This window comes from Dendrobium catenatum, unplaced genomic scaffold (genome assembly GCF_001605985.2).
Source record: "Dendrobium catenatum unplaced genomic scaffold, ASM160598v2 fragScaff_scaffold_716, whole genome shotgun sequence".
Classification (NCBI taxonomy): Eukaryota; Viridiplantae; Streptophyta; class Magnoliopsida; order Asparagales; family Orchidaceae; genus Dendrobium; species Dendrobium catenatum.
In genome coordinates this window covers 6,368,185-6,440,273 of record NW_021319178.1, presented here as the reverse complement: position 1 = coordinate 6,440,273, position 72,089 = coordinate 6,368,185, and the positions used below count along the sequence as shown (strand labels likewise).

General features: G+C 34.4%; 3 protein-coding genes across 4 annotated transcripts; all 3 read left to right on the top strand.

Moving 5' to 3' along the window:
- Nucleotides 1-749: 749 nt before the first annotated feature.
- Nucleotides 750-1,908, top strand: LOC110109616. The gene is made up of 4 exons (XM_020840777.2): nucleotides 750-890; nucleotides 1,040-1,123; nucleotides 1,336-1,376; nucleotides 1,461-1,908. Exons 1-4 carry the CDS (start codon nucleotides 806-808, stop codon nucleotides 1,524-1,526), a joined length of 276 nt encoding a protein of 91 aa, XP_020696436.1. The 5' UTR covers nucleotides 750-805; the 3' UTR covers nucleotides 1,527-1,908.
- Nucleotides 1,909-12,300: 10,392 nt separating this feature from the next.
- LOC110109609 (protein THYLAKOID ASSEMBLY 8, chloroplastic-like) lies at nucleotides 12,301-22,226 on the top strand. 2 transcript variants are annotated; one of them, XM_020840764.2, is made up of 3 exons: nucleotides 12,301-13,307; nucleotides 14,810-15,016; nucleotides 21,953-22,226. In XM_020840764.2, the coding sequence occupies exon 1, from the start codon at nucleotides 12,345-12,347 to the stop codon at nucleotides 13,098-13,100; it is 756 nt and encodes a 251-aa protein (XP_020696423.1). In that variant the 5' UTR covers nucleotides 12,301-12,344; the 3' UTR covers nucleotides 13,101-13,307; nucleotides 14,810-15,016; nucleotides 21,953-22,226. The 2 variants fall into 2 exon arrangements, with proteins under 2 accessions (XP_020696423.1, XP_020696425.1); XM_020840766.2 differs by lacking the exon at nucleotides 14,810-15,016.
- A 31,743-nt stretch (nucleotides 22,227-53,969) lies between these two features.
- On the top strand, nucleotides 53,970-65,996 carry LOC110109620 (nuclear transcription factor Y subunit B-1-like). The gene is made up of 8 exons (XM_020840785.2): nucleotides 53,970-54,183; nucleotides 54,280-54,507; nucleotides 54,590-54,719; nucleotides 54,911-54,916; nucleotides 55,379-55,486; nucleotides 55,582-55,632; nucleotides 61,009-61,075; nucleotides 65,746-65,996. The coding sequence occupies exons 2-7, from the start codon at nucleotides 54,290-54,292 to the stop codon at nucleotides 61,033-61,035; spliced, it is 540 nt and encodes a 179-aa protein (XP_020696444.1). The 5' UTR covers nucleotides 53,970-54,183; nucleotides 54,280-54,289; the 3' UTR covers nucleotides 61,036-61,075; nucleotides 65,746-65,996.
- Nucleotides 65,997-72,089: the final 6,093 nt, after the last annotated feature.

Genomic DNA, 72,089 nt, shown 5'->3' with positions numbered 1-72,089 from the left:
TGAGTGGTTCCTTGTCAACAGGTTGGTGTTAGGGACTACTCTATAAGACAAAGCTTCCTTTGGGCTAGTGTTTATTTCCATCGTCTACTCCCATTGATCAAGCTTCTTGACAATAATTTGTTCAAATATCTAAGTTGCCTATATGAGCATGTATGAGTAAACAATATACTCAAAAAAATTATATGAGATTAGGATTTTATCAATTTTCATGATAATCTAATCATTCATCAAGCAAAAAAGAATATTTTAACGATGATCGAATAACATTTTTAAATTATATTTAGCTCTATATATTTTATCAATCAAAATCATCCAATATATGTAATAAACTCTCACAACATATTTCCATACAATCACTTGAAACTCTCACAACATAAAAATGATAAGGCCATCTTTGGCAATTCTTGAATATATGCATGCCACTAACTTTATTGATACCAAAAAAATAAAAAAAAAAATTGATTTTTAATTTGCAGTCCATAAATTCAAATTTTAATTAGCAAAAAATTCATATTCTCCTCCTATTAGAAAAAAAATCTAATTTATATGCATAGATATGACAACCCCACTGTCTACCTTCTGGGTCCGGAATTGGGCATGGGGGATGTGGGGGTGTGGGCAAGAAGCTGCCTACATCAATAAATAGTGCTTGCTGGCTGTCTCCTTTGCCAACCCAGCCTTGCTGTTCTGATAGCGAAAGGCTTCAATGTTAAGACTGATTAAAAAGGGCTTCAAATCTGAACTTCCAGCACAGCACTACTTCTCATAAGTTCTTAAGAAATTTGGGTTTTCTTAAGACTAAAATATGGTACAGAGATCATCTTCTCTTCTCAAAGCTATGTTCATTGCTCTACTTGTTCTTGCGGCTGCCAACTCCATAAAATGTCAAGGTTTTGAGTACTGAAAACTCTTCACACTTCTTTGCTGCAGCTTTTAATAAACTTACTAAATTACTTTCATGCATAACTAATCACTCACATGGCAACCATATAGTCATGAACAATGCTAGTTTATATTGATGATTTGCTTGATATGGCAGTGAAAGGCGCAGAGATATATGAGATCGACTACAAAGGGCCAGAAACACATTCATTTTGGCCTCCACCGAGATCCTCTCGCTCAGGTATCTATTGAACTGTTCAAATTTAGGCTTTGTTTGGGACAGCTTTTGTATTGCTTTTTAAAATGGCTTTCTTGTACAAAATTTCAAATTCAAGAAATTTTTGTATCAGAAATCTGTTTTAGAATGCAAGAAGAAAGTCGTCCCAAACAAAGCCTTAAACCAACGAATATAGCTGTTATAGGCTTTTGCTAATGTTTTATGTATTTATATAGGTCCAAGGTTGAGGCCACTGAAAGATAGAGCTGATAGAGTGGTAAATTATAATAAGCTCAGTTTTTTGGAAGAAAATATTGTTTAGTCAATAAATGTAGCTTTCTTTTGATCTATTGATTTACAGAGGAAACCTGGTCATGGATTACAGCAAAAGCGAAGCAATTGCAGGAAAGCTTTTATGTGTGGTTAGCTGAAGTTTATACAGTATTATATACTACCATGTAGAGAGAATCCAGTGCATTAAGATCTTCAAAGTGTGGCTGGAATCATAAAATCTATGGTAACATGCAGAAGTTTGAATGATTAAAATAGTAGCATAAGCTGAATCAGAATGATGTAAAACCTGGTCCAGATTAGAAGAAGAGCGGATCAAGAAAACACTTAAATTGAATGCTAATAACTGTAAGGAATTATCAAGTATTGGATCTAATAAAGCACAAGCTGAATATAATCCATTCATGATGAGAGTTTAGCATCAGAAATCTACATTCACCTGTTATCAGAAATCTACATCAGTGCTGCAATTGCATGCATTTGTTTGCAGAAAGAAATATCTATTTCAGTTCAAGTCAGTTTTGAGCTTGGAAGAAAAGGAGCATAGCTCCTCAAATTATTGAGAGATAATTTAAAAAAAAATTATTAGATTGGGGTCTCAGAGCACACTAAGGTTTCGTTTGGGACAGCTTTCGTACTGCTTTATAAAATAACTTTTTTAGTATAAAAATCTTTAATTTAAGAAAATTTTGTACTAAAATATTGTTTTAGAAAGCAGCAAAAAAGATGTCCCAAAAGAAGCCTAAGGGATGACTTATTTAGCTTTTTAGTACAAAATTTTCTTAAATTAAAAAAAAAAAAATTTGTACTAAAAAGTTGCTTCAGAAAACAGTAAGAAAGTCGTCCCAAACGAAGCCTATGCGTTATTTGAATATTATTATTTTTTCTTTGAAATTAAGATAAACATACAGATAGCCCTACAAATTAAATGCATTTAGACCATTCGTGCAAAGCCTGCAACAATTCATTGCCACCGCAGGATTTGCTGTCAATTAAGAGCTCTCGTTGCATGCTACTACAGATTATTGCAGATCATTTTCATTCTACATGTTAGCTCTGGAGATACTGATGGGACTAGCTCTGAATATAAGTAGTCCATTTAATAAATACTTTTAAAAATTAAAGAACAGAAATTACCCATAAAAATTAATGTTTTTTTTGTAATATTATTAATATTCGAAGAAATATTTGTTTAGGGTTTATGATTTTATTTTATTTTTTTTATTTATGTGTTTGGGGTGGTGGCCATTTGTCTCTTGAAACTAAGCTGTAGTTAAGATTCATGACATGTTCTTTGATGGCAATAATATTCAAATAATAATTAATGTGTCGTTATAAGAATCATTTGATCAAGAAAGAATTTTAATGTAATTTAAATTGAAAATTTTTAGAATTTAAATTAATGATCATTTGAACCCCAATGTCTGCAAACTTATATTCAAAATAAACATTTCAACGAGATAAGTCTAACAGCATTAAAAGAGTTTGATCTGAGTCTAAGTAAGCTTAAATCAATCACTTCAAGCATCATTGTCATTGTCAACTACCATCATCATCCAAATGCCATCATCAGACTATAATCGCCCAACTGCAACCATTTCATTCACCAACGATCGTCTGACCCTTATCCAAGCATTGCTCGACTGTTATCAGTCAATAGTTATGGCCCAAATAAACTTAATTAGACTGTTGTCATCATCCATCCGCTATCTTTGATACAATCTCTACTACAACTACATTAGACTAAGCTTGAGTTTAGTACTTTGTAATCATGTTAAATCAAATTGAGGAGAAAAGCAAACATTTGTAGTTTTACTTATGTAGTGTATCTTTCTAAATAGACCAAGCCTCGTGATTTTTTATCTAGTGTCTCTAGCTTTCCTCTATTTTATTTGTGTGTATAAGATTTTTATGCAAAATTAGAATGTAAAATCATCTCACTATGCAAAATTTTAACACTCAACAAAGATGTTTGCTACACAAATCCAACATGAGTTTACACTCAAATATGGATTATCAAGGAATAGTTATAAGAAAATTTATTTCTCATGTGTATCAAGATGTAAGGCGTATTTTCACAAATATTATGATGCATATGGAGCGTAAATCAAGGCTTCAAACACTACAGGAAAAATGCCTTCTTTTGTGGTTAATAGGTCTTCAGAAATAGCGGCTAAAATACCGGTGGGTTTGATGATGGAAATTGGTGTACCATTCTTCGATGGAATTTCTGACAGAAAATACCTCCGATATTAAGTAAACTGTCAGTTTTTTCAGGTGAAAATTCTGGTAGAGAAAGCCCTACTTTAATGTTCTGATATGTGCTTCATCAAATTATACAAATTCTCTTTGTCGCGTCCATTCTCACGCGAAAGCCCTTTCCTGTTTGCTACTCAAATGACTCTTCAAATTGGTCATTCCCCTCAATTTTACTCTGTCCAACTTCATCTCCAAGGCTGTTCATCCTCTCTACTCACCCTTCACAATTGTTTCGTAAGTTTTCTCTGTCAATGATTTTGTTTTAGCCGCCACTGTTCATGGGATACCTCAAAAATGTGATATTGTTGGTTTGTTTATTGAGTGAATGTACATAGTAATTCTAAGAATTTGTGCATACAAGAAATTGTTATCTAGCTTAGGATGCTAATCGATTGATTTAACTTTGTATTTTACTATTTATTTATTAATGGGTTTGATATTTCTTTTCCATTGCTGCTTGTTTTGGATCCCTACGACTAGAGAAAGCCAGGGTTCTTGATTTTTAATTTTTATTGGTATTTATTTTTAACTAGTGATCTCTGATGATTAGCACTGGACCTTCTCAATCGCGATACTTTATGCTTAATGTTAATGAATTTATTTGGATCTAAGTTTTCTTTCTATGTTTTATTTGATTTTTTTATACAACATTTTATGTCATTATCATTCCCCTTATAGTTTTACTGTATTATAGAAGGTTTCTTAATTTCTGATGATTCTTATTGATGTTTTGAAGGCTAGTAGTATTGCGCTCAGTTCATACCATTTTTTATGAGAATTTTTCCCGCGTACTTCGCAGCTTGCTTTTACTTTTTTATTTATTTTTGCATTTGACAGGATTTAACTCAAATCGTGCCTAAATCTCACCTAAATCCTGCATCCAAACAGACCCTAATTTTGCAAGCAACACTACAAAAATCTAATTCGTCGTCATTGAGCTCATGTGTGTTAGCTCTAGGTAAGCCATCAATTTTGTTTTTTATATTTTTTTAATATTGTTAGTATTCATGACGTTACTAGTGTAGTGCCATATTTCTTGTATTTGTTATCTCTAACATTTATCATATTATGATTATAATTTTTATAACCTTATGTGGGCTCCAAAAATTCGCGCCCAGACCTCCCCTGCATAGGAGAGTTTTAACGATGTTCCGGGTCAAATTTTTAGAAGGCAGATGAGTTTGTAGATAAGACACTACCCAGAGATTTCGCCCTCATTTTATAAAGACTATAATCTGGTTCTAGGTTTCCCATAGGCGCAAGCACCTATGGTTAATTCCTATACTGGTTCAACCTTCCAATCAACAAGTGTTTAGTAGTGCGCCAGTAAATCCTCCAGTTAGCACAATGCTACAAGCATCTAGAGTACAAGATGTCCCCAAAGAAAAATCTAAAATCAATTCAGCTCCTCTCTAATCCACTCCTCAATATGCTCCAAGTTCATCTGAACCAGTGATAGTTAATAAACTTGAGAGTCTCATTACTGAGAAAATCAAGACTGTTATTGCATCTAAGCAAGCAGAAAAGTTTGTAAGTAAAGGGCGCCCATATCTTGCTGAGTATGATCAGGTGTCATATCCTAAGGGGTATTCAGTGCCAAAAATATGATCCACTTTGTAATCGAACAAAGCTTTAATACTTTCATCCTGATTAAGACAATTCGATCTTCATTCTGAGTGATATCTTTTTTATCAATATCGATTAGCATCTCATTTTCTGGCATTAACCATGCCACATAAGTTGAGGTCAACATCTTATTGTATCTCTCACACTTTGCTATAATTTTAAAAGCATGTTATGATTTTAAAAGCATGTAGAAGACAACAGTTATGATTTTAAAAGTATTATTTTTATGTATTCGTTCTCTATTCCAATATTGCAACTAAGAAATATTCAATTCTATAATCAAAGTATATTGAGAAACCTTGCTTGAAATAAAAGTTTTATTTTCTATGTGCAGCAGGAGAAAATAACAATTATGTTCTGTAGTGCTTCCATCAATGAAAGGATGAAATATTAAAAAACCACAAATTTATCTTGTGTAGTTTGGTATTCTGGAAAAATAAAAAAAAACTATACGAATGAGTCTATATTGAATTTATATATGAAAATAGTTGTATATAAGCTACTATTGGATTGAACGAATCTCATTTATATTCGATACAATCTAAATTTAAAAAAATATGTATAATTTTATTATAACATAATATGTGTGTCAATATATCATGTTGTATATATGTACAAATGTTATTAAAATTATTGTTCCATTCTTAGGTTTTGATATATCATCAAAAAATTATCTTGATCATGCACGAATATCGAGACAAAGTTAGGCTGGAAGCTTCAAAAGTTAAAATTGGGATCATCTGAGCTCATATTTCAGCAAATTTATAGTTGAACTGAGCGTCTCAAAAATACAAACCCAATGACACAAAATTCAACTCAATCCGAGCTCAAATGTGTCTAAAACAAAGACTTGAAGCGTTGTTGGAAGGTTCAAACCACAACTTGGATTACCAAACGTTTTACAAACATGACATGCTTATAGTTGAATCGAGCGGATCGACGAGATGAATCCAATGAGCCTAAGGATCATCAAATTTCGATATCATTAAGACCTTCAAATGTCTGACGAATGGTCTATAATCAAGGGATTCAATATCGGTTGTCCATCCAAACCACTCCCCATTTGTCTTTGATCCTCCTCCTATTTACGGGTCATGCCATCATTAAAAAACTATAAATAGCCTCTCATTTCTCTTAAGAGGGGACCCAAGCAAGAGGAGAAGAGAAGAAGAAGAAGAAGAGAAGAGGAGGGATAAAGCTCCTCCTCGTCCACTGCCGAAGTTCCGCCCGACTTTCAAGTGACGCCGAAATTCTGCCCGACTTCCAAGTGACACCGGAGTTCCGCCCTACTTTTAAGTGACGCCAAAGTTGCATTTGACTTTCAAGTGACGCCAAAGTTACGCCTGACTTCTAAGTGACGCCAAAACTCCGTCTGATCTCCAAGTGATGCTGAAATTCTGTCTGATCTCCAAGTGACTCTAGGATTCAGCTCAAATACACAACATCATTGAATCTCAAATTCTTGTTTGTAACTAGATTTCAATCATTGTAATCTGATCGTCATAAATTTGAAGGACGAGCTAGCATCTTGTACCTCAAGTAAATACTAGTGGAATTCTCTCAACTGGGCATGACCCCGTGATTTTTCCCTTTCCAGGATTTCCATGTAAAAATATTTGTGTCTTATATCTTTTATGTCTGTGATCTGGATATCCGTACAACACTAAGACAAAAAATTTAAAACTATCGCATCGTATATTCTAACCCGCAATAGGTTTCAACTAAAAAAAGAAGCTACGATCCTCTAGACTATACTTATGTTGAAATGGTAGATTTTTTGGTGCTTGATGAGGAATCACCTGGAGATCTTGACTTAGAGGAGTTGAAAATCGACGCTGCAATACATGCTGTTGAAGAAGCAAATATAGCATCAACTCAATCTATACCTGATAAGTGAAATATGAACATATCATTTAAATAAATTAGAAAATTACAATCTTATTTAATATTTTTTAATTTCTTATTGAAAGTGAACTAGAGAATTAAGGAGATAGAGATTAGGTGCATTTGTGATTGCAGATTTTGATAAAGCGGGACATGAAAACTCAACTTATGATGATATATTTCACGAAAAAAAACTAAGAGATATCTAATTTTCATTTTGTTGAATTATTAAAATTATTGAAATAAGAAAGATAAATATTAGTAACTTCATATATGTATTATGAATGTGTAGTCTTTTTTCTTATCAGTTAGTGTAAAGTGTCATAATCTTGCTATAATGTTTTGCTTATTTACATCATATTATATACACAATTATGATGAGTATCTTTTATTTATTTTATTTTTAGAGCTTCACTAATTGGAGATAGAAAGTATAAGATCTAAAAAAAATCATTTCATTTTTAACAGTTTTACATGCTAGAGAAAAAGAACTGAAAATGGTATGCACTCCTCAATGCCCAACGCATAAAATAGGCTCGACAATAGGTCTGCACTCTGCATTCCTCCCCCAATGCAATGTTGTTTGGTCATCCTGTCCGGGAACTGCACAGAAGAGAATTGAAACTTGTCATTTAAATTATCATTTTGATATTTTTATGCTTCTTAATCTTTTATTACTAATAGAAGTATCTTTTAATTTGTTATGTTTCATCTTCTTTTTTGAATGAGAACCTTAAGATGCTTTAGTTTTCTTAATATTGAGATGTTTAGTGAAAAGTGTAGATTTTAAATCATCTATTTAGACTATTTTCATCTATTTCCATTTAAATTCATATGAACATAAAATTGTGTTAATTCAATTTAGTTGATCATATGAGAATGGAAGCATCTGGAACTTAGAGTGTAGCTTCCAGTTGTATTGTGCACGAGAAAGTGGATATTACGTGAAATCATTTCATTGAGATTGAAGGAACTAATGTGAAGAGACAATTCAAATGTTTGCATTATGGTATTACATACAAAGGAGGAGGAATAAATACATGAAACAGCATCTAACAAAAGTTAAGGGCAATATAGCAGCCTGTAAGAAGGTTCCACATGATGTTCAATTTCAAATGCATGAGAACTTAAAAGAGATTTCAAAAAGAAAATAACAAGTACAGGAGTTGGACAGGACACCTTTTCCAATAAATGTTGAAGTAGAGGAAGAGATTATTCTTCCCTACCTAAATCACAATCCTGTAAAGCAAATCTATCAGAACTCGCTAAGGGGAAAAGAAAGATTGCTGATATTGACACTTTCTTTGCTCCAAGAACAAAATCAGGTTCCCAATCTTAAATTAAAAGTATCTTGGCCTCTAATAAAGTAGTTCACCATGCAGACATAATTGTAGCAAAATAATTTTTTGATTATTGCATCCCTTTAAATGCCTTAAATTTACAATATGCACAGAAAGCTATGGATGCTATAACTGCTATAGATCCTAGTTACAAGCTCCCCTCTTATTACAACATAAAGGTTAACCTACTTAAGGATTGTAAAGAGGAGTGTAGATTACTCATTGATAGCTATATAAATACTTGAAAGGACATGGGTTGTACTCTCATGACAAATGGATGAACTGATGATAGGAGTATAACATTAATAAATTTTATGATTTATAGTCCTCGTGGTGTATCTTTTTTGAAATTTGTGGATGCTTCATATATCATTGAAGATGCTAAGAACTTGTGCTCCTTATTTACTAAAGTTGTTGAGTGGGTAAGGCCATAAAATATTATTCAATTTGTCACTGATAATACTGCTAATTACAAAAAAGCAGGAGAGTTATTACATGAAAGATTTAATAATATCTATTAGTCATCTTGTGTTGCATATTATTTGAATTTGATTTTAAAAGACTTGGGCAACATGCCTCTCATTGATGCCTTATCAAGGAAAGTATCCAATGTGATGATTTTTGCTTATAATCATATTTATGTACTTGCATGGCTTAGGAAAAGGCCAGATTAGAAAGAGATCGTACATCCATGACCCATACTGTATGTAACAACTTTAATAACCTTGAAGAGTGTTTATGAGCATAAATATGATCTACATGCATTAATTATTAGCAAATTTTATGCAGATTCAAAGATATTAAACACCTATAAGGAGGAAAAGGCAGCTGTAATAATCTTAGATTTGAAGTTTTAGAATGATTGTTTAACAATTTAAAAGCTAGCAGGTCATTTGATCAGGTTGTTGTGCATTGATGACTTAGACGAGAAACCTCCACTTGGATATCTATATGATGGAATGTATAGAGCACGAAAGGTAATCAAAGGTATATCTAGAAATATTAAAAGATTGTATAAGCCATTCAATAGTATATTTAAAAGAAAATTGGATACTCAATTAAGACAGGGCATCCATGCAACAACATACTTTTTGAATCCTCAAATTCAATATAACAAGGAGAAGTATTGTATTATTGTCATAAGCAAGAAGTTATGCAAGGCCTTATTGAACTACTTGATAATAAGGACATTTGTCATAAACATACACTTGTAATGAGTGAGGTCAGATTATTCTGAGATAACTTAGAAAGTTTTAAAAAATTAATTGCTCTAATGATAGCAAAGGAAATTCAACCTAGTACTTATCTTTTCATTGCCAATGTTTATACCTTTTTTTAACATATATGCTTATTTACTAAGTTCTCTAATATCAAATTATGTAGATGAGTGGTGGAACATGTTTGGATCAGGAGCTCCCAACTTGCTGAAAGTAGCTATAAGAATTCTAAAAATCAAACATCATCATCATCAAGCTGCAAACAAAATTGGAGTATTTTTGAACAAATTCACTCAAAAAGATATAATCATTTGGAGCATCAAAGATTGAACGACCTCATTTATATTCGATATAATCTAAATTTAAAACAATATGCATAATTTTATTATAACATATATGTGTGTCAATATATCATGCTATATATATGTACAAATATCATTAAAATTATTGTTTCATTCTTAGGTTTTGATATATAATCAAAAAATTATCTTGATCAAGCATGAATCTCGAGACAAAATTAGGCTGGAAGTTTCAAAAATTAAAATTAGGATAAACTGAGCTCCTATTTCAACAAATTTATAGTTGAACTGAACGTCTCAAAAATACAAACTCAATGACACAAAATTCAACTCAGTCCGAGCCCAAATGTGTCTAAATCAAAGACCTGAAGTGGTATTGGGAGGTTCAAACCACAACTTGGATTACCAAATGTTTTGCAAACATGACATGCTTATAGTTGAATCGAGCGGATCGACAAGACGAATCCAACGAGCCTAAGATCATCAAATTTTGATATAATTAAGACCTTCAAATATCTGGCGAATGGTCAACAATCAAGGGATTCAATATCGACTGTCCATCCAAACCACTCCCCATTTGTCTTTGATCCTTCTCCTATTTACGGGTCATGCCATCCTCAAAAAATTATAAATAGCCCCTCATTTCTCTTAAGAGAGGACCCAAGCAAGAGGAGAAGAGAAGAAGAAGAAGAAGAGAAGATGATGGAAAAAGCTCCTCCTCGTCCACCGTCGGAGTTCCGCCCGACTTTCAAGTGACGTCGGAATTCTGCCCGACTTCCAAGTGACACCGAAGTTTCATCCGACTTTTAAGTGACGCCAAAGTTGCATTCGACTTTAAAGTGACACCAAAGTTACGCCTGACTTCCAAGTGATGCCGAAACTCCGCCCGATCTCGAAGTGATGCTGAAATTCTGTTCGATCTCCAAGTGACTCTAGGATTCAGCTCAAATACACAACATCATTGAATCTCAAATTCTTGTTTGTAACTAGATTTTAATCAATGTAATCTGATCATCGTAAATTTCAAGGATGAGTGAGCATCTTGTATCTCAAGTAAATACTAGTGGAATTCTCTCAACTGGGCGTGGCCCCGTGATTTTTTCCTTTCCAGGATTTCCATGTAAAAATATTTGTGTGTTATATCTTTTCTGTCTATATGCTGGATATCCGTACAACACTAAGACGAAAAATTCAAAACTCTATCGCATCGTATATTCTAGCCCGCAATAGGTTTCATTTAAAAAAAGAAGCTATGATCCTCTGGACTATACTTATGTTAAAATGGTAGATTTTTTGGTGCTTGATGAGGAATCACCTACAGATCTTGACTTAGAGGAGTTGAAAATCGAGACATACAAAGACGTTGCAATACCTGTTGTTGAATAAGCAAATATAGCATCCACTCAGTCTATACCTGATAAGTGAAATATGAACATATCATTTAAATAGATTAAAAAAGTATAATATTATTTAATATTTTTTTAATTTGTTGTTGAAAGTGAACTAGAGAATTAAGGAAATGGAGATTTAGGTGCATTTGTAGATGCAGATTTTGGTAAAATGGGACATGAAAACTCAACTTATGATGATATATTTCACGAAAAAAACTAAGAGATATCTAATTATCCTTTTGTGGAATTATTAAAATTATTGAAATAAGAAAGATAAACATTAGTAACTTCATATATGTATTATGAATGTTTTTTTTATCAGTTAGTGTAAAGTGTCACATAATATTCTGCTTATTTACTTCATATTATGTGTACATTTTCAGATATTTTAGCTTCGCTGATTGGAGATAGAAACTATAAGATCTCAAAAATTTCTTTTATACATTTTAGAAAAATAGAACTTAAGATGATATGCATTCCTCAACACGTAACACACAATAGAACTCCACAAAAGATATGCATTTCTAAAAAATTTCTCGTTTAGTGAGCTATTTATTTATGTATGAAATATTTGTTTATATTTTATTGACTTATTTGATGACACGTTTATATTGTGTTATTTTTTTATGTTTTATAAATTTAATTGATGCAATATTTATGTTATTTGATTAGTTTAATATAAAAATGAAATATAGAGTGAAGTTATTAGAAGAAAATTTATGGTTCATTTTATAAATTTTAATAATATTATTATTTATTACATTATCCAGTTCGACTGCTCGAACCGGTCGATTTTCAAAATCTTGCAAATTATGTTATTTATAATATAATTTTTAATTAATAAATAAATTTAAATTTAAATCCAAAATTACGTCAAATAATAACTAAATTTCTACGGTCCAGCATAGTTTGTTATCTTCTCAACCTGAACAAACCTAATGGCGGCCACCGCTGCCGCTGCATCACCCTTGACGCCATTGCCGCCTTTCTTCCAACGCCCATCTTTTCCTCGCTTCCACGTCACCAACCTTTTTCTCAGAAACCCTAACCCCACGTCCTCCTCCACCTCAATAATCGTATCGGGACCTCGGGACAATCGCCAGCCAATACGCCGAGGCCGGACGCTAAGCACCGAAGCCATTCTCACCGTCCAAGCCCTCAAACGTGCGCGCAATGATGAGGCGGCCGTCGAACGCATCGTCTCCACCTCCGTGGCTCGCCTCATCAGGGCCGACCTCCTTGCCGCCCTTACCGAGCTCCAGAGGCAGGATCAGTGGCAGCTGGCCCTCAAACTATTTGAGGTCGCGCGTCGGGAAAACTGGTATAGGACTGACTGCGCGCTCTACGCCGACATGGTTTCGTCTCTGACGAGGAGCAAAAGGGATTCTGAGATTGATATCCTAATGGTGGAGCTCATGGAAGAGTTACAAATGGGTGGGGGTGCTCTGTCTGGAGATCTCCGCGGTCCCGCTCGGCTCGTGAAGGCGCTGGTTGCGGCAGGAAAGGGGAAGGCAGTGAAGGACGTGTATGAGATGATGAAGAGAGGAGGTTGCGAGCCGAATGAGTACTTGTTTAAGTTTATGATAAAGGGGTTGAGGGGATTAGGGGAGGAGGATGCGGCTTGCGAGATAGAGAAGGATTATGAACTTTGGGGTTTTGGCGGTTTTGGTGCAGAACCGCTAGCTATTTTATGAACTGCTAAGGGGAAACAAGAGGGTACTGCAATATCTAGCTATGGGTTGGCTGTGAAGCTTCAAGAAAAGCCTCCGCCCAGCAGTTCTGTCATTCTAACGATTGTGCATGTGGATCTTACATTGTAGATAGATGCAACTGGTAGAAGGGCCAGGAAGTGGCCCTTGGGCGTCCATTTGAGGAGCAATTCTTCAGTTGATCATAGTTCAGTAAGTTTCCTTATAGCTACTTCTGGTGGAAATAATTTGTAATGTTGTGCATGTTAGAATGAGAAGAGATAACTGGAATTTCGATGAAATAAGTTATATTCATTAAAAAATTTTCATGTCAAATCACCGAGATAGAATGAACGGAATCATATCTTAATCAATGGAAGGAAGACGATTAAGGGCTATTAATCTTCTAATTCAGTACGATTTTCTTTAGAAAAGAGTCTTTTTAATCTTTAATTATGGGATGCCAGAGAGAATGAGAAAATACAACAGGATGTGATTGAGCTGTCCTTCCATAGGGTGCGATGTATTTTATCTATATGAATTGAGAATCATGACCTTATTTTATGTTTATTTTTTCATATTTCTACTTTAGCCCAACATAATCAGAACTATTAAATTAGGTCTCTATACATAGTTAGCCTATAATTTACCCATAGCCCTATTTCTTTAATCTCAATTAGATCACTTTAGAAAGGTTAAATTTTAAGATAGCCTATGCAACATATTTAATTATATATATAGACCCACATATTTAATTATTGTTCCTACAATCTCACATTTAATTGCATTTGTTAGTTCATAATCATATCTTATAACTATTTTTTCACATATCTATTCCTTCAAAAAAAAAAAAAATGAAATTAAAAATATATAGTTAGATTTATACATAATTTGTTTTATACCCAAAGCCCTATTTATTTAATCTCAATTAGATTATTTTAAAATGGCCAAATTTTATGCAACAACAACATCAAGTCTTTATCCCACGCCTTTTAAATTCTCATTTTAATCTAATAAAAGAAATTCATTTCTAATATTTTCTTACCAAGTCTTTCATCCCACATCTTTAATTATTTAGATATATCTTTATTCATTTCTAATATCTTGATATAGCTCATAAAAATAAGCACATTTTAAACTTTTTATATCATGAATAAAGATATATCTAAATAATCTCCTCCATTAGCTATATCAAGATATTATCAAAGAAATATCCATTATATTTTGCATAACTAAATTCATTAAGGGTCATGTATACTAAAATAGTCAATTTACATAGATTTAATACGGATGTCTAGCATGAAAATTACATATAATATGATCTAATTATGCATATTTCTAACTGATCTAACTTTATTACTAAGTGAGATCAACTTAAAATAAATCATTGTGAAATAAATAGAATTTTTTATTCCTACTCAAAATTTTTTTTTGATACAAAATATGTAAAATAGTACTAAATAGTTTCAAAATACAAGGTCCTACTAAACCAGTATTTCATCAAATGATACAACACTCATATGAGCAATATGCTCCAACGTTTAAAATTGCGCAATAAAAGGCGCGCCTCAGCGCAATTTCGTCTATGTAAGCCTCAAAGCCTACGCAATAAGTTTAGTTTATGAGGCTTACGCATCAAGTTTACTGAGGCGCACCTCGCCTCATATATTTAAGGCGTCGCCTTTTTTAAAATTAACCTAAATTTTTTTTTTCAGTTCAGACCCCCAGTTGCCGACGTGGCGCACCTATTGAAATGTCGACATGGCATCACCATTTAAACCTTTGTAAAGGTCGAATGGCGGAGTCGACGTTTCAATTTTCAAGTTACAGTAAACTTTCGAACTTTCAAGCATTCACTCCGGAGCAATTTCAAACATTCTTCACTCAGTTTCTTCTAGGATGTCGTCACCCCAACGAATAAGGTAACTTAATGCTAAGTTTTCTGTTTCGTATGCGTATTTTATGGTTATGCTATGCGTTGGTGTTCAAGGCTCTGAAGATCTTTGGATTTTATGCTTATTCTATGTGTATGCATGGCTTCCCGAAATTTTTTAAATATTTGATACTTTGATGCCACCGTGTTTTCTCTGTATTCAGGGTTTACGATGAATTTATGTTGAAATTTAAAACAGAAAACCTAACTAGATTGCTTATATTTACGCATTTTATGTGCGTATTTTATGCTCACACTGTGCGTGTGCCATGCTTATGTTGTGTGTATTTTATGCGTGCGTATAATTGTGCGTATGTTACGCAATGTTCGTTCTTATGCGTATGTTATGCGTACATTGTGCGTGTGTTATGCTTACATTGTGCGTGTGTTATGCGTACATTGTGCGTGTAAGGTGCTCATGTTGTGCGTACGTTGTGCTTTTTTTGCGTGTCTCATTTACTTATTTTTTATTTTTTAAAATTATCAGATATATGTTCGTCCAATAACCTATCGATGCTACGTTTCTACGTTTCGAACAAACTGTGATGTATTTGCTCAGCAAATTACTTCTGAAGTCAAGGACACATTAAAACGTTTAAATATCATATAGTTTTTGGAATTTTTTGGGTTTGAGCAAAATGTCCCTCTGATTTATGAGCTGATCTCAAAGTGGGACATTTCAAAACAATGCTTTGTTATAAAAGGTCAAGCCATTCCTTTCACAGCTAATGAAGTGGCCCTTCTTACTGGTCTGCCAAATAAAGGAAAAGAAATTTTCTGGCTTTCCTTAGCACATACTTCAGTTACATCAAGGGAAATAAAGGCAGACATGATGGAGATGAACAAGAAAACCCCCCAAGACTATGTTAAGAAACTTTATCATGTATTTATGTTCAAATTTACTTTTTCAACTTAACAACTTCAAAATCCCTAGGTTGCTTCAAAGAATAGCAAATAATCCAGATGAATTTTTATCAATAAATTGGGCTAGTTCAATTAGGAAATTTTTAGTTGCAGAGTTTAATAATGCATCTTCCAAGATTTCAAATAAGAAGCCAGCAAGTTACATCAATGGTTTTGTACCTCTACTAATTGTGAGTGCTAAGTGCTAAATTCATTCAAAATTTTATTTGCTCAATGTGAGTGCTAAAATTTTCTTTCATCTTATGCAGATTTGGTTCCTGGAGCATACTTCTTTTCATGCTCCATTGTATGCTGACAAAAGGCTCCGTTTTCTACGATGGTCATCGGATATTGTATATACTACAGAGATGATTTTTAACTTATTTTCTAATATAAGCAAAAGTCAGATTTATAATGTCCTCCAAGCAGTTACCCAGGATGAAATGGATATGGTTAATGTCAACAAATATCCATCAGACAGCCCTCCATCCCCTGATTCCCCTAATGAAATATTCACCCATCAAAACAACCCCCCAATCTCCCCATCATACCCCACCTCCTCAGCAAGACTCCCACCAATCTCCTCAGCAAGACCCCCATCAATCTCCTCAACAACCACACTTAAGTTTTTCTGCTGAAGCACTTCAGTCTCTACAAGAAAGAATAATCAAATCCTGCCAAGAAACATGCACAAAAAATTTTCGAGAATTTGAAGACAGACTGAGCACAAAGTTTGAAGATCTAACTGAGAGAGTTAGAGTTATTTAGGTCAAGCTCAATAATTACATTGATCAGAGCAAAATAATTCCTCAGAAAAGATCTGTTAGCTACTCTTCATCTTCCAATAAGAGACATAAATCAGATATCCCTACCCACAGCCCCAATAACCCAATCCCACAAAATCAGCCAATCCCTGAATAAATGCAACTTATTCCATATACAAATCTAACTGAACCAGTAGAGTCGATGAGATTCCTATAAATCCTGTAACTTATGTCTATTCAAGTGAAATAGAAAGTTACAAAGGTGTTCTAAGTTTGAGTCATGAGAAGAGAAATTTTGTGCAAGAAAGTTTGAGAAAGTTTAATTGAAGGTAAAAAAATTGCAACTTATTTTATGTTATGATATGCGTATGTTAGCTTCTCTTGTAATTATTTTGGTTTAATTTTTTTATTAGAATGTACATAGGTTATAGCTTCTACATGAATTATGATTGATGTATTGTCCAATATAAATCATCTTTGACAACCAAGCCTTCCATTCATTACTGCGATATTTATCCTTCTTCCATGTCCATGGAAGGAGGATAAATATCGCAGTAATGAATAGAAGGGCTTGGTTGTAAAGATGATTTATATTGGACAATCCAACAATCATAATTCCTGTAGGAAAGTTGATGTTGTTGAAGATGTAAATTAAGTTACAGCGCATTAAGATGTACATTGACAATCATATTGGAAGAAGTTTTACAAAATATACGTAGTGTTCTGCTTAAATACGCATTACATACGCAGTGTTTACTCATTACATACGCAGTATTTACTCATAGCATACGCATAATACACGCACAACATACGCACACCTTACGCAGTGTTCAATATACGCACACCTTACGCAGCGTTTACTCATAACATACGCAGTATATACGCGTAACATATGCACAACTTAAAACTGAACACACAAAATTAATCAACGGCTCAACATTATATAATACTGAACAGTGATCACATCCAGTTCGCATACTAAACCCTAAACGAGAGCTGCTCTCTTTGCCTGGAGGTTTCTTCTACTACGAGTTTGGTTGCTGTCTTCTCCGTCCGACCCGCGGCCGCTTCTGACCGAGGCTGCTGTCTCCTCCGACCTGCATCAGGTCATAGAAAAGATTAGTAAGAACTCGTTCACTTCCTATTTTTCTTAATCAGGATGGTCAGAAATAAGGATAAGGATGTATCAGGTCATAGAAAAGATCCAGCATGTAAATATAGCACTCAGGTGGATGTAGGAGGCAGTGATAAAACATATGTCTATCTGAAATGCAATTACTGTGATAAAGTTGTGAAAGGTGGTGTGATTAGGATGAAGGAACACCTTTCAGGTTCTCACAAGAATGTTGCTCCATGCTCCAAAGTTCCTGATGCTGTAAGGGATGAGATAAAGTCATACATGAATAAGTCTACCACATCAAAACATCTTGCACAGAAACAATTTGAGGATAGAGTTGATGCTGGATCTTACTACGGGAGTGAGCGCAGCGTTAGGGATTCATCTTCTTCTATGAAGCCCATTTCATCTAGGGGTGCTAGAGGGCCTATGGATCATTATATGGTTGACACATCAGAGGATAGACCTTCTACTACACAGAAGATGGCCCTAGAAAATACAAAGAAGGCGCAGAGAAGAGTGTGTAAGGATATAGACAGATTCTTCTACGAAAATGTAATTCCATTTAATGTTGCCACATCACCTGCTTATTACAACATGATTCGTTCAGTTGGATCATTTGGGAGAGGGTTCAAACCTCCATCCATGTATGATTTAAGAACATGGATTTTGAAGGAGAAGTTGGAAAGCACTGATAAAAGCATCGAAGAAATTAAGAAGACTTGGGCCCAAATAGGAGTAACAATTATGTCAGATGGGTGGTCTGATATCAAACATAGAAGTCTGATCAACATCCTCATTAATAATCCTTATGGTACTATATTTTTAAGGTCAATTGAAGATCCACAACGACTTACAACCAAATTAAAAACACGAACAGTACCATTTAAGGATTATTAAGAGGTGTTGATCAAGACTTCTATGCTTGATATCAAGACCACCCAATCTGACATAATTGGTTATCCATTTGCCAGTTTCTCTAATCTCGGAACTGATCAGCCCAAACCCTTAAAAGGAAATAACGTAAAAAAAAAACTTCAGGTCAAAGATGCTAGTTCATATTTTGGATTATTAGATACGTATTAATTGATGGTTTGAAGAACATTTGTTTGTACAAATTGTGACAGATAATAATGCAAGTTCTTATAAGGCTGGCAGGTATAAACTTATGGAGAAGAGGAAACATTTGTTACTGGACTCACATGTGTGCACATTGCATTAGATCTGATTCTTAGAAGCTTGGGGGCTACCTCACATAAAAATGCATCACTAAAGCCAAAAAATAACCAAGTTTATTTACAACCACTCTTGCTGTCTAGCTTTATTGAAAGTTTTCTAAGAAGAAATTCTAAAGGCCAGCCGCAGAACAAGATTTGCGCACCCGCTTACTTGACGCTTAGAGAGGCTATGCTGGATTGCCAGGCAACTTTAGAGAATGTTCACCATCTACACAGTCGTTGAGTTGTGCTTGGGCGGAAGAAGGCTGAGGGAAAAGAGAATTAGAAAGATTGTTTTCAAATGACAGAAATTTGGAAAAGTGTCTTATATGTCATATCCAACCACTTAGTACCTTTAGTTCAATTTTAAGGATGGTAGTGCACTGTGAGTAAGAAGCCTGCATATGGGTTTCATCTACAATGCCAATGGATGAAGCCAATATAGATGACTTGCCTCCAATCTAGAGGCAGTGAGGGAGCTTTAGGGAAAAATTTGGAATATTATTGAATCGATATGGTGGGAACTACGAGCTGCATCGACAGCTTGCATGCCGCTGGCTACTAATAAACCCTCAGTATCAATATGCAGAGAAAGTCCTACAACTACCTGAAACTAAGTTGGGATTATATCATTGCATGGATCGTCTAAATAAGTGACTGGCAAACTGAAAATCAAAATGCTACGATGCAATTGGTACCTTTAGGAACAAAGAGGGTTTTTTTTGGATTACAACAAGCAAAATAATACAATTGCCAAACGATCTCCAGTTGAGTGGTGGATTCAATTTGTGATGAGACTACGATATACAGGTTTTGCTTTGAAAGTTTGGGCTGACATGCTCTTATCTAGTTGTGAAAGAAATTGAGTACTTACACCAAGACATACAAAAGGAGAAATTGCTTTCGACATTGAGGATGAACTCAACTGTATACATTATGTACAATAGGGACTCAAAGATAGAAATTTGAAGAAAAAAGGATTAATGGATGATGAAGATCCTTTGCTTTGCGATGATGTGGCATCTGATGATGAGTGATTTGTAGATGATGAAGTTGAAGTGATGTCGTCTGAATTACAATATGAAGATTTAAATGTTGATTTCTTTGATGGTCTTAAAGCATCCACATCCACAACAACTCAAGAACAAATCAAAAAATGTATATAAATAATATAGTTTTCTTTTCTTAGACTTTTATTAATGTATTACACTATTATTCATTATGATATTATTCAAAAATATTTAGGGAAGAGGAAGATAACTAATAATGAGGAAGAAGAAGCTGATTGGGAGATATTGAACTCTATAGGAGAGGGGGAAGAGGAGAGAGCAGTTCATCATAATGATGATTCAAATGAAGACCCCCTTAGTGATGACTGATGAGTGATGGACAGTGCTGATGACTAGTGAGTTCTTATGTGATGTCTCCCTTATTTATTCTCAAAGATGTGGTATGTAGCATTTTTATGTTTTATATATTATTTGCTCATTAGTATATACAAAATTTATTATTTTATGTTTACGCAATTTTTTTATTTTGAGGCTTACGCCTCAAATCGCCTTGAGGCTTACGCCTCGCCTCACGAACGAAAAACGCCTCAATACCCGAATACGGAATTTTAAACCTTGATATGCTCATAAAAGACTTTTGGTGGAAGTCCTTCGGTAACTAGATCCACAATTATAGAGTTTGTACAAATATACTCTATAGAAAAATATATGCTTTGACCTCTTCTTAAACAACTTGGAACTTGATGTCTATATGCTTTGATTTTGATGAGCTCCTATTATTATTCGAATACATCACTGTTGACTTGTTAGAAAATAGCTTTCATGGTCTTTCAATTTCTTCCAAATTTTGCAACTGAGTGACAACATTTTCCATCTATATTTCATATTTGGATGCCTCATAACATACTATAAACTCCACTATTATGCTTTAAGATGTTATGAGAGTCTACTTGACACTCTTATAAGAAATTGTTCCTTTGGCAAGCATGTAATGTAGCATGATGTAGATCTTTAAATATCTTGTCACCCAACAAAATATGAATTAGAATATCCAATAATTTTCAATTGGTCTTATTTCCTATATGTGAGTATGTAATCATTTGTTCTCTATAAATGCATCACTTCCCGTTTGGCTGCTTTCCAATGATATTTATTAGGATTATGTAAATATCTGCCTAGCATTCCAAAAATATATGATATATCTGGACATGTACAAACTTGAGTACATTAAACTCCAACAAATAATACATAGGGAATCATTTGCATTTCTTTAATTTCAAAAATTTTTATGGCATCCTTGTCTCCCTTAGCAACAGGAGTGTCACTTGGTTTATATTTTTCATGTTAATTCTCTTAAGTACCTTCTCAATACAGCTCTTTTTTGATATTAAGTATACACTGGGAGTGACCTCGATGTCTTCGTATACCTAATACAAAAGAATCATCATCAAGATATTTTATTTCAAATTTCTTTGATAACACTCTCTTGATTTCGTGTAATAAGCCTATATTGTTACTAGCAAGTAGTATACCATCCACATTTAGTATCAGGGCAATATACTTACTCCCACTGAGCTTTTTCTATGCACAATCATCAACTACATTTATCTCAAAACCAAACAAGACTATTATTTGATGACATTTGTAATACTATTGATCAGAAGCTTACTTAAGCTGATTGTGTCATTTAATTTACAAACCATCTTCTTTGTGTCTCCTAACACAATTTTTTGGTTGAATCATATAATTTATTTCATTCATGTCACCATTTAGACATGTCATCTTTATATCCATAATAGTCCTAGAAATTCTGGGGTTCGATTCTTTATTTGGGCATTCAACATCATGTTTTCTAGCTTTTCTGGCAAAACTTCCCTACCTTGGTCATCTAATATAACAATCATAAACTGGCAGATGTAGTCACAGAAGGAGCAAAGAGCAGGAAGAGTGTTGGAAAGTTTAATTGACTCGAAAAAACTCCATTGTTGTAATATGCACTGATGCTATAAAGCTATGAACCGTTATATGCAATCTGAAAGATTTTGAGTGACGTTCTGCATTTTGCTTACCCATTCAGTTTAACCCCTTATCCCAAACTTGGTCAGATATCCAACAGCTTCTGTAATTAATACATAGTGAAAACTCTCCTCTAAGTTTCTCTTCTTGCTATATATTGCACTCTTTACAATATTGATTTGATATATAGATGCCTTGAGTTCTTTTAGATGCGAAAATATCCACAGACCCGCTGCCATATAGTTTGCATTAATCAGCACTTATATGACAGCATGTGATTGATCAATATTAATTTCTTACTTATAGAAATATTAAAGAATTATTGATAAAGTTCCGCTACACTCCAGTAAATCTCAGAAGTTTTGAGATTTTATTAATTTCTGTCATTGATGATGTGGATGTGTATATGTCTATGTTAAATGGAAATGTATTCCACATATATGCTGATGTGATCAGAAAAATGAAATAAATCTATTTTATGTGTGGATTCATTTTGGAGAGTGAAAACATTATTCTTACTTATAAAGGATTTTTGTTAGTCATATATGTGCTATAATGGGGTCCTATTGTTTCAGAATCACTCCTTTGATGTATATGCAATGATCAATTTCCTATCAATTCCCCAAAAACATCTTCATATGTGCAAGGTTGATCTTCCAATTTCTTTTCCTCATATCATAAGAATGATGTTTTGCGACAACATTTCACCATATGCCAAATTAATATTATTTATTGAAGAGAAGGTTGCTTTTGGTTTGGGAGTCGCTTCTTTGATACTTCTGTTACGACAAATCGATTATTTTAGGTAGAGGTAGACTTAAATAAAGACTTGATTAGAAAATATTAAAAATGACCTTTCTTTATTAGATTTAAATAAGAATTTGACTCTTAACAAGACACAATGGATAAAAAGGATTCATGTAGGCGACTCCATGTAGTGGGATAAAGGCTTGTTGTTGTTGTTGTTTTTGTATGCAAGATGACAATTCACTGAAAATATCCCCATATATAAGAATGATGTTTTACGAAAACATATCAACCATAAGTTAAATTGATAGTTTTTGTCGAGGAAAAGGTTGTTTTCTATTCACTTTTGTTGCTTAGAATGACCTCAGTCTGTCTATGTTATAGGAGTCTATCTGATATTCTAGTCCAATTATTCAGGAGAGGGCAGGTGGCGCCCTTTACAGTGCTTACAATCTGGATAAAACTTTCAGGACTTGTAAGAGCAAAAACATTTGAAAAGAATGAGTATTCTAATGCATATCAAATTTCTGGTATTTCATGCGAATTGAGGTATTATATAAAGTGGAAAAAATATTCATGCATGGTAATATGGTGCATGAGAATCGAGAAATTTTATTTTAGCTGTTAAGTTTATACCATCTTTGGTTCTTACTATATATATTAGGGTTCTTTTCTTGTAGATGATAAGAAAATTTTGTTCTTTTTGGCTGATGGTCTTCTCTCTCAGCTTCATATCTTGATATAGAGTGTTGAATCCAAAAAAATATTTGGTGGATAATAGTCACATTCTACTTGATACTAGAGCATATTGGAATTGAGGGAACTCAAAAATGAGAGAGAACATGCTCATTTAACCGAGTTCAACTACAGAAAATTAGGTTGATCCCTTTACATAGAAATGGTTAATTGATAAAGTTAGAGACGATAGAGGAAGGGAATCTTAAGATTGGCCTAGATTTCAGTGCTCTAGTTTTGTCTCAGTTCTTGTATCTTTGTGCTTGTGCTTGACCTCAAATCTCCCATAATAGCTCAAATATAAAGTTGATAATATAGAAGTGACAACTTAGGCTTCGTTTGGGACAGCTTTCTTATTGCTTTTTAAAACTTTCTAGTACAAAAATTTCTTGAATTTAAATTTTTTGTACTAGAAAGTCGTTTCAAAAAGCAGTACGAAAGCTATCCCAAATGAAGCCTTAGGCTTGGTTTGGGTAGTTTTCTTAATACTTTCTAAAACAGTTTACTAGTATAAAAATTTTTTTAGTTGAAAATTTTTGTACTAAAAAGTTATTTTGAAAAATAATAAAAAAGTTGTCCCAAACAAAACCTTGATATATCACATAAAAGAAATATGATGATCCTATTGTAGTCGGTGAGGTAGCTAGCGAGTAATCATGGCTGAGTACCCTAAAAAAAAGTTGATGAGTACTAAAGGTTAATATGCTAGGAACACAGCACTATCCTAGGTGAGAATTATAAGCTTCTTATTAGTACTATCACAGAGTTGGAGGGTGCGTTAAACAAGTCAGTGAGCACTCTTGTTAACTTGGAGGATACTCCTAGCAAGTAGGATGGTTCTCAGGCAAGTTTTTCTTAATACATCAGCAGGGACTCTTGATGAATCCTTGTGGTTGTTCTTAAATGCAGTTCCTTTAGTTGGTTAGGATGTTTGAGTAGAATTCCAATTTGAAATTTACTTGAGCCAGTTCAATGATTAGTTGCTTATTAAATTTGGTTCCTGTTCTCGTTAGAATTTAGCCTGATCCAAATGAATATGACATATAGAGAAGAAATCATAACTATGTGCATGGATCAGGAAGAAAACTCTACATTTAGGCACAAATTCTCTTTAGCAAATCTAATATCTTATTTTCCATCATTTTATTCTCCTTTCTTTTCTTCTGCTCAATTCATTTTATAGAGTCAGATTTCATACCTTGATAAAAGTTGTTTTGTGTTTAGCCATAAAATATTAGTTTTAGGATGATTTTTTACCACCATTTTTAGCTGCTTTTAAGGAAACTTGATGTATAAACATATTTTACAATGTATAATCACAAAAAAATAGTAAACTTTATTTAGTAGTGCTAGAATATTAATATTTTTTAGAGTGTGTGAATTATAGAGGAATTAAGTTAATGTGTCATACAATAAAACTTTGGGAGAAAGTAATTGAGCTTAGGCTACGACGTGATACTAATGTTTCTCAAACTCGATTTAGATTCATGTTGGATAGGTATACCATGAAAGTTATACTTTTATTCAGAGGTTTGATGGAGAAGTTTAGAGAGAATAAGGGGGATCTACATATGATATTTATTGATTTAGAGGAAGCATATGATAAAGTTTCAGGAGAAGTGCTCTGGAGAGTTCTAGAAAAGAAAGGAGTTTAATAATGCTTATATTTAAGTTATTAAGAATATGTATGTAGAAGCTGTTACTTGTATTCAAACACAAGGTAATTTTACCAAGTAGTTTCCTATTTCAGTTGGATTACAGTAATGATCATCTTTAAGCTCATATCTTTTTGCTTTAATCGTTGATGTTCTTACTATACATTTGCAAGAGGATGTACCCTGGTGTATGCTTTTTGCTAATGATATTTTTCTTATTAATAAGACTTGAGAGTGAGTTGAAGGATAACTTGAATTATAAGGTCAACCTTAGCATTTAAATGTTTTAGTTTGAGTGGATCTAAAATCAAATATATTGAGTGTAATTATAGTAGTAATAGATCTAGCAGGGAGATTATGATTTTGGGTGATCAAGTCATTAAAAAGACTACACATTTTTTATATATTGGGTTTATTATTCAAAATGATAGTGAAATAGATGGGACATATTATTAGTAGAATTCAAGTTGGTTGATTTAAGTGGAGGAATGCGGCAGGCATGTTGTGTGATAGAAAAATACCCCTCAAACTTAAGGGAAATTTCTAGAAGGTGGTGGTGAAACCTGGAATGCTTTAAGGTGCAGAATGTTGGCCTTTAAAAAAGATCATAAAATTAAGTTAAGTGTTGGAAAGATGAGGATGCTCAAGTGGATGACTGGCTTACACTTAGAGGAGTGTGAAATGAGTATATACATGAAAAGGTTAGAGTAGCTTCATTGCCATATAAAACTAGAGAGAGTCACCTTAGATGGTTTAGTTATATAAAATGTTGGCATTCCGATGACCCGATTAATAGAGCATATGTGTTAGATTTAGCCTATGTTAAGAAATGTAGATGTAGACCTAAACAAACTTGATTATAAAGTATTAGAAATGACATTTTCTTATTAGCTTTAAATGAGAATTTGACTTTTAATATGACAATGAAAAAAATAATTCACGTAGCCAACTCCAAGTAGTGGGATAAAGGCTTGATGTTGTTGTTTTTTTTTTCTTTTGCATTATATATATATATATACTTTTTTTTTTGTTTACCCTTCTACGTAACCTCTAAGCATTATAAATAAAGGATGAAGAAGCACATTTTAAATCTTTTGGTTATTTTTTTATCCTTTGGCATACTTTGAGCTTTCATTTCTCCCTCACTTTCCGTACTCATCAAACCTCTCTCAGCTCTTTAGTTTCTACTTAGTAGACTGTTAGCTACTGAAGTCGGACATCATTCATAGACAAATTTGGATACATCATTATTGTTTGAAAAATATTTCAAGTCTTATTTGACCTTTTATCTTTTATGTATTTTTGAGCTAGTTGCCACCTAGAATGGCCTTACCTTTTGGTATAGCTTTCACATTCCCAAGAACAATTATTTAGATGCACCCGTTAGAAGGGATTGCACTTTCTCTCAATGCAACTCTTATTGCAAAAGGGGAGTCCAAGTTTTATAGTTTGACATTTTGTCCCAAAGATAATACTAGACTTGGAGCAATATTTGATACTTTAAGATGAAAAATATCTTTAAAATATGTAGGGGTGTCAGTTTTTGACACGACCTGAACCCAACCCGGAAAAATCCGGGTTCGGGTTGAACAAATCAACCTGTTTTAAAAATCGGGTCGGGTTCGGGTTGACCCAACAACCCGAAATTGACCCGAAAGTGACACGAAAAATCATATTTGACCCGAAAACTCGAGATTGACCCGGTTTTGACTCGATTTTGACCCAAAAATCGAATATTGACCCAATTTTTGACCCGAAAATTAGCAATTTTAGGTCAACTTCGGGTCATTCATGTCGGGTCGGGTTGACCCGGACCCGAATCGGGTCGGGTTCGGGTCCGGAAATTTGACCCATTTTTAAAACGGGTCGGGTTTGGGTTGACCTGAATAGTGCCGGGTCAGTTTCGGGTTCGACCCGAACCCGACCCACTGACCCGAATTGACTCAGTGTCACTTAATAAATACAACTTAAGTTACTCAACATTTTCATTATCAAACTCAGTGTCACTTAATAAATACATTTTTTTTTCAATATTGGTCTAAGTTGTAAAGTGTCAGCTCCCCATTTGAAAATCGGTTGTCTTCAAATTTGAAAGTTAATTTTAAAGAGAGGAATCCAAATTTGTATATAATTTTCTCTCTCTTGAAGCCTTAAGAGAATTTTGAATCCGAATCTTAGACTTTACTAATAAGATTGACTAAGAAAATGATAAAGAGAGAGAATCCAAAGTATAGTGCTCGAGATAAATCTATATATCTTAGGTTAGCCTTCTAAATCTCTATTTATAAGTGGGGGTGGAGGAATGACTCTATAAGAGAGATTATGTTCAATAAAAATATGTATAGTCTGATGCGTGCTTGCCTTAAAATGGAGATTTATTAGTTATGACTTTGTAATTACATTAGATATGAATAAGTGATTTACAAAAAAGTAGCAAAGCTGCGTTAAGTCATTGAATGATAGGTTTCGTTTGGTTATTTAGTACTTTTGCAAAAGATAGTTTTAAGAAAAATTGATTTAAAAAATGGAGTTTTCCAACGGAGAAGTATATATATAAAAAGCTTTATCAAAACAGCAGAAAAATGACAAAAATGGAGTTATTGGGAACGTGATTTGACGAACCAAACAGTAAAGAAGAAATAAATTTGTCATTTTAAAACGGAATAAGCACCAAAAACATCCAATCAAACGAAGCCATAGTATCTTGGTTGGCCAATTTTGGGCTAGTTTATTTATATGTTTGGGTGACTTCAAATTTATGTAAAGATCGATGGAGGAGTTGAAGTCTCATTTGGATGATTTTTAAGGCTTCGTTTGGGACGGTTTTCTTCCTGCTTCTTAAAGCGGGTTTCTGGTTAAAAAGTTAAAATTTGTGTACTATAAAATCGCTTTAAGAAGCAGTAAGAAAGCTGTCTCAAACGAAGCCTAAGTCTTCAACAATCAAATTCTCACTGGGATGATTTTAATTCTTAGATGAGTTAAAATCTCTTTTACATGACTACAATATTGTTTGAGTTGAACTTTTCTTAGATGAGTTCAGTTCTTGGATGAGATGAACTCTTCTTTGGATGATTTCATTTCTTGGACAAGTTAAACTCTTCCTTGGATGAACTCTTCTTTGGATGATTTCATTCCTTGGACAAGTTTAACTTAGGAAATAATTTTCTCCAATGGTAATTTAAGTTATTAATGTGTCAACACGCTAGCTTCATGTTGTCTAATTTCAATTTGAAAAGTGATCTAAACTTCTTTAATTAAAATCTTCATATATCTTTCTTTATTTGTTTTTTAAATCTAAAAAAGGAACGAGTTTGCTACATTTGACTCTGTTGACTTGAACAAGATGGATGGTGGGGCGAAATTTTCTTAGTATGTTTCGACTTTCAAGGGTAAGTTCCTCAAGGCTTAGGCTTCTTTTGGGATGGCTTTTTATTGCTTCTTAAAATAATTTTTCAGTATAAAAATTAAAATTTTGCACTAAGTCTTCGTTTGAGACAACTTTCTTACTGTTTTATGAAGTAACTTTTTAGTATAAAATTTTTCAAAAAAAAATTATACTAAAAAAACTGCTTCATAAAAAAGTAAGAAAGCTGTCCAAAATGAAGTCTTAGGCTTCATTTATGACATGTTTTTGCTACTTTTTAGTATAATTTAAAAAAAAAATTAATTTTTTTACACTAAAAAATTATTTTAGAAAACAATAAAAAAACCAGGCTTTGTTCTTTGAGTACTCTCCAATTTCTAAAGAACGAGTTCCTTTAGTACTTTTCTAATTTCAAGGATGAATTTCATAAGTATTTGTTGAATTCCAATGTCAAATTCCCGGAGTACTTTCCAAATTCTAAAGACTAGTTTTATAAGGATTTTCTGAGGATTGTTAGATGGTATTAGATTGGTAGATTGAAGAAATAAAGTAATAAGATGAATGAATAGAGTAATTCTTTTTCTCGACTTTATTATACTTAAATAAAAAATTTGTATCTATTTATTTTTCTCTCTAAATGAATAGAACAAAATTGAAAAACTTTTATCTAAAATTATATTTTTCCCTTAATTTTATGGGGGTTTGAAATAAAAATTCTTTTTTTTTTTTTGGAAATTTTGGGACAAAGCCCGTATCATTGAAATAAAAAGGTTACAAGTACAAATAGGAAAAACTTATAATCTAAGGACTCAAACAAAAGGAGGAGTCTGGATTCAAAAAGAACAAAAAATAAATTGCTGGAGAATAACAACTCAAAGGACTCAGGCGCTCTGTGATAAGCAAAATTGAGGGGAACAAAAGATCGCAAAGGACTTCACAAGAGCGAAGCCCCTGGTTGCCAAGTAGACCGTCCAAAGGGCAGCTGCAATAAGCAACAATCATCATAGTCCTTCCAAAATAATCACCCAGACAACGCAAACCAATAGAAATTCAGTGAAACTGAGTCATGGAACAGATTTCTTCCATCTGATGGTCTTTAAAAGAATGGATTTTTTAATTCTGGCAGTCACAATAGCTTGACAGAAGAGAATACCACAAAAAATATGATCATTTCTAGCTCTCCAAATATAGTATATTGAGGCACAAGTAGTTAGAAGGAAAGAGCCAAGGCGCAGCCCAGTAAAGCTCTGATCCAAAACACTATAAAAAATTAGGAATATGTTCGATTTCATCAGCAGATTGCCCAGCCAGGGCAGCAGTTGCTTTACCACATTGAAGGTGAAATTGCATTCATAGAAAAGATACTGAAACAGAAGCAACAATTACTAGAGGTAGCAATCCCACGAGAGGCTAAAACATCCGCCGTTTTTAAACCACGTTTAAATGTCATCCAAGCATAAGCAGAAAAACGCAGGGAGCTTTTTTTATGCCAAATCAAATTATACCACGGAACAATATTAAGAGCAGAATAGAAAGATGAGGTAAAAACTTTAAAATTAGGACTTTGGTTACCCAGCCAAGAATGCAACTCCTCAAAATTATCAATATGTGTGGCATGAATTTTAGAAGCAATGAAGCCCCCAAAACACAGTGGGATAATCCAACAATCACCAGCAATAGTATTTGAAACTTTTCAATCGAAGTAAGGAGAAAGCCTATTCAAAGCTTGCAGATCAACCATCATATCCGCAATAGATTTCCCATCGCACCAGGGATCCCATATAAGAGACAGGTTGCTATCAATGTGAATAGTCAAAGAAAAATTTTGCTTAATAAAATTTGCAACCTTGCATAAATGTTTCCAGTACTGAGAGCTTTTGACAGTTTTTAGGTTCCACAACGATTGGTAAGAATCACGCCACCATTGAAATAACATATAACTCAAATTTAAAAATCTCCAAATGGTCGAGCAAGAGAAACTATAGTAAAGGGCATCAATGGAAGGAATCCCCAGCCCACCATTGGCCTTGGGAGTGCACGTGTCTTTCCGGGATATGGTATGCAGTTTTCTAAGGTTGATGTTGCCAAAATAAAGGAATCTAGAGCACATACGATTGATAAGCTTACATCAACCTTTAGGAATTATAGAGCCACGGATCCAGTAAGCCAATGTGTTGGATGTTGTGAATTTGAGGTATTGAATTCTACTCGCCAATGATAACAATTTGGCCCTCCAACCATCCAGAGAGGTAGAGATTTTGTGAAGCAAAGGTTGATAATCAGCAGCTTTCAATTTTTTGTAATGGATAGGCAGCCCAAAATATTTGATAGGGGAATGTGCTTGGTTAATATTGAGAATATCAGAGATCTGAGCTGCCTGGGAGGAGGCCATGTAGATCAAAATGGTGTTCTTAATGGTATTGACTTTCAAACAAGAGACACATGAAAATTGGTGTAAAATAGTTTTAATAGAGCTAGCATTGTTAGTGGTAGCTTTACCAAAAACTAAAAGATCATCAACAAAAAGGAGGTGGAGATGGTACAGTTACCCACAATCATGGCAGAGAAACTGGCATTACAAGTGGCTTTTTCAATGGCAGCATAGAACCCGTCCATAACAATACTAAAAAGGTAAGGAGAAAGTGGGCAGCCTAGATTAAGGCCAGAGGTGGAGTTGAAATAGCCAACAAGAGCCCCATTAATACATAGAGAAGTGCACATCAGAGGTGCAAGCTTTAATCCAGTTAACAAAAGTTTTCGGGAAACCTTTGTCGGCAAGCCGTTTATAAAGAAAATCTCTAGACACAATGTCAAAGGCCTTAGAGATATCAAATTTTGCACATAAAAATTCATCTTTAGCATTTTTTTTGTATCCCAAGCAATTCAGTAGCTAAAAGAACATTGTTAGTGATCATTCTGCTTTTAATGAAACCACCTTGACTGCGGTGGATAATTAAAGGCATAACCTCCTTCATCTTGTTGGCAATTATTTTAGCAATAACTTTGTAGATAACATTGCACAAAGAGATAAGTCTGAAACCCTTGGTATGGCTGGCATGAGGTTGCTTAGGAATCAAAGCAATAGGAGTTGCCTTGACTTGCTTGGGAATATGAGAAGAATAGAAAAAGGAAGTCACAGCATTGCAGAGTTAATGCTTAATGACATTCCAAGTAGTTCTATAAAACTCAAAGGTAAAACCATCGGGTCCGGGAGTGGAGTTATGCTTACCCGAGAAAATAATGCTTTTGATTTCATCCATGGTGACCGAGGTAGTAAGGGAGGGTAACAGGTGAATAGGAATAATATTCCCAATAGGGAAATCTTGGTAGTGGGAGGAGTTTGTAGGTGTAATAGTGTTAAAGAGCCTGGTGTAGTGATTGATAAAGACAATAGAGATGTCTTGATGGGAGCTGTAAGTGCCTTAGTCAAAAGAGATTTTCTTAATACGGTTGTAGTTTTTGAAGATGTTGACTTTTGAGTAAAGAAATTTCATGTCATCTTCACCATGAGTAAGCCAATTCACTTTGGCACGTTGAGAAATCCAATTAGTCAGGGTGGAGTGGTAATGGGAGAGCTTCCGATTAATACTGTTAACAGATTGACATTGAGAGCTGGGTCAAGAGGGTTAGCTTGGATTTGCGCCATAGACTGGCTTTGGAGGTTGGAAAGGGAATCAATCTCTTTTTGGATATTGTTGGAGGTCAGGTCGACCAATGCTCATGCTTGATAACATTTTTGAGGGTTTTTAGTTTGAAGATGAAAGAGCAAAGAGGGATGGTGTTGTTAGGATTAGAAAAAACCTCAATAAGACTTTCCCAAAACTCAGGGAATTTGGAGCAGTAATTCTTATACATGAATCTATGTCAAGTAGTATCACTCAAAGTGTTGAGAAGAATGAGTGGAAAGTGGTCAGAGCATCTAGGATCATCAACCTTGTAACAAGAATTAGGAAACATGCTTAACCAATTATCATTAACCAACACCCTATCCAGCTTGATATGAATAGGGTTATCAGGTTAATGATTGTGCCAAGTAAAATAGTGCCCAACAGAGGAAAGATCATGTAACCCAGCATTAAAAATTATACCATTAAAGTCTCCAATTTTGTTGTTAATAAGAGGAATACCACCAGCTTTCTCAGCAGTAGAATGACAGCTATTAAAGTCACCAATGATTGCCCATAGAAGGCTAACAGAGTCAGCCAGAAGATGAATATTGTTCCACAAAGATTGCCTTTCAGAATTTAAATTACTAGCATAAATAGCTGTGACCCCACAAATAGGAATTGAGGCAACCAGAATAGTGACATGAACAATTTGACTGGTGGTGGGAAAAATTTGTATCACCACGCAGATTTTGATTTCTCCTATTTTGTAATCGAATACTACATTAAGAATAAAGTACAATCTTAAGAGACTGGCACAATATTTTATAATGCATTCAATATCAAAATAGGGTTTTGAAAATGATATTTCTATGATTAAACATAATTCAAAAGAAAAATATATCATCTCGAAAGATGAGTATAAATTCTAGCGAATGTATTTAAAAATAGAAATAAATTTTATTGAAAAGTTTATTCATTCTTTTATTTAGATATAGCAAGGAGAATATTATATCATCTTGAAGGACGAATATAATATTCTTCAAGACATCCAAAAACAAGAATGAGTTTTTATAAAAATTCATCATTTATAAAATTGAATATAACAAATAAGAAATTATATTATCCGAAGAGATAATAATAACATCCTATAAGCATATTTAAAATTAGAAATGAAGTTTTTTAAAAATATCTGCATTCCCAAAGATTCTTCCCTTGTTTCATATGAATAAAACAAGGTTTATTTTAGTATGGGATTCTCAAATCCCTATAGAAGCAAGCCTATGTAGTTAATTATATCCTAGGAGGGATACTCCTAAGAAAACTCTCGATTAAAGCAGTGATTTCATACCCTTGTGACTACAAAGTAAAAGACAAGGAACCAGAAATAGAAATTTTCCAAGGTGAAAGCTCAATGTTGAACATTTATTAGCGAGTCAAAGGAAGAAAAGTAGGAGGTTCCGGATTCTGAGAAGTCCAGAGGCGACCTCAGTCTACCCTATGTTTGGCTTTACATTTTAAGAAAAAATTTTATGTTTATGTTGACATTTTATTAGAAATTTGGGATTATATTCCCGAAGGGTGAGGACTTAAGATCCAAAAGAATCTAGCTCAGAACTTAAGTCTAATTTGAGTACTACAAAGTAGTAACTCGAACCTAACTAATGAAGTGCAAATCTGGACTTATCCCGGCCTGGATTGGGGAGCCAGCTAACCACCTAGGCGCTTTAAAACCATGTGTTCAGCCTCTTATGAAAGATAGGTAGGGACATTATTTAAGTTTTAATGAATTGGGGCCGACATGTAAGACAGTTCCTAATTGGCCCATCAACTTATGTAGAGTGAAAAATGTCTAGAAATGTAATTAATATTTTAGATTCTTTTTTTATTTGTATCTAATGCAATGCATGCTAATTGACTCGAATACATAAAATGAATATGAAGCAGTTTTAAAATTAGGCTTAGAAAATAGGTTTTTTCCCTATAGATTGCATAACTTCCCCTTGACAGAACTGCACCCTCATAGGTCAAGTGGTCTGCCAGAACCCGCAGGCGGGGAGGTGCCTAACAAGGAAGAGAAAGTAATAATATGCTTATGCTGACTCTCGGCGATCCCGAGCTTACTTCTTAGATCGTTAGAGTTACTATGTGAGCATAAAAATTTTTATTAGGATTTCAAGTAGAAGAATTTTATACGTACCCTTACTAAAAAAAACACTCCGATTCGTATCCAGACTAAAACAAAACACGGCATGCAAGGTTCCTAAAAAAAGCTGCTGCACAAACAATGTAAACAATCAATTTAAATAATCCAAAAATATAATGTCCAATGTCCATATAATTACATCCAGAATTTTGCAGAAAAGTAAAGTGGCCGGTCACCACTAACAACAAACCCGGATTCTAATCCTAAGAATGATGCAAGTGATTTTTGAACTGGGATATACTTTTTCTTGTATCTTCATTTCTTCGTCTTCTTTCTTCCGTCTTTATTTTTTCCTTCCTTCTTCTACGAGCACCTTAGATCTGTCGGGTCTGGATATCCAAATGAAAAGAAACTCATCCCTAAGAGGGATATTTTCTTTTCTATTTGGATACTAAAATTATCCTAATTTGACTTTCCAAATAAAAGAGAATAATCCTTTAAGGTATATTCTTTTTTCTTTAGATTCCAAATTGGATATAATATCCCACTTTCAAAAATCACTTTCCCATTTTTCAAACACATTTATATTGCTTTACATTTCACAAAAAGAAAATAAAAATCTAGACCACCTACAGGGTTATCCTAAGCAGTTTATAATAAAAATCATCCCAAGCAGTTATATATATACATTTAAATTAAATCAATTAGCCACACTTGGCCACACTCCTTTTTATTTGGGGGCTAAGCAGCTGCAGCACCTGTAGCATTTATATGATTATTAATTAATTAGCCCCCTTTTTCTGCCCTGCACGAGTGTGGCCACCTGCAGAAAATTCTGTTAACAACCAGTTCGCTCCTAACCTATGGGTAATCTAATCGTCAATCAAATCATATCACAGAGTGCAGTAAAAGTAAATAAACAACCACATCAACAGTTTTACATCCAACATGCAATAAAAGTCGAGAAAGCCCGTCACAATGCAGTAAGGAAATAAACACCGGCCTAACCTAAAATTAGAGTCAGTTGTCCTAACAAACAAATCTAAGTATGTGCAATAGGCTGTGAGGTTTTGATATGTCCTAAATCAATTATTGGCTAAAGTTTTATAATTGATTAAATTTTAGTTTTAAAAAAATTCACTAATTCTAAGGTGAGGTGTCACTAAGTTTTCTTTATTATATGTTTATATCCTAAAGTGTTCATGCATCATAAATCTAGGTTTTCTAAGACTCAGTCCTTAAATATTGTCCTTAAATGTCACTACTGTTATATAGGATGAAATTTTTCTTATTTACTAACCCTTGGGACTTTGCGTATATGTAAAAGGGTTTAAGGATCTAAAATAAAATAAAAAGTAAATCTAATTAAATTGAAGTTACTACAAGGACCTAAAAAGGAAGGGTTCGCGCAAACCACATCAAGGGGCCCCTAAAGGTTTTCTAAATTTAGAATACTCACAATCACCGGGGGCTACGACCCGGTGGTTCCGCCCGTAGCACCTCTACCCGGTTGGATAGAGGCGACTGACGTCATTAGTCCCTCGTACATTTGTTCTCTCGACCGATACCATTCATCGCTGTTCATGCAAATAAAAAGAAAATGGGAAAATAGGGATTATAAGCACTTTTAATAAATAATAATAAAATAATTGAAATTTACTGAAAATAAAAGACGTACCTTTCTTCGGGCTTGAACACTGGCTTAGTTGAATGTCCTTTTGGACTCTTTTATTTTTGGAAATATACTTGAGCTCCACTTTTAAAAATACCCACAAGTTTCACTTTTCAACCTTTTCAAATCTTAATCTTTCAAAATCCATAAATTTTATAGTACATTCTTTCCAAAATAATTCACCTCCCAAAACACGCAATTTACTTTTCCTTCTACATATACAAGTCAATATTACCCCTTCTAAAGCACACAAGTCATTTCTTCTACACCTAAACACTTTACTTTTCACATGAACATTTCATTTCCTAAAATATTCTACAATTTCTTCAAAAACCATTCTTTACCTTTCGAAGCAACGTAACACACTCTTTATATTTCTCATCTAAAAGCTTTCAATATATACATACAATTCATTAAAATATTCCATATACCTCACTATTACACATTTTCTAACATACACTTTTACTTCCTAACAATCTAACTTTCAATTTTTACTCTTCCAAACACTTTGTTCTTCAACATAAACTCTTCTACACTCACCTACATCTTAAACTCACAATCCAACCTTTCTCTTCACCTTTCTCACTTTTCTAACACACGTCTTGCTTTCCTTCATTTTCCATTTCCCAACTCTTAAAACATATACAAACCTCACAACTCTTTCTTACACATCACCTTTCAAAACACCTAAGTTCCAAAATTCATAATTATACACTTTCCACAAAATCAAATACTTTACTTTTCCACCCTTTACACATATCACCTTCTACACAAATCAACTTTCTAAACAAAACACACAATTCACCTTTCAAAACATAAATTTTTCACCTTTCCAAATCACACAAATTCCACTTTTCAAAACATACAAAACACTCTTAAGAATTCAAACATTTACTTTTCACCTTTAATATTCTATACATCTTATTTTAAACTAAAACACCTTATTTCATCAAATTATACACTTTTTTCTTTAGCAACCATTTACTTCCTTTCACGAATGTAAAATAAAATTTCATCCTCTCTTTCTATTAAACACAATATGTGACAACTCATATTATATTATAATTTTCATGCATGAATATAAGGTGCACTAGAATGTATCAAATCCTTCCACATGATATATATTTAAAACCAATGTCCTTCTAAAAAAAAAATATAACCACCTCTCATTCAAGCCACCATATGAAAGAATGCAAATCTTTCTTGCATTCATATATAACAAAATTCTCATATCAAACGATTATAAACAAACATGATAGTAAACTTGCTCAATTTTTTCCTCCATAATCAGCTTAGTGCATCTTTTCACGCGCATCTGCTAGGGTTTGCCCGAGGTGGGCTTTGCCCTCGCCGGCGGCGTTTTTTCCGCTCATCTGGTCCAGGGAAGTTTTTCTTCTCTCCGTATTTTCTTTTGCTGGTAGTTTTTTGTGCGGTTTGTCTTCTTTTTCGGCATGCCGTCGAGTAAACTGATAGATCCCAATTTTTTTGGGGGAGTCTCTCATTCTAAGTCTTTCCTTCAAGCTCTTGCTGGTTCTACTTCCTCTTTTCCTGATTTGAGGCTTTCTAACTTTCGTGGTCTTCCGTCTCTGTGGGTTTCGGATGAGGAAATCATGGATTTGGCAGAACCTTTTCGCTTTTCGTTAGTAGGTTTCTTCCCGTTGAAGCGTCCTCCCCTCGAAGCTATTCGCAAATTTTTTTTCAATTTGAAGCTTAACGGAGAAGTATCTGTTACGGTTTTGGATTCTACACACATTTTGATTAAGTTAGCAAATGATCTAGACTATTGTAGGGTTTTTTGCCATCGTTCTTATCTTGTTTTCAATTGTTTTATGAAAATTACGAAATGGTCACCCTCGTTAGATATCGGCGTTGAATCGCCGATCATTCCGATATGGATCTCCTTTCCCCATCTTCGCCCTCACTTCTTTGCACCAAGGATTCTGTTTGGGCTTGGTGAATTATTTGGAAAACCTCTAAAAATTGATGAAGCCACTTTGGTTGGCTCCAGACCGTCGAATGCAAGAGTGTTAGTTGAAATTGATATTACTAAAACTTACACGAAGCAAGTTTGGTTAGGTTCGGAGTCTTTAGGGTATGTTCAAGAGGTGGCTTTTGATGAATTTCCTCAATTTTGTAGCGTTTGTAAATGTTTAGGGCATTTGTCTGGTAAGTGTAACTCGGTCGCGAATTTTGGTATCCCTTCGACTGCGGTTAGTCCTGTTGATAATTTACCGAATTTAGGTAATGGAAATGGTCTTAATGTTATTGAAAAACCTGAGAGTGCTGGGGTGGTCTTGCCTTCGGTTGGGCCTACTGAAGGATCTCCTGCTGCTGGTTTTTGCGGGATGACTGTTCCTGCTGAAGAAGGTGTGTTGGATGATCCGATTGTGGTTGGGTTGAACAATGTTGTCGCTGATTTGTGTGAGGGGCACGTATCTAATCCTCAAGTTGCTGTGAATTTGGAAATCGTGCAGGCTGACAAAGTTTTAAATGATGAGGTTCTTTCGGGTGTGGTTGAAAATTTACTATCTCCTAACGCAATTCCTTTTTTTCCTTCGTCTGGTGATTCTGGTCATCTGCCTGAGAGGGTTGCTTGTCCGGAAAATAATATGGTGACGGTGGCTTGTGAGACCTTGGTTTCTAATCCTATTGTTGTGGATATTGGGCCGCCTGGTGAGTCGTCTGTGATGGGTAATGTGGATGAGACCGAGATTAGAATGGTGCACTCTTCGGTGGGGGGCCATGTAGAAAATGTTATTATGCAAGATAGCTTTATCAATGTTCCTGTTAACCTGATGGAAGCCAAAACTATAGTGGGATTAAATTCTGGATTGGATGTCAGGTCACATGGTGATTGGCTGAACAATTCGTCTGATTTTGATTCTGATGCTGATCCCGTTTCAGATTCTGATTTTGATGTTAAATTGGTACGTGATAGGTCTCATAGGGCCTGCCCGCGTGGAAAACTGTGGAAGCGAGGTGGTAGAAGAAGATAATATGTTCTTTTGACTTGCTGTTGGTGATTGTTTTGGTTGGTTTAACGGTTGGATGCGTTGTTTCTGGGCTATGTTGTTCTGGGGCTCGCTTCCTCGTTAACTTTCATATGGCAATCGTTGTTTCCCCTTCTGGATGGTTTCTTGAGGGATTTCGGGTTGCTGGTAGTCTTGGAGTGAATGAGCCCTTCTTGGATTGGCTTTATCCTTTTTTGTGGAGTTTCTGGATTGTTCCTTGGTGTTACTTTTGGTTTTGTTCGCTTTTGCTGTAACCTTTTATATTTTCAATAAAATTTTATTTTATAAAAAAAATGATAGTAAACTTGCTCTAAACAATTGCATCTACACTTCGCTCTTGGCAACAAGATTTTTTTTTTTAGATAATAAAGAAGATATATAATTATTATATGCAAGAGGAGAAAACTTCATAAGCAGTCATCCCTTCAAATTTTCAACGAATGAAAATCAGATCTCAAGAAATGAAGACAATAATATTTTAATTCCTCATTTCTACAAAGAAAAATAGAAATCAACTTATTCTTGCTCATTCAATGGTTGATCTGAGAAAAGAGAAAAATGGAGGCAAAGAAGAAAATGAAAAGGATTTACCACTTTCTACTGTTCTTGGCCGAGAGAATAGGTGAACCTAGGGCTTTTGCTCAATTTGAATTCAGTGGAGACAAATGCGAGAGCATCGACCTTGTCTTCATGCGAGTGAGCAAGGAAGAAGAAGAGATTTCGGCGCCTTGATCTTGCGAATCCAGAGCCGAGAATGCGAGAGAGAGAGAGACGAGCGAATCGGGTTGGGGGTTCGATTCTGGGCTGCTCACGCGAACTGGAGAGAGTGACCGTTTGATTGCTTCGTTCGGCTTCTTGCGAATGGGAGAGAGAGAGAGATCGGTTTTCTTGCGAAATAGAGAGGGATCGGAGCCTGGGTTCTGCGAACGGAGGGAGAGGCGTCGGTCTTCTTGCGAAATAGAGAGGGATCGTGGGAGTGAGAGGTTCGGAACTGCTGAGGGAGAGAGCGGATGTTGGGATTTTCGTCCTAAGCTTCTCACGCATTCTATTTCGTTTTGGCTTGAACCGGCTTTTATCACACTTGATTTGAATTTTAATTTTAGAATAGATGATTAGGGTATATTTTAATTATATTACAAAAAATGTCATTTTATTTCAAAATATAGATAATTTATTTTAAAAGAATAACTAAATGAAATTAGTTTAATTAATTTATAATCATTTATTTAATTTAACTAATGTCATCAGCTTGTAACGAGTCAAACCGGGCTAATTGGGGTTATTGAAATCGAACTCGACTTGAGTTAATTGATTTGATTTTGCTTCGATTGGCATAGCTAATTTAAATTTTAAAAGAGTCGATTTGAGTGATAGGTTCGAGTCAATGCTACGCCAGTGGGCGTCCACCTAAGAGAAATCTTGTGGGTGCGATATCTACACTAGGCTACGAAAACCTAGGTACTAGAAATGATTCTTGGGAAATTGACCTCGAATAATGAGGTTAACAGCTGGCACGGACGAAGTACTGATACAACACTACATATCATTTGACTTTACAAATTACTCATTTCAAAGTGTTGAGCGGGAGTGACCCAGCTCACTTGGTGCACTTTGGGCTGAGTAGTACACTAATCTCGTCGATGGAGGAGAGGGATATGGTGTTGTCTAAATTAAAAATGCATTTTTTAGAGCTTAACAAATCATGAAGAAGTAGGTGGATGGTTGCATGAAGGACATGCAGTTTGAGAAAGGTAATAGAGTATACTTGAAGCTTCATCTCTACAGACAAATGACAATTGCTAACAAGAGAATGAGAAGCTGGCCCTGAGATACTTTGGTCCCTATGAGATACTGGATAGGATTGGAGCAGTGACTTATCGATTGAAATTATCCCAGATCACTTCTGTACATTTGATGTTCCACTTTTCCAGTTGAGGAGAGCTATTGATGATCATGCATCTAGTTCATGGTTACTCGTGACACTACATAGGATTTGGAGGTGGTGTTGGAACCGTTGGAGTTGGAAGGGGTATGCAGAGAAAGGAAGGGATCAAGAAAATGGTGATAAAACGGAAAAACATATCGACTATGACCACACATGGGAGCTGTAAGAGAGGGTGAACTAGCAATTGTCATCTTTCCATATTGAGGGCAAGGTGGGTGATATGATCGTACATGTAGTTTAGGGAAAATGTAAAACTTGGCTTAAAAATGAAAATCTCTGAACTGAAAATTTACTTAGGTTTGTGTGGTTTACTTGAGAGCGGAAGAGTTCTTGGAGGCTGATTTGCACTGGCTAAAAGCTAAAAGAGTTATGTATTCTGTTATTTATAGAATTTTGAATTCTGAGAGATTCTTGAATCTGAAAACTGGAGTTTCTTGGCGGCTAATTTGCGAGAACGAAAATATGATGGAGTTTTGCTTTCCTTGAGGGTTAATATGAAACTAAAAGGACAACCTTGAGGGCTAGCAGCGGAGAACAACAAGGCCAACTTAGAGAGGAAAGACCTAGTTGGAGGTAGAAGAACTCCTGATATTGGAGGGACTCATGGAAATCAACTTGTAGGAGAAACTGAGCAGAATTGAGGCTGGAATATGGAGGGAATGAAGGCTTTGTTGTGACTTGAACATCTTGTAGAGATCGAGGCTAGACATCTTGAGGGAGATGAGAAGATGCAGTTCTTGGAAACTCCAAGGCAACACCTAAGGGCTGGCGGCAGCACTGGAAGGCAGATGAGGGCTCGATTGAGACATGGAAGAGGGACAGAAAGAGGGGGGGAGGATTTTTTTTAACTTCAAGAGAAGAGCGATGGGAAACAGCACTTAGAGAAATCAATTCACTAATATGATCCATAAAAAATTTGTATATTTCTCATTCCTGAGCCTTTTAATAGGCAAGTTTATTACAATTTAAATAAAACTCTCAAATTATTAAAAATGCATAAATAAGGCATAAATAACTAAAATAACTATATTCAAGTACTAATTACTCACTTGGAATAGATTGTCACTTGATGTTTTGACTAGGCTCTTATTAACGTGCCTCTTTAGGTTTTCTTGGGCCCAAAGTTGGATAAGCTCCCTGATAATTTCTTCATCGCTTTTGTGACTTGGTGTGCATGTAGGATCACCAACAATAACTTGAATAGGACTTCACTGGTCGTTAGTTTGATATGTATATGTGGGTCTTTGGTGGGGGTATTATTACGCATGAGCGTGGGAGCTAGTCGACTGACCCAGATCAATCGAACCCAACAAAACTGTTGGGCTGGAACTAGAGCCGCAATAGGGATGGGGTTTTGACACCCCTTGTGGGGCTCATGAAAGTTAATATTCACATAAAAAGGGAAATCATTATGAAGGTTTTTATGCTGCTAATTTATTTGGAAAGTTTTGTGAATTATGTTTAGGCTAATTAGGAAGTGCTTAATTATTTAGAAAAGTTACATAAATTATGTTTGTGCTTATTCTAAAGGTTCTATTTATGTTATTATGTTCAAGGGCTATTTAAGCGTGAGTTATCTAGGGTTTAGTTTAGGCTTTTTTTTTTTTCCTAGTGTTGTTGTGAGATCCTAGTGGCGTCTAGGATTGTGGGAGAGCTGATCTACCCCTTAAATAGTAGATCAATTGTATCTTGCTTTACTATTGAAAAGATAATCCAAAAATGACCCCTTAAATAGTAGATCAATTGTACATTTTTCTTCTCTTTTATTTGTTGTTTTTCAAGTATCCCTTATTTATAATCCCAATACACTCATCCAATACAATGTATTCAAATAAGTCTATAGTATTCTCTTCAAAAATAAATCATTAAGAATTCACAAATGGATCACACAATCAACAATTTTTTTAATAGCAACTGTGATAACAAGTAATAAATTGAAGATATATTTCGTGCAATGTTAAATAAAATTATAGTTATTTTAAATTATTTTGCGTGGATGAAAAAATGAAAGCTATGTTTGAAATTGATTAAAAAGAAAGAGGTTCTGAAAGATCTATGCTTTAAGACATGCATGTATAAATATTACTCCAAACTCCAAAGAGAGTTATACTAATCAGAAGCTCAAGTGGCTAGCTATGGCTAGCTATAAAGAAAAAACTCACAGAAAGAAAGAAAGCTCTAAGCACTTTTGAAAATTTGAGAACTTTAGCAAGAGAGGGTTGAATATGTGTACAAAAGAAAATATATTAAAATAGCCTTCCATGGGGGTCATTTATAGAAAAAATGAGAGGATAAGCCCAAAATCTAGAGAGTTGCTAGAAATATTTTTATTTTTTAGATTTTGAAAATATTTTGATTTTCAAATCATATATTTTCTCAAATACGAGGAGAAATTTTGCTAAAAGATTTAGACTAATTTGAGTAAAGCATGAGAAGAATATATATTATATAAGTTAATGTTGTGAAAATGTTTCATAAGTAGCTAAACAAACGATTTTGTAATGGTATGGGTGCTGGTCGAAATTGACTTGGCAAATTGGGTTCTTACCCTTTATTGGATAACTCAAGTCATTCATATGAATTCTTACTATGCTCCATTATTTTAGCAAATAATAATAATTATATATATATATATATATATATGAGATATTTCGATAATATTTTCAATGGAGGTTATGAGAAGACAATTTATTTTAATTACCTTAGCACTCTAAATGAAAATAGTTAATTTTTTTATTGTGTATTAGTAAAATGGAAAAGAAATAATATTATGATATTTATTGATTTAGAGAAAGCATATGATAAAGTTCCAAGAGATGTGTTATAGAGAGTTTTAGAAAATAAAAGAGTTAATAATGCTTATATTTAAGTCATTAACAATATGTATATAGGAGCTATTACTTGTGTTCAAATACAATGTGGTAACACCAAATTTTTTTCTATTTTAGTTGGATTAAATCAAGGTCGACCTTAAGCCCATATCTTTTTGCTTTAATCATGGATGTTCTAATTGGAAATTTGCAAGAGGTTGTACCTTAGTGTATGCTTAAGTAGAGAGAGAGGGTTTTTAGAGAGAGAGAGTTTGTTTTGAGCCGCTTTAGATAAATTTTAGCTCTCAGGCCAATTGAAAAAATTATCCAAATTGATGTAGGTCATATTATATCTATCTCAATTTTTAAAATTTTAAATTTTTTCAAATTTTATCGATTAAATTTCTATTTTCGTTATAAAAAAAGTGAATAATCTTGCACAGGTAAATTTTCACCGCGTAACTTCTTATGTGTTATCAGTATCGAGGTTTTGAACATTTTAAGTAGTTTTTAGAAGTTTTATACTTGGTATTTTGAAATTTGTGCAATTTTTATTTAATATAAAATAATAAAAAATAGTGCTTTAGTAGGATTAAAGTTTTGAAATAATATTTTACACAATCTTTGGTAATTTAGTTATGTTTTGAAATTATGCATTTTTACTCAGTAGGTATTTTCAAGCATACTGTTAATACAAGCGTTGACAATGAAAATGAATATATGATTGGGTAATAGATGGTCGCTATTATTTTTATTAGAATATGTGTAAAAGACAAGTCAAGACTAGTTGATTTGTTGGTTGAAAATTGATTGACCTATATATATAGGATAGTAGATCGACAGGTTTTTCTTTAAATATTATGATTTGGTGTCATGTGATACAACGATTTAAGAGCAACGATTGAGAGTTATAAGGAATTATTAATGTGCTGACAGACAAAGCATCGACTTTATTTACTGAGCTAATAATTTACTGATTATTGACTACTCAAAAATATCATGCTAGCTAGGACTTTTTATTTGTTCAGTATGATTACTAAAATAAATGTTACAAATTAATTGTTACTACAACTGAATTTACGGTTACCGATACAGACACCAATATTATTACTGATAGTACTACTGATTTATTGTTATTATTATTGTCATTGATTCAATGTGTTGATTATTGATGCTAAATATGTGATATTCTAAGCACGTGATATACTGAGCATGCAATTAAAATGTCAATATTGATATAGCTTAATTGGAAAGTATGTATACATCATTAAAAGACTTTCCTGCATTGATCTAAGTTTAATAGTTCTTTAGTAATGTCTTGGTTCTACCACTTTATACAATTATTTTACTAATTGATTGTACCAATATGATGACTCCTTTATTGAGGCAACTCTCATACTAGTTTATTGATTTCACCACTGCACTACTTTACTTGCTTTCATACCTTACTTTTTAATCATTTATGGATTCTACTGCTATTGTATATGAGTTTTATTATTTTTTCCCTAATTCTTGATCATTAATTATTGCTGATATGAATTGACTAATGACATGTATATTACTTCTCTACCATACTTTGAATTCAGTGATAGGATTTTATGATTGCTGATTATTTAGCTCATTATATATATTTTAAATAATTTCAGGTCAATAGAAGGGTGCAAAAGTGAGAGATTGATCAGGATTCCTTAAGTTTTTTTCTTTTAAGTAATGAATACATATGTATAATGATTTTATTTTCTTTATTTATTAATGATAGATGATATTATATAGTTATGATTATTGTATAATACAATATACAACAACAACAACATTAAGCCTTTGTCCCACTACGTGGGGTCGGATACATGAATCCTTTTCTGCCATTGTGTCATGTTAAAAGTCAAATCCTCATTTAAATCTAATAAAGAAATATCATTTCTAATATTTTCTAACCAAGTCTTTTTAGTTCTACCTCTACCTTTCTTAACATAAGACAAATCTAAAACCTCAACTTTCCTAATCAGATCATCGAAAGGCCTCTGTTTAATGTGATCAAACCATCTAAGGCGACTCTCTCTAATATTATCTTCCACTGGAGCTACTCCAACCTTTTCACGTATATGCTCATTTTATATCGTATCTCTAAGGGTAAAGCCACTCATCCACCTAAGCATCCTCATCTCTGCAACACTTAACTTAATATTATTCTTCTCTTTTAATGGCTAACATTCGGCACCATAAAGCATTGCATGTCTCACCACCATCTTATAGAATTTTCCCTTAAGTTTGAGGGTGACTTTTTTATCGCACAACAAGCCCGATGCATTCCTCCATTTCAACCATCCAACTTGAATTTTGCTGATAATATCCCCATCTATTTCACCATCACTCTGAACAATAGAAAGAATTCTTTCAAATAAGATTCTGAGGTGTGACAAACTTAGTATCAGAGCTATTGTTGGAAGAATTGATTGAATTATTACTATAGTAATATGGATTGATTGTGAGTTGGATATAATTAGTGGATTAAGATGCATTATTTTGCACACATAATTGATTACATGTGTCAATTATTCTAATTAAAGAGAAGTGTGTAAGCAAACAATTGCAATGGACTTACTAGAACAAGATGTGCCAAATGAGCAATACAATGTAGCTAAATTACCATCAGACACTATTATGTAGCTGGCCAGTGTTGTATCATAAGTTCTGGGTTGTACTCGAAGTAAGCAATCTGGGAACATTAACGAAGAGGGGGGCAAGCACTTATATTCCATAAGCTGAAGCCTCTATTGTTCAAAGGAGCTGTAGGATCATGGGCTGCTGAAGATTAGCTATTAAGGATACATAAGATTTATGGCAATATGTCCAAAGAACAAAAAAGTACTATTGGTTGTGTGCTTCTTTGAAGGAGAGGCTAAGAGATGGTGGATTGGACAACATAGAGAGAAATTCTTAGAGAAGACAAATGCTGAGATCACTTGAGATGAGTCACTATGATATTCAAAATGTGATTTGTACCTTCATTAGCCTGACAACGGATGCATAAAGCTTTCATTAAGTTGGAGTAATGATGGAAGGTGTGATGCAGTATGAAGCAAAGTTTCTAGCACTTGCTAGGTATACTCCTTATTTGATCCCAACTTCTAAAGAACAGTGCTACATGTTTCTACAAGGATTGAACGAAAAGTTCAGACATACATTAGTGCCTCTACGGATTCATGAGTTTTTTTAGTTAGTGGAGCTGGCCAGAAAGATAGAGATTAATCTAATAGTACCAGCATCTATGAATGATGAGGTCTCTTGGTATGATAGCAGCAGACGGAGGATTAAAGATGAAGTTACCAGGGACAGATATAATGTTAGTGAGAAGAAAAGCAAATATACTGATGTGAGGGGATCTTGATTGATAACATCTACTTGAAGTTATAGTGAATGTATTCATTGTGGAAGAATATATTAGGGATAGTGTTACCTTTTGACATGACAATACTTTCGATGTGGATAACAAGGATACATGGCAATCGATTGTCTGTAAATAGGAAGAGCAAATTTTGGAGTAGGATATAGTAGGTAAATAAACGGACAAATGAATATCAGATTAAGAGCTTATAGTGAAAGATCAGCAAATAGACCAGTTGCCCGTGGTGGTCAGAGGGAGGTTGTCACACAGGGTTCGACAATACCGATAACACTTATAGCACTTACTCCAGTCATTGTTTAAAATTGCGCAAGTCTTACCTAAAGGCTCGCCTCAACGCAATTCCAGTAAAAAGTGCTTCAAGGCTTACGCCTCGAGCTTTTGTTATGATGCTTATGCATCATCATGGATGAGGCCCGCCTTGAGGCTTGTGTCGCCTCGCTGGCATAAGGAGTACGCTTTTACTTATGTATATTTTTTATTTTAAACTTACCTAAATCCTATACAAAGTCACAAAAAAATCATGTCTTGCACCCCCAAGCTGCAACAACTTCCTCTCAATTTCCTCAACCTGTAGCCCATTGCCTTCACCGTAGTCACCACCGTCGTAGTCACCGCAGGGGATCACTAGAAAGTAGCATGCCACCTCTATCTCCTCTTAAAATTTTGGAATGTTATCTTTATGCTGGTGAAAAACATTTATAAAAGATGAAGATGACTGGTATAAATGATGAAGAAGCAAATTGAGAGGTATTGGATCATACATGATGAGACTAGGAAGAGGCCAATTTGTTATGACAGTGGCTCAAATAAAAATCCCCTTAGTAATGATAATACATATGCTTTCTAAGTTGTTGCCAATTACTTCAGCTTTCTTTAAGAATTAAACGTAGATGAGTAAGCAACTGAGAAATAAAAAAATTAGAGATGAACTTGATGTTATATGAAACTTTTATGCAATTCATATATTTTATGTTGCTTTGTTCTTGTAATATTTAGATTTCAATTTTGTTTCACATAATTCATCACTTAACACTTTACAGCTTATACAATTTTTTATTTCATATTTATGTAAATTTGTTATTTCGTAGTTCAATAAAAAGTTAATATGTCATCATTTAACATATAATTTGGGTATTATATAAAAAATCACTTTTAACTTTTATTTTGACTCATCAAGTTCTTTTGGATATTGTGATGTGGTGCTACCAAATGTTTTAACCCTTGTTAGTTTGTTGTTTTAGCCTTACAAGGGCCCAAAATGTGTTAGAGTTTTTAGGGAAGCCTTAGGAAGGGTTGGAATAAAGCGGCGTTCAAGTTTCATGCAATAGAAGGGTGAAATGCATGTATACTATAATTTTGATTAAATTTTGAAAGTAGAGTTTTGGCTTTTAGAGATTTAATAAATGAGCATTTATGGACTAGTAAACACTTGGATATAGAAACAGAATGTCGTAAGAATAACTTTGGATATTTTCATAAAAGTTTATTGATTTTTGATGGATCAAATGGAGGTCAGATCTAACTAAGTCATATTCAACCTAGTTATGGCCTACAACTTTAAGAGGGATTTTGGATGGGATTTTATGATAGAAATATAGAATAATACTATGTAATAATATGGTAATAAGTGTTGAAATATTATAAAGCAAAAAGAAAAATTTTAAAATATAATTAAGACAGGCTTGCTACTCACCAAAATTGCATGGTTGAAGAGATCACCAAACCTTTACATTTGAAAGCAAACCTCCATACCTCCTCTTCTTGAATGGATCTCTATTATTTTACAAACACAACAATTCATTTTCGTGCTTTATTCTAAAATATTTAAAAATGTTATGTACTTCTTGAAATTGAAATAAATTCAAATAGAGGGAGAAGTTAGGCCTGGCCCACTTGAAAATATGCAAATGGATTCTTATATACCTTTTGGAAAAAGTGTAACCCACCTCTTTTATGAGGAGGAGCAAAATTCAAATTTAAAAAATTGGAGTTTCACAATTTCCAATATAATTATAATCAATAATAAAATTCGTAAACATATTATTTATTATAATATTTAACATATATAAGAAATATAAATACCAAATACAAGTTTTCATGGGCATCTCATTTAATCCCTTATTTGTCGCAAGCATATTCTAGCTTTAGCCTCTAATTATTTGAAACTTTTTTTTATGGGCATGTTATGTCATATCATATTGCTAGTTTAACCCATCTTATGGTGTTCAGTCAACCATCTCTATATGTTCATCATTGTCAGAGTATTGTTGTAGCCTTATCTACCACATCAAAGCATTTTCATTTGCAAAATATTGCCTTCGATTCATCTTTACCCGCCACTATCATCAAACTACCGCTAATTGACCATTGTTGTTGCTGGCCAACCACTGTTAGGTTGTCATAGCCCAATCACCATTATTGGATTGTTGTTACCCAACAACCTTCATTAGATCATTATCACTTGACTGTTGCTATTTAAATATCACTCTTAATGCTTTAAATTTGTGATATTTTTTTGTTATCCACTCAGGGGTGTCAATATTTGGCATAACTTAAAATCCCAACCTAAACCTGACCAAAATATTATGGGTTCGGGTCAACCCATTTGAAAAATGGGTTGTATTCGGGTCAACCAGAAAACCTAAAATCAATCCTCTAACCTAAGCATGGCCTCTGTTGTGCACATCACACTCACGCTAGCTCACCTCCTGGTCTCGTTGCTCGTCATGCTCGCGGTCACCATCACGAGTTCGTTTGCATGTTGTAGGCGCTTGCCCACATGCCCACTCACCACACGCCCACTTACCTGTATGCACACACTCACAGCTAGCTTTCTGGCCCTGCTCGCATGACCCTTCATTGTGTTCATGGTTACCCTTGCCTAAGTTTGTGGTTCGTGTCCAGTCGACCCAGATTCAAATCGGGTCGAGTTTTGTGACCCCTTTCCCTAATCTGGTTAGGTCGGATCGAGATAGTTGGTTGGGGGTCATTTTCGTGCTGTACAGAATCCCACTTGAAAACTCATTTTGACACCCCTATATCCACTCAATCTCTTGTAATATTGCCTTCTCCAAATTAGGGCCCAAGCAAATCTTTCTTATTGACGCTCACATACATAATTATTTCAAATAGGCTATGTCTTATCATTTTTCCTCTTTTTTAGGATTTTCATGCGAAAATTCTAATGTTTTGGTGCTCTTTTCATTTATCTGTTTACTTGTGGAATGTTCATGTAAAACTAAGGTGCAAACCTATCTTACTCTATTACTGTAAATTATAGCTTGTAAGAAGTATAATATACACAGGCTAATCACATTTTTCTTCATTATTATCTCTTTAGTTACATTTCTTTAGTATTATAGTATATTTGAATTCATTATAAATTAGATATACCACATTTTACTTTTTTTGTGTTTTGGTCTATTGTAAAATAAAACATGAAATAGTATTTTTTTAATATTTGGTTGAATGTAAATTAAAAACAAGTCTAGGGCATAAATATATGGTAGTAGATCTTAGGCATGAGAAGTAAATACTAGGTTGAGTGTTGAGCATAACATGTTGATCAATAATGTCGTTGTAGTCGTAGTGAGTGCAACAAGGGAGTGTGTCGCTAATAATTTTCACGTAATATCAAAGTAGGGTTGACTGACAATAAAGATTGAGATGATGAAATATAGCAGTGGGAACTAAATTGAATATGAAAAAACATTTTAAAAAATCCACTGAAATGACATAAGGACTATTGAAATATAATATTATTTCTTAAAGGCTCATCATTAAAAATAATAATTTGCCTATCATTTTCTTCATGATTATCTTGTGGAATGAAGGGAACAATAAATATCAGTTTGGAATGTTTTATTTTTTTAAATCTATGCTATGCTATATTGTTTTTAGCATTATCTATAAAACTTTTAAATAATTGTAACATTAGTTTACATTAATCATCGTTTTCACGAGAAAATGAAAAATTAGTAAATAAATTGATGAAAGCAGATCAAATTTTGCCTAAAAACCTTAACATTTTAAAAACGGATTGATTTTGTAAATTTCCTCTGCCAAAAATCATTAATGGGGAGAAGTCTTACCTTTAAGATGGTTTTAAAAATTAATAAAAAAATACCGCGAGTTGTAGGCGATTTTAATTGTAACATTTAAATAATAATAACAATTTTCAGCATTAAATATTAGTATCTGAAATACTAGTACTAGATTTTCAGTGAATTAGATGAGAGGATTTATCACAGGGCGAACCAAGGTTCAATTTGAGCGGGCCAATCTTACAACATAAAAATAATTAAATATTAAGAAAAAATATATTATATTGTTCTATATTTACGAAAAGTTTTAAAAAAAATAAACAAGTAAAATAAGAAAATATTTTGTATTAAACTGTTTCGAAGCTCATCGAAAAGAAATCATTAGAGTTATCAAATGTGAAGAAATATATAGATATTTATAGGACAGTTAGACAAAAAGTTTTTTAGGGGGGGGTGAGTTGCGGGGTAAAAAATTATGAGGGGCAAAAATTTTTTTTTACTCTCTTAGAATTTTTTTTTTTTTTACTCTTAAAAAAAAAATTTTTTTTGAGGGGGGACAATTGCCCCCCCTAGGAACCAAGTGGTTCCGCCACTGATTTATCATGTAATAATTTGTTGAAATTTTTTTTTTAGATCATAAATTTATGTTATATAATTTTTTATTTATTATTTGTCATTTTAAAAAATTATAAATTTAATATTTGTTATGTATTTATAACTTTTTTTTAAATGTTCATAAAACTTTATTATGGGAGTGAGTTATAGAGCGTAGGTTGCGGTGTGATACTAATGTTTCTCAAAATCAATTTGGATTCATGTCAGATAGGCCTACTATGGAAGCCATACATTTATTGAGAGGTTTGATGGAGAAATATAGAGAGAATAAGGGGGATCTACATATGATATTTATTTATTTAGAGAAAGCATATGATAAACTTCCAAGACAAGTGCTATGGAGAGTTCTTGAAAAGAATGGAGTTAATAACACGTACATTCAAATCATTAAAGATATGTATGTTGGAGCTATTTCTTGTGTTCTAACACAAGGTGGTTTGACCAAGTATTTTTCTATTTCGGTTGGATTACATTAAGGATCAGCCTTAAGCCCATATCTTTTTTTGCTTTAGTCATGGATGTCTCACTATACATTTACAAGAGGATGTACCTAGTTGTATGCTTTTTGCTAATGACATTCTTCTTGTTGATAAGATTAGAGAGGGAGTTGAAGGCAAACTTGAATTATGGAGGTCAACCTTAAGTCTAAAGGTTTTCGCTTCATTGGATCTAAAATTCAATATATTAAGTGTAATTTTAGTAGTAATAGACTTAGTGAGGGGATTGTGACTTTGGCTATCAAATCATTAATAAGAGTACACATTTTAGATATATTGGATCTATTGTTCAGAGTGATGGTGAAATAGATGGGGATATTATCAACATAATTCAAGTTGAATGATTGACGTGGAGGAATGCATCGGGCTTGTTGTGTGATAGAAAGTCCCCCTCAAACTTAAGGAAAAATTATATAAGATGGTGGTCAGACCTGTAATGTTTCATGGTGCCGAATGTTGGAGTGATTATTCCATCAGATTACCGAATGCATCCGGAAGCCAATAACAAAACGCCACGTCACTAAAGTGCTCGGTACAGGCGCTCGGTACACTCAGTATGCTCGGTATTTTTTGCCGGACGCAATAAAAATTCCGAATGTTGGCCATTAAAAGAGAAGCATGATAGTAATAATACCAAGTGTTGCAAAGATGAGGATGCTCAGGGTGGATGAGTGGCTTTACTCTTTAAGATAGGATACGAAATGAGCATATTCGTGATGGAGTAGCTCTAGTGGACGATAAGATTAGAGAGAGACACCTTAGATAGTTTCGTCACATAAAACGACGGCCTTCCAATGACCCGATTAGGAAAGTTGAGGTATTAGATATGACTTATGTTAAGAAAGGTAGAGGTAGACCTAAAAAGACTTGCTCAATGAATATTAGAAATGATCTTTTATTATTAAATTTAAATGAGAATTTGATTTTAGTCAGGACACAACGGAGAAAAAAGATTCATGTAGCCGACCCCACATAGTGGGACACGCTTTATGTTGTTGTTGTTGTATATTTTTTTCATGTTATAAACAAACTGATAAAAATAAAAATATTAAAAACTCGTTAATTAGGGGTACTTTTAATATTATTAATATATGTATTTAAAATAGTCACTCTCACCCACCGAGGCTTAGGATGGTTGATGGGCGAGCACGATTGGGAACCTCATATCCCGGATTTGAATCCTCTCTACTACAGCCTCGCCTCTTCAATGGGGCAAAATAAATGTGGGCCCAATGCCAGTGCATGGAATTGCTAAATTCTGCCAAGAGATTAAGGCTTCATTTGATTGGAAGTTTTTTGTGTTTATTCTGTTTTAAAATGACAAATTCATTTCTTCTTTATTGTTTGGTTCGTCAAATCAATTTCTCAATAACTTCTTTTGTTTCAAGAAAGCTTTTTATCTATGTTTTTTCGTTAAAAAACTCCATTTTATGATCCAAAGTTTCTTAAAACTGTTTTTTACAAAAAATCAAAAGAAGCCTAATTATGCCACTAAGAGCTTCTTTTAAATAACTGCGGATAGATTCTCCCGTATAAAAAAAAAATCCCTCTACTGCCCATTTGTTAGAGAGAAAATAGGGTGGAACAACGTAAATATCAAGAGAGGATGAGCGGGGCCGCTGAGAATACTGCGCTTTTTTAATAAATTAACGGAGATAGAGAGAGAACAACGAAAAGTCCCAATAGTGTGCCTAACGGACGGTGCAGATACCTGAGTCTCTCCATCGATCTCTCAATCCCAGTCGTCTCCTCCTTCCTCGCTTCTCCAGCGTCCGATCGCCCTCCTGCTCTCCCCAGCGCGAAGCAACCGAAAAAGGGAAGATCCCGAGTTATAGAACTCCCCCTCAGCCTCGTTCGCGCGCTCTATTGTTTTGCGAGGTACGCTTTTTGAACTAAGCTATCGATTGTCTAGGGTTCCGCTACGCAGACGAGCGTTCACGTTTATGATTCGTTCTCGTGCCCTCTCGGATCTAGGGTACCGCCTATGGCGGCGGAGGTGCCAGCAAGCCCTTGCGGCGGAAGCCACGAGAGTGGCGACCAGAGCCCGAGATCCAATGTCCGTGAGCAGGATAGGTTCCTTCCCATCGCCAACATCAGCCGCATCATGAAGAAGGCGCTACCTCCCAATGGAAAGATTGCCAAGGACGCGAAGGAGACCGTGCAGGAGTGCGTTTCCGAGTTCATCAGTTTCATCACCAGCGAGTCAGACATCCTATTTCTATGTTTTTGACGATTTGTTTCTTGTCTTGATTTATGTTTTCTAATCGTATTTGCTGGCGGGCAGGGCTAGCGATAAGTGCCAGAGGGAGAAGAGGAAGACAATTAATGGGGACGATCTACTGTGGGCAATGGCAACACTAGGGTTTGAGGACTACATTGAACCGCTTAAGTTGTATTTGCAGAAGTATAGGGAGGTGATTACTCTGTGACAATTTCTGTGAGCTTTTAGGTCTTTTCAGAATGATGCATCGGAATTGGTGGTTAGCGGGGTGATAGGCCAATCTTCTTCTTTTGCCCTTTTGTAATCGTTTATCTGATGGCGATTTTTGTTGCCTTTTTTTTTTTTATCTGGTGGTTCTGTGGAATGGATGCGACGCCATGGCAGATAGAGGTAATCAAACTAATCTCTCCCCTCTGTAATCGGTTTTTTTTATTTTCTTCAATAGCAGTTCTATTATTTATACTGTGATGCCTTATGGCACTATACTGTCTCCCATTTGCGTGTTAAGGAGTTAATATTTATGGGTTTCCACCGAAAGGAAAATTATGGTGTATAATCCGGGCCCTGGCAGTGTTCTATTAAAGTAGAATTAATGCTATAGTTTTATGATTTTATTGGTCATTGTGCATTTCTAGATGTGGTTGCTTACATGTTTAATGTAAAAGTAATGTACTGCTTACATGTCGAAAAGGCGCATCAATTTTTATGTGATATTTTACATGGCCAATTTAAAATTTAAGCACTACATACATGCTGCCTTAGTTGTTAAAGATAGCCCGATGACAAACGTTTAACGTTTAAGATGCTCATTCTTGCAGTTCTCCAGTACTAATTTTGCTCTAATTTTGGCAGGGAGATGGCAAGGGTTCTGCTAAAGGAGCAGAGAGCTCTAGTAAGAGAGATGCAGGTGGTCTTCAAGGTGGAAACCTATCTGGTTCAAGCATGCAAGGGGATATGAAGGTATCTTCATCTCTTGATTAGATTTGTAACCAACTATAGCATGCCAATCTTTTTCATTTGTTTTGATTGATAATTTTGTAATTAAAATCTTGCAGATGCTTCAGCAAGGCTCTTTTACTGAAGGCATGAATTATATGAATACTCAGGTAGCTTATTTCCACTTTCCTGTCGTTACGCTTCTATAGAAATGAACATACCAACCCATTGAACAATTAAGGGTTCATTTGGTTGGGCTTCTTGTCATAAAGTTGGTTTTGAAATTGCTTATAGAAAGCTATATTATGAATTTTTTTTAAACATATGTGCTAGTTGAAACAAACGGCCTCTAATCGGGTAATAGTCAGGCCTTTCACTGATTGAGCATCTTCTTTCTGCTTTTTTCTCTACTTAGTGTTTCTTGAAAAGAATCATCATGCCAGTTAATGCAACTTAAGCACGAAGCATGGTATCTGAATGTCTTTGAATCCCCCAATTTCAAATATACTCTCATGAAGTTGATGTGAAATAATGGATTTCTATTCCATTTGAGTATGTTATAAATGTTTTGGAAGTGAATAGCCTATCCATTTTTGCAGTGCAGGTCAGCTAAAGAAACATTTGCTCCATGCATGACTGTTTATTTCCTTTTGGAAGGAAAACTTCTTGACACATACAGAGGCACGGAGCTGTGCACTATTAACCTATACTTTTTTATAAATTTCACGGCTCCTGATTTTTTTTTTTTTTTTTTTTTTTTTTGAGCTTCATTTTGTAATCTCCCTTCATTGCAAAAAAGACTTCAGTATAAAAATATTGATATGACGGTTGCACAATTTCTTGGAGTTTGTGAGCTTGTGTATGTATTCCAAAAGCGGTATAGACTAAGCATATGAGATGTGGAGGGATAATGGCGATACTTTAGGTTAGGTTAAGGCATAACATTTGAACATCTAATTTAGTATTTATTGAATCAATATTATAAGAATTGGGAATGAATTCACATAGGTTTAAATCTAATATTGGTGATAGTCAAGAAAGAAGATTTAGGCTAGAATCTAGGTTATTTTAAATGATTTCATTGGTTTCTATCATTTCTGTATTCTAATGCACTGTTATTGTTGTATATCTCCACACTTGGAACATTTTAGATGATTATGATTGTGCCGTAAAGAGCTTGTGTTTTACCATTACTGTTTTTGGAAGGTTTACACAATTTGTTCGATTTTGTGAACTTTGCATGTATTCTTAAAGTGATGGATCAGCGGCATATAAGATGTGGAGGGATAATTACATCTTGATACTTTTGGTAGAGACGGAGAGTAAGACATGGCATTCGAATTTTAATCGAATATATTATTTATTAAACTGATATGAAGGGATTGGTTATGAACTGAAATCGGCTTATGTCTAATATTGGTAATAGTTGTGTAAGATGATATAACTTGGTGCAAATCTAGATTATTTTGTATTTTTCTCAATCATTTTTCTATCAATTATATATTCTAATACATTATTAGTGTTGTTTATCTCCATTTTAGATGATTATGATTATGCCTTTAGGATTTTCTGTTTTACCATTGTTACTCTTATCATTCGGTCCATTTAGCCTTTAACATAATTATTCTTGTCAAATGGGTAAATGGCATGAGGAAGTTTTGTTTGTAATAGTTGGGCAGCCTGTTTGTCCAAATAATGAATTTCCCAAAGCTGCTGATTAGACTCCAGTAAGTTTTATGACTCTCCTTGTGCTAACAAGGGCATTGTTGTTAGTAAGAATTGTAACAAATAATATAATAGAAAATAATTCTGAGGAAGAGTTTTCACAAACATTCTCCATGTACTGCCACCCTACTGGTGGCGCCATTTAAGTCCTACTGTAAGAGGAAGATTTGTTGATGCTCCCTTCCCCTTTTTAAAAGGAGGCTTCAGCTAAGGTAGCCATGTTAAACAAATTATCCCGAAGGTTTTATTGTTTTTATTCTCCATATTTTACTTTATTCTCAACTCTCATAATTCTGTTCCAAATCGATTACTTAGTTGAATCATCTCTAATTGTTTGGAGGACCATCTTCTTCATGCTTTTGATGGTAGTTTCTGTTTCATACTGTCCAAAACTTAGATCTTTGGTAGACTTTAGTCGTTTGGCATGCTTTTTATCATTCGTAATTTTCAGTAGCATTTTATTTTGGAAGTTATGATCCTTCAATCTAGGTAGGGCTGCAAATGAACCGAGCCGAGCCGAGTATGTGAGTGTTCATGTTTGTGTTCATTTAATATCAGCTTGTTCAAGTTTGATTCATGTTTGTTCGAGCTTTATTGTTTGTGTTCATGTTTGGTTCATTTAAATTAACGAGTGTTCATGTTCGATTCATGTTCAGTTCATGTTCGTCCGTTTAGTGCTTATCGAGCTTGTTCGCGAACATATTTAACCATTTTTTTAACTATCAAACAAACACGTTCATGAACACATATCTATGAACAAACACATTTATAATAAAAGCAATTATCTATGTAACAAAGGCAATGATTATTTATATTTATTAATTCTATAGTCAAATATTAATTATTTTTATTGAGCTTATTTACGAGTTCAAAATCGAACACGAATCGAGCTTGTTCACGAACTTCAAATGATGTTGTTCGCGAACATAAATGAGCCGAACGCATTAGTGTTTAAGTTTGTTTATTTAAGAATCGAGCATTTAAAATATTGTTCAAGTTTGTTTGTTTAGTTAATTAAACGATCAGAAACGATCTTTAATCAAACCGAACGAGTAGCTCGTCAAACGTTTGGTTCGCTTGCAGCCCTAAATCTAGGTGCAATGTATAATTCTTTTACTTGTATTCCCACTTGATCAAATTTATAGTTTTTTTATCAATTTTCCTCTGGCATTCTTTTGCTCATAGGGTAGTAAAGATCCAATTAAACTTTAACATAGTAAGTGGATAAATCTGTACTTATAAAATATAAAATAAAGTTCTCCTTGGCATCACACATTTTTTGATAAGCTTAGATATATCTTACCTACAAGCTCTTGTTTAGTGTATACTATTTCATTCTCTTATAAATTGTTGACAATCTTGTTTAACCTCATGGGTGTTTTAGATGATTTTTTTAGTTTCATCTTAAAAATGTAATATACTCATATATGCATGTCCCGATCTGGCCCGGAGGCCTGAATTATTGAGGCGAGAATAGACGGTTGGACGACTGATTAAATTTATTATTATTAAAACTATCACCAATAAACTAAAAAAGCCACTAAAACCTCTAAATAAAAAATAACATTAATTATATTTTCCTCAGAGCATTGCGCCTATGATACATATTATCTCTTCTACTCATTTTAAGCTTTGAATAATAGTTGTAATTATTTTTCAATAAAAAGAGTGAGTCAGCCGAGCTCGCACGAGGGAGGGAGAGAGAGAGTTCAACATGTAGTAAGCAAACGAGGAGTTTGTGAGCAGTAGGAATTGCGGTGGTTCGGTGGAGGCTATGAGCGGATAAGAATGTGATTGAGTGTGAAAAATCATCTTCGATTGAGATTTGCAATTGCATGCAACTGGGATGCCGATTTTGATTTTTATGGCACATTTAAATTTTAAGTTAGTGTTGTTTTGAATCTTCTTTCACAGTTTCTATTTATGTTAAGGTTTACTTTATGTTTCTTATTGTGTGATTTTGTGCTTTTTAATAATAAGCTAAGTTAACCTGCGGACAGTTATAGCATGTTTATAAACTTTTTTTAATTTAGGAGTTTTATGTTGGTTCGTGGCTCATGCCTCAAACTGTCTTGAGGTTTACACCTTATCTTGTTGGGGCGAAGCACCTTAATTTTTTATTTCACCTTTTTCAATCTGGCTAGATCATATCTGAATGCAAGTTTGAATGAGAATCTAGGTCTATTTCTGGCTTTAAAACTAAGCAAATCATATCTGTTTAAGTGTTTAAATTAAAAAGTAACCTAATACTTTTAACAACTGAGGAGTTAGAAGCTAAATTATCCTTCTTTATGCTAATCAAGTTGGAAAGACAAATTGCATCAACATTTTAGGATTTATTTGCCCTAACTTCATTCAAGGATTTCAAAAATTTTAAACTTTACCTTCTGAGTGAACTTAAAATGTATTCATTATATATCAATTTTGAATAGTTTAGTGTATCTTTTTTAAGTGGGCTTTTGTCCATATGATATTCAACTTGCATTTGCATGGATTGATATTTTTTAAAAGAATGTTTTATGGAATCTAATAAATATAATTTTAAGTTATCTTCATGCCTTCACTTACGAGTTATCTATAATCTATTAATTTACAAGCACTTAAGAATTTTTTCATTAATTGACAAGCATTAGACATCATATAGTATTGGATTACTAATTATTCATTTGCGTGATTTACATAAAAATATTGCTGGAAGCGCTTTGTTAACAATATATGTTAACAAATGGCATATGGACGTCAAGAACAGTGATAAAGTCATAACTAAGGTTATCTCTAGGAACTTATATGACATTATTGGTTAGAAAAATAAAAAAAACATGTAAAGTTATATAACAAATTGGGCAAATGCACAAACAAGTTTGCAATCCCAGAAAATTATAGTATAACTCTAACTATGATGTATCTAATTTGATTTTTTATCATAAATTATTGACTAATATTTTGGTTTTTTTCCAATTTCCTCCTAATTTCACACACAATGCATATTTTATACGTTTGCTAAATTTTAGTAACAATCTTCTCCCAGAAACTATGATTGTTGAAGAAATTGTGTCCAGTCTGATGGAAAATATCAGACGCACCACATAGGGGGAGAGAGATTCCTATTTATGATGATTCAAGGATTTATCTATGCCTAGATTTGTTTTATTAATTCCAACTAAACAATTCGTGAAAGTGAATGCATTTTAAGAAATTAGGCTTAGAGAAAATAATTTTAATTGGCTCTTTCTACGATTTTTTAGCAAATTTATTTTCAAGTATTCATTTCCTTAACACCGGTCAATAGTGCAATGTGGATGCCCCTATTTGGGTTGTGTACTTTGTACTCTTGAATTTTCAATTTATGGCATTTCAAATAATAGAGTTTGCAGCTGTACAGTTGAAAGTAAATCTTTACGGGAAATGTTGGATTTGGTGCACAAGGAATCAACTTCTTGCTCTTTGCCCTTTGCTCATTAATTTTTATAAACCACAATTATTTTTCCTATTTCATGATTACTTTCGGCTTTGCAAGCACATGTGGACTTGAAAGCTTGGTCCATTCCTTTTAGGTTGCCTCCTCTAAACCATTTTCTTATAAAACCTGAGGATACAGTCAAAATTGCACTGTCTTCCTATCTTTTTAATAAACTTGTTAAGGTTTTCTGCAAAATAGTTAGGGAATTTCCTTAATAAATATATCTGCTGTAGGTATTTTGATATGCCCCAGTCTTACATGAAATGACCAAAATAATTACTTCCTTTTATTGATGTAATAATTTTAACTCTTTTTGGCTGAAACATTTTGCTTATACTTTTTATATCTCCTTTCTTTTCAGTATCATCCTGGAGACCTCTCCAGCTAAATGGGCCTTCTGCATCTTTTAGTAGATGCTTCTGGTTCAGGTAAAAGCTATTCCTGATAGAATTTTTGTTAGAGTGATATTTTTCCTGCCTGTGCTAACTCGTGTGGGTGCTCCCATTAGAGCTTATCTATCAATTGGAGCTCACTCAGTCCTCACTGGATGTTGAATGGGTACTCCATGCCCATGCGGGCTGATCCTTATTTGCCATATCTTGAAATACCTGTACAAAAGTATAGATTTTATTTGGTTGGACTTGTATTGAAGCAGCTAGTTTTGCAGAATCCATCAGAATAATATCAAGATTTCTAGAATATTATTCAGGCGTCAAGAAGAATTTAACCCAGTTTAGTTTGTTATGATCAGAAGATTTAACTAATAAAAACTACCATCTGACTGCAGAGAAGGAAAGTCATTGAATTAACGATTGTGATGTCAAAATGAGTCCATTGATTTTTTGATAATGTTCTTTCGATTTAGCTGGAAAACTGCTTGTTATTTAGCATAATGCTCCTTCTATTATTGTATGTCAGCTGCGCATAAGTACATTTCATTAACCATGGTTAAATATCATGATATTCCCGTTGCCATGATCAAAATGGTTAAATAGAATGCGTTAAAACCACAAATTACATAAACTATTGTCTGATGGGAAAAGTAGAGTTGGTTTAATTTAGAAGAACCTCTCATTGTCATCACTAAGTGATTAATACATAAAAAAGATTGAATACAGGATTCGGGTATTCATCTTTCTTTCCCAGAGCATGTAAGCCCTTTTGTCCTGCTTTGTGCCTGGATCTAGGCCTTGCTTTCAAATTTGCTTCAAAGGAGGTTGCTAGCTTCCATTCCCTCTCCTCTCTTTTTTATGTCTAGAAAAAAAAAATAGTCTTCGAAGGTGTTGGGGTCTCACTGTTCGAATCGCTTTCCTTTTTATCCGACTGCATAGGCAAGATCTCATCCTTTGGCGAATCTTGGAGCACAAAAGAGTGCTCCCTACGACTAAAAATCGGGGTCCAAAGTCTATCTCTTTGACGACGTGGACATGGCCCATCATGTACGATTCGACAAGAGAAATTTAGAAGAACAATCCCCCGCTTATAACTATAGGATCCCGACCATCGACACTCATTGCACTAGCTTATAGGGCAAGATGAAGATTCGAAAAAAGGCTAAAAAGATCGTAAACTTCACCTTGGAATGCTTCCATCAGTGCTGAAAATAAAGCATTGAACGATAATAGAACTAAAGCATGACTGATGATGTGCCATTGTCTGAAGAGCTAAGAGAGAGTAGAAGTGCTTTCCTTCACTTTGAGCATGAACTATTTCAAGTTACTGCTATTCGAGGATGATTGCTTATGACATCAATCAGCTAGGTCTGTTTGTCGAATAGGCTGTCAACGCATGTGATGTTTCAAGTCAGAGTAAAGTGAAGGGTCTCGCTTGCAAGTTGTATCGACCGCCAATATGCCTTAGAAGTGGGTCGCATCAAGCAAGGATTTTTTTATGACCTCGTGCATTTCCAATTCCAAAGAATCTTTTTCTTTTCAAAAGTATATTTTTGATAAATAATCAAAATAGATCTCGTACACTGAAAGTGTAACAAACCTCTTTTATGATCTGAGTTATTACATCTCTCAAGAAAGGAAAAGCAAAAATTACAATCCCTTCTTCTATAGCTTGTCAAAAATTATTTAGTACGAACACACTTCTTGGTCGTCATTTAGCTACTCACCATTTCATAGTTTATTTATGTCGTTCCAGAAATGGAATTGTTATTCTAGATTCAGACAAGACACTTCTTTTTTTATGAAACATTTTTCATTTTAAAGGATCTCTTGTTCATCAAAAAGGTCGTTCCTTCTTTTTTAAGAACAAGAATTTCTTTCTATCTAAGATCATGGAATACATGGCGAGTTGTATCAATGATTCTCAATGGAGAATCGAGGCTTTTTTTGACTAATTATTGTTCAAGTCTGAAACAAATTCGTTTGAGAAAGAAAAGGATAAATGATTGGTCGAACCAACAACCTGATTGTGTAATTCTTCTAGATGCAGATAGAAAATCTTCGGCCATATTGAAAGCTAATCAGTCACAAATACCTATTGCATCCTTAGTGGATTTTACAATCCCATTGAGATCCTATTAAAGAATAACTTATAACATTCCAAAGTGTGCTCCTATATAGATCGCATATCTATTTCATCATTCGATCATGAAAATAATTATTCTTGAATGGGGAAGAATCGTTGCGTTGAGGGAGATTGCATGAGAAGAAAAAAACTCATCGATCAACCTTTTTCTAAGTCCTAGAAAAATTGGTTTTAGTTGATCGATTGATTGGTAAAAGACCCAACTAGTGGGACCGTTTTATGGATTGAACAAGAAGAGTCTTCGGGTGGATAGAACAAGTGCAAGCTTTGCACACAACAACGAACGTCCCAGGGAGGGACTCTCTTACGATGCAGAGAGCAAGCAAAGGCGAGTTTTCAATGTTGCATTTGTACTTGTTGCATGGTAGAAGAAATGAAATCATCGCCTTGATTGTAAAATAAGGTGATGCAGCAACCATTGTTTTTTTTTAGCCATGGAACAAGGGCTAGGGGAGTGTGTTTCAGAAGAAGGTTCTCCTTTCCGTGCACTCAGCAAGTCAGTTTGGTACTAGCGCATAATAGAAAGATAGGCCAGGATGTTACGGTAGGATACAAGGGTTTTGGCATATAGTCTCCGTATATTTGACAAATGTTGCAGTGTTTCACGGTCCATACAATTCTAGACCATTGCAAGCCATTAGTACCACATCTGTTTGAGCTTCACTCGCATCTTTGGCCCAAATTGATGGGGTATTATACACCCTTGACTGAACTTTGTACATTGCTTACCTCTTGCTTCATTACTAGACAAACATCTCATCCATAGCTAATCCTAATACTTTCAGTATCAATTTTCATTGAAATACACACACTGGGGCAATCTCCTTCGAAGCTGGGTTCTTTTGTTGCTTTATTTTGGCCATTCATCGTGTTGAAAGTGTAAGAAAAGAATGTCTCTAATTTTCAATAGAGACTTCCATGCAATGAGTCATTTCCACTATGGATGTTACAATCTTGGATAGGGGTGTAAGCGAGTCGAGTCGAGTAGTGGCGTTATCAAGCTTGGCTTGTCAGTCAGAAAGTCGGCTCGAACTCGAGCTCAAGGTCAAATCGAGCCCAAAAAAATGAACTCGAACCCGACTCATCCTTTTACTTGTTGGCTCGAGAGCTCTACTTGAGCTCGTGGAAGCACTCAAGAAGCACAACATGCATCACCACGGCAGTGTCGAAGAATAAATGAAGCTCGTCCATCTGCCCGTTGGAGAAGAAGAATAGTTTCTTTTTTCCACACGGAACAACAGCTTTACGGTAGCATTAATAATGAAGTGGACAATCTCTTTTTTTATATTTTGAGAGATGTGCATCTGCTGTAGTTAATTAATGGTGCATTTTTTAAATAACAAATTTGCAAAAAATTTAAATATGAAAACTTAAATTTAATTTTTAAATTATATAAATAAATAAATAAGATTATTTATTATCCCTAAATATTTGATAATCGAGTAAGCTCTGCTCGCGAGCTCGTTTCAACTCGAACCTACTCGTGAGCTAGCTGGCTCACTTACAACTTGATCCTAGATAAGTTCTTTCAGGTTTGGGAAAAGGACCTTGTTATGTATAATGACTTATGTTCTTCCATCGGGGGGTTGGTAGAGCGGCTACTAACTTGGCTAATGCGTCTGCCTTGTCATTCTTTTTTCTTTGCATGTGGTTGAATTCGAGTAGCTTGAACTGTTTCATGAGCTCCATAACCATGGTGAATTCTAGCTTGCGTACTTTTTATGTACACTAGAGCTGGCATATGATTCACTGTGAATCCTCGTAGATCATGAGGGCCTTTATACGCATTTGTTAGGCTATTTTCCTCTTGTTCTCATAAATCTACGGAGTAAGACACAAACTTCTCAAAAAGCTCAATTATAGTCATTATTGTATAATGGGCTCCCTTAAATAGCATTGACGCACGTGTAAATGAGGTTTTCTATTTAACTGAGCTATACCCCTTATCAAACCATTTTAACATAGAGACATTTTCTTGTCAAGGAGGGTATTTTCAATAATTCAACATGATAACTCTTTGATGCGTTTATATTTACTAGTAAAAGATTGATATTGCTTAAGAAATATATTTTACCTATGTTACATCAAAGTTATGGTGACCTTTTTTGTGGTGATAAATGACCTACTTAACTCAGTGGTTAGAGTATTGCTTTCTTATGACGGGACTCATTGGATCAAATCCAATAGTAGCTAGAACTTAATAGATACTAGATTCCATGGTATCTAATAAGTTTTTCTATTCATCTTTTTTTTTTTTTTTTTTTGGTTCTATCATCAGATTAATCAAATTAGAGTTCATTGTGTTCAATTTGTGGAATCAAGATTTATGTGCAGTGTATTAGAAATAATCATTTTGATTTTGATTGAATGTATTGACTATTAATAGGAAATCATTTTGACAACAGCTACTTGTGTCCTAGCTCATCTAAGAGATAGAATTGCCTCAATTGCGATTATGCTACTGATAAACATTGAATGTTTTCAATCCTTCTATTTATACTTGTTAAATCTAATTTGCCAGTGGAGAGATTATATTCTAATATTTTTTTTATGAAACCAGGTCAACAAGAGGACGAAAGCTTAGAACTGTGCTTGAGAAACTCATTCAGTTGGAACTATTAGTTTTTTATTTCGTTTGCTTATTTTTTAATATGTAATTTCTGGACGGATTTATATAAACATCTGCAATACTTCCTATCTGTGAATAGAGCAGAAATCTAATCTGGGTACGAATTATCTTGTCTTTGAAGAGTGACTTTGATGAGGCCATTGGTCATTATTTTTATTTCATAAATTTATTTAACTAGCTAACCTGTGCTTACTGTTTTAAGCTTGCGTATCTGCGCTATTGAAGGAGACCTGTTATGTTATGTTTGTTTTGATCCCCAAATGCAGTAGCTTTAGCTTTTTTATTTGAGCCTTGGTACAAATTTTGAAGTTGTTGCCTGCCATTTGATCGGGAATATTATTAGGTGCGGTTATCGGATGTAGAGATATGTCCGGACATCCATTTAAAATTTGACACGTATAGTGCACTTTGGTTGCACATTTTTGTGCGCTTTACCTGTGTTTTATCTGCACTTTAGTTGTGCTTTGACTGCTCTTTTGTTTTGCTTTTTCTATGCTTGTTTTGTATTTTACTTGCGCTTTACCTGCACTTTAGTTGCATTTTAGTTGTGCTTTGTTTAAAATTCTGTGACACATTAAATATATAAAGTAAAAAATAAATTCAATGTGTCCACTTCACGTATCAACATTTTATTAGAGTTCGGACGTACATCCATGTCTGGTCTTTGCTCCTAATAATTTTCCCATTTGATCACCTAAGTTTTTTTTTTTTTTTTTTTTTTTTTTTGAGGAATGATTGAGTAACTAAGCACCAATTTATTGTAAATGCGATTTTTTTTAAATTTGCTAGCAACATTTGTTAAACTTTTTATCAATTAAATTAGTTGACGTTGAAGATCTATTTATGACTGTACTTAGCTATCTTGTGATAGGGAGCTTGACTATTGAAGTGTTTTGATTGAGTTTGAAATTTGATCATGTGAATGTACGTTTGTGTTTAAATTTCTTTTTTTTTTTTTCTTTATGAACAAGAATGTATCGTCTAGTGTTAAATATAATAAAAGTAAATGACAAAACTTCGGTAGGTTTTATTATGTTTGGGTGGTTTAATAACTAGAGAGAATTTATTTTTTTTTAATTGGAAAATATGTGGTTGGATTATGTTAAAATTGATTTTATTATTATTATTATTTTTTGTGCGGAAATTATAAAGAGAGTAGCATCTGTTTTTCAAAAAAAATAAGTGTAAATGAGTTGAGTTGAGTAATTTGAGTTTGAGTATGATTAATTTAGGTTTTGTTTGGGATAATTTTTTGACATTATTTTTTTATTGCTTTCAAGAATTTTTAATTAAAAATTTGTTTTAAAAAATAATAAAGAAAGTTATCTTAAATGAAGCCTTAGTATGAGGTTGAACTTGAGTTTAAATTTGTATTTTAATTCCTATATAATATTAGATCTTTTTAGTATTTTTTTTATATTTCAATTTTTTATTTTTCATATATTTTATATTAATATTTTTTTAATGAGTTGGTTTGTGAGTTAATGAGTTAAGACTATCTTAAGTTTGAATTGGTAGCTCTTGAAAATCTTATAATGAGTTATTTATTGAGTTGATTTGATTTACTTTTGTCCCTATCTTTAAATTTGAATAGTCTTGCCTCTTATTTGCAATCGTATTCTCAACACTTCATTTGATGAGGCTTCTTTCTCTAACATTCTCTGGTTGCGTGGGCGGAATCCTTCTTTTAGGACTTTTTTCTTTTGATTACTTCGTGGACTTGCCTCAGGTTTCTTGGTATAATTTCTTATGGCATAAAAGGCATACCTTTCATTTCTACTTTTATATGGACGGCATTGTTGGAAGAGCTTAAACATATGACATTTTGCTTAAGTATAATATTGTCACAGACCCATTTTGTTCTTTATGCTCCTCCAATCTGGAGAGTCACACTAATTTTTTTAGTGTGATTTCTCTTTTTCGGTTATATCGGCTTTGTTGCTTTTTTATTGAGATGTTTCAATTTGTGGAGGATTCTCAGACCAGTATGAGCCCTAGCAAAAATTTCTATTATCTTATTATTTCATGCTCTCTTTGTTTCATTTGGAAGGAGAGGAATGATAGAAAATTATGCTCTATGAGTTGCAGCTCATCTACTATTGCTTTCAAGATTAAAAAGGATATGCTATCTTTGCTGCTTTCTTGCCTCCCTTCTTGATGATTCGCTGATTTGGATTGTTGGCTATTCGGGTTCTATTTTGTGGGACTTTGGATAGTGGTCCTTTATTGGAGTTTTGATGGATGGTCAATTCTATTGTTTTGGCTATTGTGTTCATTCTATGTTTGGTTGTTGTTGTTTTTTTTTTTTTTTTTCATTGGAGCCACATCTCAATGGTTGGTTTTGGGTTTTAATTGAGTTCTATGCGCTTGGCTGCTTCTCGGTTTGGTCTGTAGATGCTCTCTCTAGTTTTTGTTTCCCACTCGATTCCTTCTCCCATTTGCAACACAAATTCGACACTGGTGGACTATGAGGAATGACAGACATCTCATCTTCTGCTCCGTCCCCTGTGTCGCCTTCATGGCAACCAGTCTAATTTCTTTTCGTGAAAGTTCTTTGGATTGTTAGGGGAATTGTTGTCGTTTTCTTTTTGGGATTTTTTACATACATAACACTTAAAACTATGTTATTTACTCATCTAACACCTAAATTTTACTATTTACTATTCTACCATTTAAAACCCCTCACGCTCATCAAAAATAGCACTCCGTCAAACTCAAACACCGAAAGTTCGTTGTCCGAAACTTCTTCGCTAACATTGCCTCCTACTCGCTCGGTCGGCTGTTTTATTCATCTAGATATGTTTTGCTCCATTTTCTAATCTTGTTTTCCTGTTCGTCAATCCCATTTAGCTCGGATTTGCCTTCGACATCCCCTCCCCGATAGATCGCCTAGGTTTGATGTTCTTCCCCAAGTTTTCTACCTAGGTTTGTTGTTCTTCTTCCATTTGATGCTCAATATCTCATTTTCATGTAGGGTAACCATTTAAACGCCCATACCCTACTTTTTGGAGAAGGAAATCATCAGAGACCGAGAGCTCTGGATAGGCATCTTCTTATTCCGAGCAATTTTCTAAAGACCAAGTTCGTTTTAGGTGTATCATGAGTTCATATAAGAGTTCCAGAAATCAATACACTCTCCTACATGAAGCCATATACTGTTATCAAATTGGCTTACAACGGTATAGATAAAAGGTTCTATATAAGAGTTCTCATGATCTTTCACAATAAAATATGCATTAGAAGCAAAAAAATCAAATCTAATCCCAAAAGCTAAAGTCCGGTTTGCGACTTAAGTGTAAACTAAAATATCAAATCTGCTTACAACAACTTCTGGAGTTGTTTGAGTTGCTAGACTACAGGATTTTGGCAACGTCATTTTAGCAAAGTGACTTCATCAAAGTGACTTCAGGAGTTGCCGAAGATAGATGAGCAAATGCCGAAGGAAGATGCGTTTCGACGGGAGGCTATGGGCTTTGTTCTTCCCGCGCCCAAACAAGCTTGCGAACAGATATTCGAACCGGGGTTTACGGAGAGGAGACGGAGTGGCTTTTTAGAAAAGTAAAAAGCTTTTTAGTGGTATGTGTGTAAATAGATAAGTTTAGGTGTTAGATAAGTAAATAACATAGTTTTAAGTGTTATGTATGTAAAAATCCCTTCTTTTTCTTTTTTTATATATATAGGGATGTCCATTTCCATAGCATTTAAAGTTTCACTAGGGTTTGACCACCTTATGCCTTTTTTTTTTTTTTTTGACTTAGGTTCGTTTGGGTTTTTGTATACACATTAACATATTTCTTTTTTCTTTTAGTATATAGTTGGATATATTTAGTTATTCTTTAAAATCTATAATTATTTTATAAAGTGAAATGAATTTGAGCTTGCTTTTTTAAAATAAAAATAAAAAACTGCACAGCCATGAGAAGCCATGGGAAAACAAACAATTGTGGGCTCAGATGGGGCCTTTCACATCAGCAGGCGGACATCATGATGTTTTGCCATGTAATATCAACTCATACAGCGCTACTTAGAAGATGAAAAAAAAAAAGATGACTGTATGAATATAAGGTTTTATACCAGAAAATTTTGACTTTACATGACCCATAGTGATAAATATTCTCATTATTTTCTTAAATAAATATTTCAAAAAAAATATTTCATACAATTTTGTATTATGAATTGCTCAATCAATTTTAAGTCTTCCAAAATTGATTTAAACTAGTTCAAATTTTGAACATAGTTTCAACCCCGGTTTAAGTTTTAATTTTGGTTTGAACTTTGATTTGAATCTCAATTCAAACTTGATTTGAGTTAAGTTTCGAATCATGTTAGAATGCTCATTATAGATCTTTCATCTCTCATAACTCGATGGGTGAAGGCATCCACAAGAGTGATTACATGGAGATCACGACTTAGGGGAACCATCAAAAGGATCGATGGCATATGAAGAAGAAGTGAAATTCACATTATCTAATTGCGTAAAGGCTTTGATGGGAGTGACAACATTAAAAAAAAAAAAACATGGGTTTGCAATTAGACGTTGCTTGGGGCAGGCTTCAACGACACAACTGGTATTTGAGGAGAAGATAATTTTACTAATAAAGCATCCTTAAAGGCCACCTAAGAGATCGACTACTTCTATATGTGATCGGGATAAAAGGAGTTTCTTGACGAAGATTATTCGGAATGCATTGTTGGTCATGCGACATGTGAAGTAGAAGAGAAATTTATTACAAGTGATCGCTAGTAGTTGACTTCAACAAAATTGTCAGGAAGGATATATTGGCAAAGACACCCTAAGCTTAGTGGCATTCAATAGAACTCTATATAAAAGATATTGTGGAATAGATAAGATAAATTTGCATTATATTTTAATAATAATTCAAATTTGAACCAATTTAGGTCGTTATCGAATTCAATAAATATTTCATAAATATAAAAATAATAATAGTTTTATCTAAAAATAAATATTCATATTCCCTTTAAAAAAAATAAACATTATAGATATTATAGATATTAGTATATTACTATAAACTAGAAAGCATGCACCCTCTGCCCTCTTGCTTGCTCTTGCTGCCCGTCACCGACAAACTCCGAACGGAGCAACGGGCACAAAGCAATTATCACCGTCTGCGTGGCGCTTCCTGTAGCCGCCTTCCTTCTAGTATCATTCTTCCCTGCTCGACCAAGCAACCACCCAAACGTCTTCACGCTGCCCGAAACATCGCCATCGCCTTCTCTCTCTCTCTTCCTCTCTCGGGAAACTAAAGATTCTGATGGGCGGGTCCCGCACAGCCGACAAAATTCCTTCCGTTGTCTTGAACGAGCCGCCTTCTATCGCCGGGTTCGCGCTGACTGACCCGCGGTCTTCCCGTACGCGCGGCGAGGCCAGGCCTTGTAGGATATGGGTCCCACCCTTTTTAATATATAATTAATTTAAAAATCCAAATATATAATACAATATTAATTTTAAAATACATTTAACGAGCAACTCAACAGGCTTAAGCAGAGGTAGGCTGAGCTTGAGTTTGTTTAATATACAAGTATGAGTATGGGCTCGAGCTCAAACTAGTGACTTGTAAGTGGGGGTGTCAAGTTTTGACACGAGCTGAAATCCGACCCAGACCCGACCCGAAAAAATCCGGGTTCGGATCGACCCGTTTGTGAAATGGGTCCGGTTCGGGTTGACCCGACAACCCGGAGTTGACCCTTTTGACCCGGAAAATTGACCTGGCGCTTTGGTGCTCCGCCTAGCCATGCCTCGCTCTGTCGTGTAAGGTCGCCAAGCTGGTGAGGCCAGAGGCCTCCGCGTTGCGCCATGCCTCACTCCGTCGCTTCAGGTCACCAAGCCAGGTTCGATCTGACGAAGACGGAAGACCACTCCGCCCGTCTGCCGCTTGGCCCTATTCCCCTCGACTACGTCGTGCCTGCGTCGCTTGGCCTTATTCGTCTGCATCGCATCGCGCAGTCGCCTCGTCTTCGAGACGTAGGGATTGCACCCGTGGGTTCGCAGGTCGGATTGGGTCAACCTGGTAACTCGCGCGGGTAGTCTTCGGGTTGGATATTCTGACATGTTTAGCTAAACTGGTCGGGTTCGTGTCAATCCGTTTACGTCCGGATCAACTCAGGTTGGACCCGAACCCGACCCGTTGACCCGAATTGAAACCCCTACTTGTAAGCTCAAATGTGAGCTGGCTCGGCCCACTTAGGGCTCCTAGTTGGGGGCCTTGATTCTTATGTGGAAGATAAGAATTAATTATTAATTAATAATTGTTAAA

What these genes read in the sequence shown, in the direction of transcription:
- LOC110109616 (XM_020840777.2), top strand. Translation starts at nt 806, where the DNA reads ATGGTACAGAGATCATCTTCTCTTCTCAAAGCTATGTTCATTGCTCTA. An exon ending in CAACTCCATAAAATGTCAAG is followed by an intron (nt 891 to 1,039) that starts GTTTTGAGTACT and finishes TTGATATGGCAG; the next exon opens with TGAAAGGCGCAGAGATATAT. An exon ending in AAGATAGAGCTGATAGAGTG is followed by an intron (nt 1,377 to 1,460) that starts GTAAATTATAAT and finishes ATTGATTTACAG; the next exon opens with AGGAAACCTGGTCATGGATT.
- LOC110109620 (XM_020840785.2), top strand. Translation starts at nt 54,290, where the DNA reads ATGGCGGCGGAGGTGCCAGCAAGCCCTTGCGGCGGAAGCCACGAGAGT. An exon ending in ATCAGTTTCATCACCAGCGA is followed by an intron (nt 54,508 to 54,589) that starts GTCAGACATCCT and finishes GCTGGCGGGCAG; the next exon opens with GGCTAGCGATAAGTGCCAGA. An exon ending in TGAATTATATGAATACTCAG is followed by an intron (nt 55,633 to 61,008) that starts GTAGCTTATTTC and finishes CTTTCTTTTCAG; the next exon opens with TATCATCCTGGAGACCTCTC.
- LOC110109609 (XM_020840766.2), top strand. Translation starts at nt 12,345, where the DNA reads ATGGCGGCCACCGCTGCCGCTGCATCACCCTTGACGCCATTGCCGCCT.